This window comes from Megalops cyprinoides, chromosome 22 (genome assembly GCF_013368585.1).
Source record: "Megalops cyprinoides isolate fMegCyp1 chromosome 22, fMegCyp1.pri, whole genome shotgun sequence".
Classification (NCBI taxonomy): domain Eukaryota; kingdom Metazoa; phylum Chordata; class Actinopteri; order Elopiformes; family Megalopidae; genus Megalops; species Megalops cyprinoides.
In genome coordinates, this window is record NC_050604.1 from 24,365,556 (window position 1) to 24,423,055 (window position 57,500).

The 57,500-nt window shown below is 48.3% G+C and overlaps 1 protein-coding gene across 2 annotated transcripts; it reads left to right on the forward strand.

Annotated features, from left to right (window-relative positions):
* Window positions 1–10,463: 10,463 nt before the first annotated feature.
* Window positions 10,464–48,771, forward strand: rnf24 (ring finger protein 24). Of its 2 annotated transcripts, XM_036516442.1 has the most exons (6): window positions 10,464–10,945; window positions 27,779–27,928; window positions 35,205–35,247; window positions 35,988–36,029; window positions 45,491–45,570; window positions 47,674–48,770. In XM_036516442.1, the coding sequence occupies exons 2-6, from the start codon at window positions 27,786–27,788 to the stop codon at window positions 47,813–47,815; spliced, it is 450 nt and encodes a 149-aa protein (XP_036372335.1). In that variant the 5' UTR covers window positions 10,464–10,945; window positions 27,779–27,785; the 3' UTR covers window positions 47,816–48,770. The 2 variants fall into 2 exon arrangements, with proteins under 2 accessions (XP_036372335.1, XP_036372336.1); XM_036516443.1 differs by lacking the exon at window positions 10,464–10,945 and having other exon boundaries at window positions 27,786–27,928; window positions 47,674–48,771.
* Window positions 48,772–57,500: the final 8,729 nt, after the last annotated feature.

Consider the following 57,500-nt stretch of genomic DNA (forward strand, 5'->3'; position numbering starts at 1 on the left):
TGTGAAAAGGAAAGGAAAGTCATTTCAGTGTAGACAGAGCTAGCTCTCTGAGTTGTAATTTTTGCTCCTCTTTCACAGTTTTACTCCATAAAGATTATTTATGTCTCATTTCCTCCTCGGTCTGTGTTTGTTACCTGAGACTCTGCCCGCTGTGTTTGTGGTCCATGGTCCTGATTGGCTACACCAGTCATTACTCATATCCACTCAAATGAGCACTGCTCTCATGTTTCCAGCATTGTGTATCTGGGAGAATTGCCATCCTCACGAATGCAAAAGCCATATAATAATATCTAGGCAATCTACACTCAGTATGTGTGTAATATCTATTATTATATCTATCTATTTTCAGTATTACATTACAACAGTATTTCCCTTCCCTTTTTAAATGAACACTATCCCTCTTTTTTAACTTTATTCTTTTTTTTGAAGCTTGCCAATAAATCTTGGGTTTTAGATGCATGTTAGCAGTTGAAGTATTCTGGGGAACAATGACAGTGTCCCATTTTGAGTTTTTGGGGCCATGACACCCTTTTCAGTACTGACACACCCGTTGGCTCCGGTACTGTCCCTATTGACGTGCCAATGGTTGTAGCGTCACACACAGTGCTGGATATGTCGCTATAGATGCACTGTGTTTTAGCATATGACACTTTGTGCTCCTTACTGCTGTAAAAAAGACCCTTGCCATTCTGGGTGAGCAATTCGCAATTTTGAATATTGTGATTCGCAGTTTTGAATATATATTGTATATACTTTTGCATACTAGAAATGTGGCTGTCTGTGCCAGGAACAAGTCCCTTTTGTCTTTCTTACTGGCACAGTGGAGCATTCACAGGCGTCCTTATTGGAGGGTCTCTGGGATGCATCCTCCCGTGAACAGAGAGAATCTGCACACGAGTTTCAGCGCTGCAGGCGTGAGACCCACATGACGCCCCGCTGTCGGGTACACTCTCGTAGCGGGTTCAGAGTGTACTGCGCGTTCAATAGATTAGTGACACGCCATCAGAAGTTGTTCTCTGAAATGGAGGCTGGTTAAGCCTCTTAGCGGCGGTCCCGGAGGCCTCTCTCTGGGATGGGAAAATGAGGCATTGTTTGATGTGCTCTGGTCCAACAGGGTCTCTCACGGCAGCCTGACTGCTATCCAGCGGAATGACACAAATTACTACAGCTCATCCCCGCCCCCGCGCTCCCCTGACAACAGATCTGGGATCAGTTCGCCCCGGCCCCAATCCCAAACCCGACATATAAGAGAAAGAAATACAGAACCTGATCCAGGACCAGTGGCTAAGGGCAAAAACAGCACGTGTCTGATGCATGTCATCATCTGTGCAGAGACATCTATGCAATTTGATTCATAATTAACGAGACACTTCAGAGGGATGTCACTGGCATATATACATAGCGCTTATATATAGCAGCCTAGCACAGGCCTGCAGTCATGCAGTCATTACTGTGCCACGCACAGAACTCCAAGCCAGATGCCACATCTAAGGCAAGCGTCAGGGCAAGAGGTTTAGGCTTGTATATTTTTCCACTTATAAATATGCAACAAATTCATGCGAAGGCATTCGCATGCGTTTTTAGAGACACAGCGTATTGCTTTGATGGTTAAACGTTATTCGAATTCCTGCACTGCATTTACATTTAAGGAAACAAGTATAAAAATCATGCTTCTCCTCTGCCTGTTTAAACTGTAACCAGTCATGGATGACTGTCATTCCCCCCTGCACTGGAACGGACGGAGGTAGAATTTGTAGTGGCAGACTCAACCGGATATACACTATGAGGCTTATACACTGGGTGAAGCATAAGGGATGGATACCAGAAGGCATAACCATTTATTTCATATTATTATTATTATTATTATTATTACTATTACAATTATTTATTGTTTGATCATTTTAAGCCCAGTAGAGCTGAGAGTACTGTCCCTGTGATGAGAGAGGAAGAAGCTATGTGTTTTTTTTCTGCGGGCGTGTCGAATTTCCCAGCACACCTCGGTGCACCCGGTGCTACCTGTCCGTGCCCATGCAGACCGCAGCTGAGAGCAGCTCTGTTTCAGGCGCTGGACGAGGGCCACGGCTCCGCGCCAGGGGAGGAGATTTAGGCCTGAATGATAGGGGGCGATAAATCCATCCGCAGGTTGTTTCCGTGCATCTGGGTCTTGCTCGAGCCCCGACATGTGAACGCACGACACGGAGCATCAGCCCCGGGCCCGCCCGGCCAGTGCACACCATCGCAGCCAAGTCTATAGGGAGCTGGTGCTGAGGAGGGTGGTGTACGGAGGAGACAGTGCACTCTGAAATGTGAAGTACGGTGCAGGTGTGGGTTTTGCGTTGAAAGTGTTTAGGTTCAGTCAGTCACAAGTGTAGTGTTTACAGTGACCACATATAATACAATGGCTTATTATATGCTCACGGCTGAGTCTCTGTCTTCCTCCCGTAATTCGCAGAATGGTTTGTGAGGAATATGTGTGCGTGCCAGTGATTCTTTTAGAGTGTTCAGCTGCTGCCACCGTGAGACCAAATGGATAAATTACTACTATTAGCGTGAGGTTGGCTAGTATTTATGGTACATCAAAAATACTTCATAAAATACTTAAAAGTAAATAAACACTTAATCAAAAATCTCAATAATCAGTTTTTTTATCAAGTCTAGTTTGACCTCCAGCTCATTTCACTGATGTCGAGGCATGGAGTGAAAGATTAAGTCAACTAAGACCAGAAATCACACGACAGGCAAGAGGATTACAGTGCTTCCTGACCGTTTGAAACCATTTTTGGAAACCGTGGTGCTGCTTTTTGAAATGTTTGACACAAGACACAAAAATCTGTTGCATTTTGCAAAACAGCAAATATATTTGCAAAATACAGTTGCTCAAGCTGCAGTAAGACTCAGCATATAATGCTTTCCAAATTATTAATGCAAATATAATTATCATTTTGGTCAAGCAAACAAAATAAAGGATTTCCTCAGCGCTCAAGAAAATTTCATCAAACCTCAAGTTTACAAGTGTAGTATTTACAGTGACCACATATAATACAATGGCTTATTATATGCTCACGGCTTCATTTCTTTCATTTCTTATTTGAATCACAGAGATTAAAATAAGAAATGAAACCAATAAAATGCTGTATTATTGGCCAATGTCACTTTCACTACACCTTTTCCCAGTTGTTTGGATACATTGTTAGAAACAATAGTGCAGATTCAGAGAATAGGTGACACAAATAACAAAACGATGTTTCAGTTTGAAAAACAGTAAGCGAATGCGGAAAATATTATTATATTCTCAAAACTCAGCATCTTAAGACCGCTGTTGCAAACAGCGCGTCCGAACGATCGAGAAAAACTCCATGTCGGCCCACAAATTTTCATCCACGTCACACAACATACTTTCCCTGGCCAGACACTGTGGAAACTAACGCCTGGCCTGTGGAATCCCTGCTTGGCCGGCCCCAGCAGTGATGTCTTCACAAGCTGCGTTGATGGCTCTGCGAACTGTGGTCCGGACCTAGGAGCGGTGATCGTCAACTTTCCAATGCCTTGGCTGAAAAATTCCTCAACAGCACTGAGGAAAGGGGGAGGGTGGTGGGGGGAACACCATGGACATATGTGTCTGTGCCTGGAAATATTACCTACCAAATATTACAAAAATATTACCTTCTGCCATGGTGGACGTTTTTGGCCCTCCACCATATCCTTTTTTTCCAAGAGCCTGTTAGGAAGCTTATCCAGGAAATCCGTCAGTTTGTTACTCCTGTCTAAGCCAATGAGTGCACAGTGATATATTTCCCCATATATCTGTCTGACGGCTGTATCCAAAGTCTCATTCCCTGCCTCTTTGTCTTGGGACCTCCTCTGTACGGCCTTCTCTCAGTCCTAGAGGAGAATATCAGCAATGAACAGCAATGTCCACTATTGTACAGGGATTATACAATTTGCCACAGTACAGGAAGTGCATATATGCATAGTGCACAATTACATCACTGTAGTTTTGGTGCTGTGAGGAGAAAGAATACTCACAGATATTCTCTCCTTTCTTATTTCATATGATATATGAAACTGTCAGTCTGGACAGAATTGGTCAGAATTGGACTCTTTGACAATCGTCAGCCATGTTTGGACTATGGTCAATTACATGGGCCGCAATTACGGCTCTGATTTCTTTAGATATTTGTTGTGGTATGTCTTTAATGACTGCACCCCCCCCCCCCCCCACCCCCCATACGCACACCCCTTCCTCTCACTCTTTCTCTTGCCTGGGTCTTTCCTATATCTCCCTATATCGACAACTGGCATGACTGATCAGTTCAGTGTGTTGTGCTGTTGTGTCTGTAATGCAATGCGTCTTCTTCACGTGCTCACCATGGAAGGCAATGACATCCCCCGCGGTTTTGTCGCGTAATGACAATGATCTATGATGGATCCAGGACGCTGGCATTCTCTTCAAAGGTTGTTTCTGTGCAATATATGCACCTTCAAAGCTTCATGCAGGATCTCATTAAACGTGCATGGCCGGCTCCGCTTTGAACATTTGTAGTCTCTTTTAATGAATGTGGTTTTTTCCCGAGAGAGTTGGAGTCCGTGAACATGGATCTACATATAATACATTATATAGCTGAAGTTCTGCGATGCTGAGTTCTTTTTGAAGCAAGTTTTTTTTTTGTTTTTTTTTTTTTTTTTTTCCCCACGATGCTGCGCATGCTCAGTTTTTTCGATATTTCTTCTTGTCGCTGACCCCTCTTTGGGTGTCAGTATTACGTCAGATTAGTTTCCCTTCTGCCTTCTGAAGCTTGCGATGCTTGTTTAGGTGCTGTCCTAGATATGTCACATCGTTCTGTCATCTGTCATTAAAATGGGGTCACCTAGCATCCCCAACTCTGCTCCGAAACAAAGCTCAACCCCTACTCCCTAACCCTAACCATAGTTTTAACCCCAGGGGGAACCGATTCTGATGGGACGAACCCAATTGGATGCGACACCCCCAGTCCATGATTAATTTGATGATATTTTTTTTTCTTTGTGCAAAAATTTAACAATGGGTAAAATGCAAGGAAATGCAGTATAGGGTGACTTTTAGGCATATAAGAAACATTTAAGTGTTTAAGTGTGTCGTGTCTAGCATTTATAATACAGTCAGGGGTGATACAGAATGTATCATTTAAAAATGCATGAACATTATCCGTGAATATTATAGCCAGCTTCACAGTGGCCTACTCATTTCATAGTACACGTAACATATGATGTTATGTCATTAATTTCATTACGCTTACCATTTCAAACCTCACAGTCTTATGTAAGGTTCTTACAGGCTGGTCATAAAGTTTACAGATCTTATGACAAGATTTATGGGCATTAAGTAGAGCTAATTATGGAATAGTAAATGCTACATAAGACCCGCCTCAAGTAAAGTGTTACGTGAACAGTCACTAATAACATGACTTGACATTATTTTAAAAACCTTATTTCCAATGTAGCCATCTAATAGTTCCAACAGTAGATTCCACGAGAGTTAATGAAATTGCTTTGTTAATGTTTGGACCAGAGAGACATAAGCACGTAGCCTGCTTGGTTCAAAACCTTGCTTGTGAGTCACGGATTCTACCGCTAGGAGGAGACAGAGAAACACATAACACCGAGAGCAGCTGGCGCTCAGATGAGACAAGACCGACACGGTGACGTCAATTAATTGACATTTTCAAGAGCAAATCCTGCACGATCACATTCGCCCTTGTGGTTACATGCTTCGGAACTGTTGCCGTGGAGATTGTTCTCTCGAAGCAGGGTACCCCCACAACCTCCCAGTGCTTATTTGACACTAACAGTAACCTAAACTCTCAACATTTCACCACCCCTTTCATGTCTGTCTGTGCTTTTTCCACTCAAGTCCATCATTAAAATTGTCATTTGTCTTTACTGTGAGTACAGAACATGGTCAAGGACAAATGCATATACAATTTTACAGATACCAAATCATTTTATTTGTCATTATTGGATAACAATTTGGTGTCATGCTCAATGTAATTAAAAGTAACTTCTTGATGTGTCTATGTCAGTCATTCACAACACACACCTATATGTAGGTAGTCTAACCTATCTATTTATTGTTGACTCCAGTAAGTCTGACCAGTATTTCAAGTTTAATCTGCCCATGCAGACTGTATTTTGGATTGTTGTCTTCTTCTTCTTTTTTTTTTTTTTTTTTTTTTGGATTACTCATAGGTCTCATGGGAAGGTGGGAAAGTTTTAAAGATTTGGAGCTTTTGCAGAACTAAATTCACTCTCCATGAAGCACAGTGCCAAGGTGCCACTGTTAGACCCTGTCTGCCTCGTTCAGACTTTCTCGGTCCACAGTAACATCAGTGGTGGGCGTTGAGGAGAGGAGCTTCCCTGCTGCCGATGGCTGTGAACCTGCTTTTTCATGATGAGCTCGCCAGTTTTAGAAACAATCACCCACCACCGGCTGAATCTGCTGCACTTAACTCTATCAGATGGGGTAGCATTAGCCGTGAGCGCTTCACATTAAATAACGCTAATTATAGCAGCGAGATCAGGTTGCATTGCATAACTTTGATTTCAGGGAAGAGATCGGAATCTACTTTTTTAACATAAACTATTTTTTTGAAGTTCACAGCGACAGCACTACAAATAATGGAGTAAATAGGAATGAATTCATGATAGGTGATCCTTCATTAATGATGGACATTCGTTCATCTGCAAAACAATTTTAAAGAGGTTCAGGATAGTTATCAGTCAGGGGTAAGTCCTCTGTTCTACTAACAGATCCCTGGCTATGCCTGGTCTCCTCAATCCACACACTTTGTTATAGAAGCAATGAATCACCAAGAGAAATATGTAACACAGCATGTATATATCAGTACGGTATAATGACCCAACTCTGCACACGTTAAGCAAATAAGTCACATGCATTATAGCAATGACAGCAAAAACAGCTTACCTACACAGCAACTGTGATTCATTCTCTCACATTGGTGGCAACACACATGCATTTTTCCACATTTGCATTCTCTGACAGTATAGTGTAAGGTGCTCTAAATTAAACCACCAAGACAGTGTAAGACGCTCCTGACAGGTGTGTCATTCGCGTTCTCGCTTTGATAACACTTTCGGTGTACGTGCTGTACGCTCACCTTTGAACGACGTGACACAAAGCAAGGTTGTGCTGAGCCCGCGTGCCCAGATGGGTCCTTCTTTAATCTTATTGGCTGGCCCAAAGACGATCAAAGCAGCAAGGAGCAACGCAGGAGGAGTGCACGGGGGTTAATGGGCCTCTTCTGTATTACAAACAGACGGCGTTTCCTTTCAGGGCTGTCTAATGCAGTCAGACACTCGGGTGTTAGTCTAATCTGCAGACACTAAACCAGAGGAAAGAATTTGCATTTCGAGAGGGTTTGGTTCCTGTTGAGTCATACGGACCATAACGAAATGAGGCGGAAACCCATCAGTGTGGAGCGCTATTTGGATAATATTCAAAAGGAATGTGTCTGATTGGCTGAGATTCAAAAGTTATTGTAATTTAAGGGAAATTACCGATATTCTGCCACTTGTTTCTTTAACGGTGCCGTTGCAGCATTTGTTGTCGTATTGTTTTATGTTTATTTCATGTTGTGTACCTCTGATCTATCTATTTTATGCATCTTACTAAGATTTTTAACTGAACATGTGTGTAAATTACACAGGCACCTAACTTCTAATTCAGATCATATGCCCAAACTTACTAACACATCAAATGAATGATATCCTATGCAAATACCAGACAAATTGTCATTAAGAAGCTGATTTTAAGGACCACTGACACAGAGACCTTTACCTATGTCCTCCCTTGGTGTTTGGTACACCTTTGCACCATTAAGGCAAGGTGCAAACAAGTTTTTCCTTGGTCAACTTATCAGCACAAACAACATGCAGCTTTTATACTCAGCTCTGCAGTCAACTGTAGACAACATAAATTTACACTATTGTACCACTGACTAAGGTATGTTATTAAGCCACCTGGCGTTTCAGTAGTCTTCACCTGGTTTATGTTCTGTAAATACACCTGCAATTTACCTGAGTGAACAATAATGCAACGAGTACCATTCATTAACCGCTCCAAAGCGGGCAAAAGGACACGGCCCACTACATGCCACAAACACAGGATGAAGTTAGCCTGTTATTTAATTAACGTTCACAATACCGTGGCTCAAAAGGTGATTTTTCACCAATGCGGCTCTTGGCACATGTGTTTTGTGTAAGCATCGGTTTTTCGTGGGGGTGGAAAGCCAGTCTTGCGGTGTTTTGTTTATATTCTCGGTCGAGGGGTTTGACTGTTGTTGAGTTACCAGGTCGGACTCATTCCTAGAACCCCAAAGTGTCCAGGATGGAGTTTGTTCTATTCTTGCTGTCTGTGCAAGACGGCCTCATACTTTTGCCACTTGCATTTTAGGAATACATTTGCTGTGAAGAAATCTGCCAGAGTCTGCATCATATTGAGTTTTATCAGCTGTATGATATTGCCCTGAAAACGTAACATAAAGCCAAAAGCATGCGCACTGAAGGCCAGCTACACAGATATTATTGCACACATACCAACAAGACACTGTGCTCAAGGCAAAACAAAAGAGCTGTTTGTTGTGCATATCCTGATTACTCAGAGGGAATGTACAGCCCTTCAGGCTGTACCTTAGCTCCCTTAACTAGCTAACTTAAATCTTGCTTTTTCTTATATATTCTGTAGGGCGTTGCAGCAGTTTGATACTAGCTATAGAATTTTCTTATGTAATTGTAGCACCTCTGTATTCACTGTGCCACAGGTTATTATAGCACAGTGTGATAGACTGACACATGTTCAGATGTGGTCAGACATTTTCCATATGTACTGTCGTTCATGTGGCCTTACGGCATGCGGCTACGTGCCTGTGCTGTGTGAACCACTTTGCGTAAGAGCATCTGCCAAACAACTAAATGTAAATGTAGACACCCAGAGTGCATCAGAAAAGCAGCAGGGCGACTACGATCTCCGTCCTGCGATGGCCATTTTTTCTCCACCCTGGCGGAGATTAGTGCAGTTTGGCTTGCGCCAGCCTGCGGTCCCCTGCCCAAACCCCCCCCCCGTGCGCCCGCCATTTCGGCGGCCCCTGTGCCAGTCTAGTGCCCAGTTTGCCCCACTGAATGGGCCTTTGTGAGTGCTGCCACCCCTGTCTCCTGGCCACCCCTGGCCGCCCATTCAGAGCGGGTCACATGACCCACCCTCTTGGACCATTCACAATGCACCCCAGTGACTGGCAACTCATTTACATGCAGAGACTGCAGGAGGTCTAGCCAATCACATTAATTTATCACGACCGGGTGCCAATTTCCTTGCATACAGTAGGACAGGAGCGAAGATAGGGTGTTTTTCTTGTGTATTTCATTTCTGTGAAGAACGCAACAGGATTATCAGATATTGTTAAGCAACGTTTTTAGTCTCTGAGCCTGACAAATCCACCATGCAAACAGATGGTGCCTTGGTGAAGAAAATTAATCGGTTGTGCACAATGCAGGGTATTTATATTTTACGCTACTGTAACAGTGCTTTCATGCGGCAAAACAAAGAAAGTAGTCACCTCTCTGTCTTAACAAAGACAGCTGTTGGTTTCTCCGCATGAAAGTGACAAGGACACCATTTGGTCAATATGTGATGCACCAGATATTTATCCATTGGAAACCAACATATGTTAATGTATGCAGCAGATGGGGCCACAGAGAAAACTTGCTCATTATTCTGCTTCAACCTTCTCCAAATTTAATTAAACTGTATATTCTCTCATTTACTTGAACTCAATATCCCGAGATTAATCGTCAGGTGCAACCATCTGGCTGGTTGCTTCAGAGTTACGGCAAGGTCATCGAAGGGTTAAGTACAGAGCTTGGATTTAAGGACGGATTTGGGGTTGAGCGGGGTTTTCAACTAGATAAACGACATTTGAAAACTGCTTTTACCTTGTAATAACATATCCTAAAGAGGCAAAGACAGCAGTTCTTGGTCTGAACATGTCTGAAGTAAACTAGAGGAGTACTATACGCCACAATTATGTGACGAGCATGCACCGAAGTGTCAATGACACGCTACAGCGCTCTCCGTCGTACAAGCCTCATACTTTTCCGTTTCCGTTTCTATGTATTACTATAATTATAATAGTAGCAGCAGTCGTAGTAACAGTACAAGAACTTCTGCTACAGTCACAACCACTAATACTACTACGAATAATAATAATAATTATAATAACAATATGTTGCTGTTGTCACAGTATAGTTAATCATATTCTCATACCATCATGTATACGATATTCATATTCTTGATTGTGCTTTCACTCCCAGCATAAGCACACCTCCGCGCCCGATCCTCCCCCCTCTCCCTCCCCCTGCCCCAGCTCATCACTCCCAGCGCTCCCACCGCGTTTGCCTCTGTCTGTGCGGAACCGGCTGGGAGGAGGGACCTAGCCTAGCCAGTCGTGTGCTACGTGCAAAATCGTTTAAATTGTAGCTAAGCTAGCTCGCTAACAGTTAACTACAAAAACAATCCGGCCATCAACTCATATAAAATCGGCGGTGACACAGACAGAAGACGCGTAAAGAGAAGCTGGTGTTCAGTCACAGACTGGGACTATTTTTACGACTCGGTTAGCTGTTACTAGCCACCCAGAAATGTTCACGTAGGTTTATAGCAAGCTAGCTAAATTGATTCAAATCGGCTCTGATTGCAGCCCAGCAATTAAAATCAAGTTTACCGATCAGCGGCTCATGTCTTTATATATCCATGCGTGTGCTGAATTTAGCTAGGTTTGTTGTATTTTTGACACAGTTCAGAATATATTAATAGGTACCTGGTTGAGTAATAGCAAGCTGTATTACTTTACACCGACAGCCAAGGGAAAATAAACGTGGGAGCCGAGAGATATTGGTAAGTGTGCCTTTTTGATTGTAAAATTATCGGTGCTGTTATCGCATGGTGGATAAGCACCCAAATTAATGGTCATATAATTAAGTATCGCAGCGTTGGCTGTGAACTGGTCATTTTTATTTTCAGTTTGAATTGGTTGCTACTGTTACGTGCTTGCGCTGGTGATGTATACCAGAGACAATTTCATTATATTTTCTGCCGTCACTGGGTAGTCGTCCACAAGGTTTGTACGGTAGGCAGCTAACGTTTGCTGACTTGCCTTGCCAAACACTAAATGTATGTAATCTTAGCAAACGGTAATATTAACTAACCTGAGCATTTGAGTGTCAGGGTATTATTATGAGTACTAGTATTGATTAAAGTGTTGCTTCTGTTTTGCGCGGCTAGCCAGTAGCTAGTAGTTATTTGTGATATGAAGACTCAGTGAAAAATCGGAATTCGCTCGATTTGATATGGTTAACAATCATTTCCGAGCGAGCCACCAAAAATAATCCAAAAATGATGCTGCAAGGTTGTTTTGATGGCTGACTAATAATATAGCTAATGTTATAGCTGATAACAATTGGCTATCTAGCGTCTAAATGACAGTGAATGGCTAACTTTACCTAGTTTACAAGCCGCGGAACCGAGGTTTTGCCAGCTAGATCTCCGTTAAGGTTGTTGTTCATCGCTATTTAAAATAGCTCAGTTGTTACTCAAGCAGCAGTTGCTATGTGTTTGGATAAAACACGCTGCTAAATGGAGAAAATTGTCTGTCTTGGCGTGGACGGTGTGTGTGTAGAAGATTCGAGCTGGCGGGGACAAGGACCAGAGCCACGCTGGCTGACAAAAATCCTTGAGTTTCCAGAAACTCCGTGTGTGTGTGTGTGTATGTATAGTTGTGTAGCAGCTAAATAAACGTAGACGGTTAAACTGTAAGCACTGACGGCATGCATGTCTTATTTATTTGCTTCTGACATGATCTAACTGACAACTGCCAACAGTTCGGGGGTTGCTACTCTGGGTACATAGCTGGCTGCAAATGGCATTGCAGCGCGGTAACCTCTTCGGCTCCGGGCGAGGCGTCGTGTCCTGCCCACTTTGCGGACTTGCCACTTGCCACGTTTAGTATAATTTAGCTAGATTGCTGCCTGTGCCAAGACATTGTGGGCATGCAATCCAGGAGTAGAGGTACGTCCTCCCTGGAGCTACTAATTGTTTGTATTGGTTCTCATACCAAGCGCGCTGGCTTGCTAGCGCTCACCTTAGCCGTAATAGTGGGTGTGTCGTGTTTTGTTGTGTTGTGCGAGCCGGAATTAATTTCAAAATTGAGTGTATATGATGTACCCGTTGCAGCTGCAGTATTTCCTGGCGAACACGTAACTATTGTTAAACTGCCTGGTGTAACAGTCCTTACCAGAAAGCTGTGCTTGTTGTCAGGATGAAGTGTAGATGATCAAAATCGGCATAAAATCCACAGCTAGAGAAGACGTTCCCCCAACTGTGGGCGGTGGTAGGGGCAACAGGAGGCACGCGCGCCATATAATAATAACATATTTCCTTCTACATTGTGATTTTATGTTACATTTCGCATGTTATCCATTTATACAGCTGGGTGTTCACTAAAGCAGTTTGAGTAAAGGCTGGCAGTGTAGCATAGTGGTAAAGAGGAGGGCTCATAACCGAAAGTTTGCTGGTTCGATTCACCGCAGGGGCACTGCTGTTGCATCCTTGGGCAAGGTACTTAGCCCAGAATTACCTCAGTTAATATCCAGCTGTATAAGTGGGAAAAATGTAAAAATTGCAGCCTGTGTAAGTCGCTCTGGATAAAAGCATCTGCTGAATCACAGTAATGTAATGTAATTTAAGGAACTTTGCTCAAAGGCATAATAGCAGTGCTTCAGTAAAGATCTGAACCTGCAACCTCCATATCCCACGTCCTGCTTTCTAACCAACCGACCCAAAATGAGAGGGTGCATTCATACGTCCAATTTAGCATAATTTTCCAGCCTCAGTAACTATCACAGGTCGCACAATCTTTGCTGAATCGCAGATGGACGGTATTGAGGTGAACGTAGGAGTATTGTATTAAACAGAACAATGGAGTGGTGAGTGGCGAGGTGCGCGCGCTGTTTGCAGGAACGGCACCGGCTTCCGCAGAGACTGACTCACTGAAAGTGAACGCACCGGTTTCGCCGCGTTGGAAGTTAATGAGCGCGCCGGCACGCGCCGAGGCTTTACACGGATGTCTCCGGGAATGGGTGAAAATAACAGCAGTTCTGGCGGTTTGCTGCCTGAATGCGGTGTGGTCTGGGGGGGGGGGGGGTTTCATTGGGCTGTAATCAGGCACTGACAGTGAGCTGCACAGCGCGGGCGGGGAATGGGGCATTGGTTTCCCCCCTCGGCCTGGCGGCAGGGTTTTCATTCAGGGTTTAATCCCCGCTCTGTGGGGTGAGTGGGAAAGGGCCGGCGCTGCCCGGATACCGGCAGCAGGCAGCACTGCAAACTGCACGGGGTGCCCCGCGATTGGACCGGCAATCAAACGATTAAGGACTCGCCCGTCCCAGGATGTCGTGGTTTCCCTTAAAGCGGTGCCCCGGCCGAGGGGATAGATCGGAATAGGCGTGTCTCCCACTGGGCACAGGTCAGCTGTGGTTCTCATTAGGAGCTGCAGTGTGGAAGTGGAAGATTACTGTACTGGGAGGTGACCCATGGGACTTGACCCCAGCACCGCTCAACTTTTCTTAAACACTGACCCCCCCTTTGTATGTTGTACAATAGATGTCAAGCATGTTCCAGGGGTAATCCAAATTATGTAATTCTCTTGTTAGTAATGGACAGCAGTTGTAAATGTATGCTTGCAGGCAAGGTGGTTTCTGGGTTGATCGCTATAGGGAAAAGGTCTGAAATGCACCGCCGGACAATTGCATAACTTACTGTGTGTACAGTAGCAGTACAGTATGTGAACAGTGGTGTGTCTTTGTGAGATTCAGTTCACACACAGAACACACACACACATACACAGTGACTTTGAAACGTTCCTCGGAGAAATGCACTGTCCCCTTTAAAACATGCTTTGCCGTTAGCAAAACATTAGATAACCAGTGTTTGGATAAATACATCAGCTTGGCAATGCCGAAGAACATGTTCTGAGGTATTCCTGGTGTGACAGACACAGCCGGGACCTGTGTGTGGTAGCCTTTTTCACAGTTTAAACAGAGGCTACTATCCATGAATTGTCTTAATCTCCAAAACGTAAAGAAGAACTGGGCTCCCTTTTTGGGGGGGGATCTGGGATTGGAATGGACTCAGGTGAATTCAGGGGAGTGGCAGTCAATTGCGACACCCCCCCCCCCGATGAAGTCTTTATTAGAGGTTTGCCTTATACCAGGACAAAGGCCTGTTTCTCATGCAAGATGAAGCACGTCATTTGATGAATTTGCATGTGTTTTTTTTTCTTTCCGAAGCACATCTTATGTAAGCACTAAACGTTCCCAGATGTGAGGTAATCATGCATTACTGCCGAGGCTCAGCGTAGCCATCGAAAGGCGCGCAGCGCGGGAGACGCCGCTGGTTGATCGCGTTGATTGTAATCCTACAGCAGATTATGCTGCATCAGAATACGCTGCATTCATTGCGCTCGGCTCAGAGGTCTCCTTAATGCGCACAATGGCATTTTACAAACGACAGACCCCCCCCCTTCAGTATTTCGCAACGCTGGCAGTGCGGTGACCCATTTGAAAGCAGAAACGGAAACCACATGTTTTGGGCTACTGTACCATCCTGATGCTGGCAGTTACAGGCCCGATCATGCAGGGAAACATACACACAGTACACATTTATGCTGAGCTGCAGGAAGCGGTGGAGGTTGGCTGAAAGGACACCTTTCTCTCACAGGGCGTCCTTGGTGATCCTCACTGCTAGGCTTGGGAACACCTGCGGTGCTAATTAGCCCTAATGAGTCCGCCTTCAGGGGAAGTCTGTGGCGAGCTGTGTGTTGTGTTACGTAATTGCGCTGTGATGTAAAGGTCACATGTCAAGGTCTGCAATCATCTTTTACATTACATTTTACATTATGGGCATTTAGCAGACGCTCTTGTCCAGAGCGACTTAAATAGGTTACAGTTCTTTTACAGTGTTATCCATTTATACAGCTGGATATTTACTGAAGCTATTGAGGGGGTAAGTACCTTGCCCAAGGGTACAGCAGCAGTTCCCCAGTGGGGAATCGAACTGGCAACCTTTCAGTTGCAAGTCCTGCTCCTTAACCACCGTGCTACACTGCTGCCCTTCTTGTGGATGGTTTCAGGAGGGAGTGAAATATAGAAGGTCTTCATTACAGATAGCAAAGTGTAAGTGAGGTACTAGAAGAATTGACCATAAGTGTTACGGGTATGCTTTGTGTGTGCTTGTGTGTGCAACTTAAAGAATATTTTCAGCACTTCACCCCTGGGTTTTGTTTCTCACGGTTAATTTGGCCCTGCCGTTGTAACTCCCAGCGGGGGGGGCAAGTGAAATCAGCAATTAATTTCTCCCAGTCGGTGCCTCAGCTACGGAACTGAACCGAAAGGCTTGCGCTGTGCTTGTCACCTGCCGTTAGATCACCAGCTGAAAACATCCAGTTCAGTCCGTGCGGTATCAACACCTTAAACGAGCTGTCCTGGTGGATTTGAAAGCCAGCTGCCAGGCAACTGTTCTGTCTGATTAAAAAAAAAAAAAAAAAAAAGGCCAGGCAAACTAAGATAGCACAATGGTTTTACTTTCGGTTCAGAGTCAGAGGCATATCAGCACCCTCAGGATGAGGTCAGGCTCAGTGCCAGGAGAAAATACAGAGGGGTGCAGTTGCAATACACTGGGGGGGGGGGGTGTCATAAATACTATGTACACATCGGGATATAAGGAGACAACTGGAGCTGCACTGAGATCCGTCTGGGGGTGCAGTGTACCCCTAACCACCCCCATAGCGCCGGGCCTGGATGAGGTGGGAATGTTCCTGTATTGTTGCCCAGCCTCGTATTCCTATCAACTGAGTCACTCCTCTGGAGTTCCGCCAGCCTTGGTCCTGCCTGCGCCTTTCCGAACTTTTACCTCAGAATGTTTCTGTAAACCAATCCCTTAGCTGTGAAAAATAAAGTGTTGGTTGTAATGGTGGTGCCAGCACTTCGGCAAATACTTTCTTTCTGACAGGTAGGAGTGTGTGGTCCGCAGACTCATTAACCCTAAAGTAAGAGTGCTGTATCCACTAAAGGCTCAGAATATGACAGTGCTTATCAAACCACCAGAATCAAAGCAGTCTCACCTCTCTGAACTCTTCTTTGCCTGAGCACCAAACATTAGATCACCGAGCCGGTGTGATATTTTGGCAGTCATGGATTTTTCCTGCTTTTTGTTGCGGTCAACCAAACGTGTTATCAGCACAGGCTGAGGCTGACAGCCCGGGTTCGAAAATGACTTGCTTGAAATGGGCCGTGTCATCTGCCGACAGTGACTGGCAGCCTGCTGTGACAGCTCCGGTCAGCCGATACAGCCCTGTCACATCACTCTCGGCAATTTGTCAGGCATCTGCTAGCTGCTCAGATGATATTGGTGGCATAGTGTATCCTCCAATGAGCAGCCACTTAACTGTAGTGCATTATGGGAGTTGTAGTGTAAAAACAGTCACGTTGGTGTGTGTGTGTGTGTGTGTGTGTGTGTGTGTGTGTGTGTGTGTGTGTGTGTGTGTGTGTGTCTGTGTCTGTGTCTGTGTCTGTGTCAGAGTATGGTATTGGCTATATCCAGCACTTCTGCCGGAGTGCACAGGTTGTTGTGGTGATGTGGTCCTTAAATAGTGCAATTCGTGAAACCCAGAAATAGTTGGGTGAAAGAGGGGACCATGTTCCCATTTTTAGTCTGTGTGCTGTATTTATGGTGGTGCAAGTTGCTGTTTTGGTGCTGCTGTTTGCTCTACTTGCACAATGTAAATTATCATTTAGATTTAACTGGTATGTACTTTGCACTTTGTTTCTAAAAAATGCGGTTTAAGTCAACCTGGGGTAAGGCCCTCAGCCAAATGGGTAAATAATTGTAGTGGCTGGCGAACAGCTCTCATTGGCTGGCCTAACATGAACCCAGAGGTGATGCTGGCAGGTGTGACGGCCTGATGTGGAATCTCAGCCCCTCTGAGAGTTTAGTCAAAGCATCCATTTCCTGGTTCAGTTTTCAAGCAGACACAAATACGTCTATGTTCACTTCCTGTGTTCATATTCAGGTGAGAGGTCACCCTGGTTACTCAATCTCAGTTTCAGTAAGGGTGTAGTGCTTTGTCCTCAGGGGCATCGAGAAGGTTTTTCATTGGCTGAGCTGGTGGGTTAGCGGGTGGATGGTGGATGTTTGCATTGTCAGTTGCTAGCTTTGTAAATTCAAGATAATATTCAAAGTATGGCAGATTTTCAAGGCGATAAACTGTTGATTTCTGGAAATAATTTCCATTTAAATCAGAAATAAGTGTGATGTGTAGAGAGGAAGGTTCTGCCTGATCATTTGTACCCACCTGCCTCCACTGTGAAGGCAATCAGGCACGAAGTTCAAGCACGCCGTTCCCCTGGCCAGCCAGTGTGGACTGCGTATGCACAGTGTTAACGCCTGACACAGATATCATCCTCGCAGCTGCCCTGAATCCTGTGGGCGCCGTTGAACTTTGATAGCCGTAGCCTTTTTCCACACACACACATTTCTCATAAATGAAGTATTCCTGCTGCTTTCTTACCCAGTAGATGACTCAGAGCATGTGTTGTATCGATTAATTTGTACGTTAACCCAACTTTATTCACTTAAAATAACAGGGCGGTCAGTCTGTTTGGATGGATTTTGGTGTAGTTCTGCAGATTACGGCCGTTTGGATAAGAGGGAGATGTCTGTGTGAGGTCATCACAAACAGCCAAAGTCGTGCTTTTTCTGAGGTAGCCGTGCAGCTGTTCCTGCGTCTGGGTCTTATTTCCAGTGGCTTGCGCTGAAGGCTCAGTGCGGAGATCAGTTCAGCCGCCTATTGCCCGCATGGGGATACAGGATGCATTCATGTTAAAGCTAAAGCACCAAACATTCAGCGGAATCCAATAGAGCAGCAGGCGCAGAAACCGCCGGTATCAGTGTCATTGACATATTGTTATGTTAATAGCATTAGTGTACTTTTAGATGTCGCCACCATACAGTCTCGTTTTTACTATAAAGCTATGATTTAATTAAAAACTGCGATATCAAGGATTTAGCTAATCCTGGCATATTTGGTTTCTGCAAATCTAAGCTTAGCACAGTTGTGTTTTTCTTGCTTCTTAGTGAATGCCTGTTCAAGCTGACTGTGGTTGCCCTGAGTCCGTCCTAGCTTTGCGTGACCGGTGGAAATGCCGGGGGTTTCTTTGGGTTCCTCCCTGAATTTGGGGGGGGGGGGGGCAAAACGGCACAAAATGTGGGGCTAAGAAGAAGCATGGGTGTCGGCTGCTTGTTTACAAGGCTCTGCAGGGGTTAAATGCAGGCTGACAGGGCCGGCGCGGCAGACAGCTCTGCAGGGGTTAAATGCAGGCTGACAGGGCCGGCACGGCAGACAGCTGTGGATGTCAGTTTGCAGCTTGTTTGCGCCGGCTTGTGTTACCGTCTCCGCCCGGCAGGGGGGCGGGGGGTGGAGGGGGGGGTCCTGAGCGCCTGCCAGGGATCGGGCGAGCGGGGCGGGGGGCGGAAAGGTCAGGGGGGCGCGATCCCGCTGCCGCATGGCCCTCTGGGGGCGAGCCCTCCTCCTCCCCCTCCTCCTCCTCCTCCTCGCCCTGTTCTGCTCGATCCCCCAGATCCAGATTAGGCTCCGCAAAGTGGATTAATTAGCCGGCGGAGAAACAGCGCTGCCCTGGATTAGAGGGGCACTAATCCTGCTGCCCTCACACAGAGTGGAGGCGCTTTTCAGGTGCTTTCCTCTGACCCCCCCACCCCCCCGTCCACCTCCGCTCCCATGCCCTGGAAATGTGTTTCGACATTCCCCTGGGGCCAGCCTGAGATACAGACCGTCGCCTCACCCTGGACAAGGGTTCCATCCAAATGTCAGTTACATTACATTACATTGCGTTACGTAACATTCATTTAGCAGACGCTCATATCCAGCATGACTTACAGTACAAAAGAACAGTGTATCCATTCAAGTTGATTGAGCAACAGTGTCAGCCCAGGCTAACAACACTCCCAGACCAGTGTGTGTGAGCACAACACTATTCAAGCCCTACCACAAGTTAACTTGTGCAACCTGACTAGAAAAGGGAAGCCAAGTACACACACTTCCATACATCGCAGTCACTAGATCACAGAATCCAAAACACATTGCAATACACACAGTTACAGTAGTTAAAATAATGCTCGGTGGTTGTTTAATAATGTTGTAGCCTGTTATCATTGAGTGCAGTGTTGGTGTTGGCACCAGAAGGCATGCCAGCCTGGTTATCATGGCTGTTGGGTATGATTGCCTGGAAGATACCAGCTGCATTGGAGTTGGTAGGTGTGCACCGGGTTCCCCGTGTCTGTGGTAACATGGTGTGTTTTTAGAGTACAGTGATAGCTAGAAATGAAACCGACTCCCTTTGCTGAGACCCTCCATTCCTCCGGTTTCCACTCCCATATTTGGATTACACTTTGACCCACTTATGCGAAAACTTGGCACAGTGAAACCTGGGGGTAAAAAAAAAAATGTATCTCTTTTAATGCATATTTCAGAGCCTTGGCCACAGCGCTTCTCAGAACTGCCGCTTATCTCCTCAAAGATAAGCAAAAAATGAGCGTTATTGCAGCGCCTGTGGATGACACAGGGCATTTCCCCACAAAGGACTTGGATGGTCTTTTCAAAGGCCCCTGCTGAGTAACATATATCGCGTATCCCCGAAGGCCTTTGATGTGCGCCGTGCTGTATTTTACCGAGTTTCTTCTTGGCGTGGCGGCTTTGCGGATTACCGCGTGGCTCGTGCGCTACTTACTGGGGATAATTACACTATCTAATCTGTGATAATTCCGTCCCTGTGTTGGGAGTTAGTGGTTAATTACGTGGTGGCTGACGGCGCTGTGTTTTGTAAGAGGCTGTGTCTCGGGAGCGGCCCTGTGCTCCGCTGCCCTTCGACGTGTTCAGTTTCAAACGCGCGAATCCCCGCCGCTGGCTGCGCCGACGGTGGAAATTTCCACTCCAAAATCAGACAGCGGTCTTTGTTCTGGTGGTGTGTGTGTGGCGGTGAAGCGGTATTGGGGGGGGGGGGGGGGTGTAGGGGGCAGGGGGCGGGGGGGGGGGTTGCCACAAGTCTCTGTAAATTGGCTTTGGCTGTGGCTGTTGCAAAAGACCACATCCGTCAGCTATTTGGAGAGGGGAGGAAAAAAAAAAGAAAAACTGAAGCACAGAGGAGCACGTTTAAACTCCTGCTAAAAAATGCACGTTATGTTATCCCCACTGCTGCCAGTCGCGTTGGTGTGATATCGCCGAGGACCGCAGAGAGAAACGCTCCGTTTTGGACTGAATCCCTAAGGGACCTGATTTGAACTTCTATTGTTTGAAAGGTCAGCCTTTTCATTGATTTGTACATGTTGGCTGTTCCCCGGCAAAACACAGCAAACTTGGAGATGCATTAAAGGGATATTCCACCTGCGGCATGTGAAGGTTATTCTCTGTATATCACTTGGATAGTGTTTCCACGTCCAGTTGTGGAATTCCCCAACCCAATTTTATGGCCAAGTTTACACCCCATGTCGTAAAAGAAGCCTCAGTCTCATGGTCTCGTGGTTCCGGTTCATATTGATTCCAGTGTAATGTATTGCAACTTCCTGGCCAGCTGTCGGTCTGATGTCGCAACAGACAGCGTTCCTCCCAGTTCTCGGCCGTGGGCCCGGAGGGGCATTTCATCCCCACACAGACTGCTTATCCGTGACCCCCCACCTCGAGCGCCGCAATCGATGGGAAGGTCCATAAGGGCCAGCATTTGAGGGTGGACGTGGGAACGCACGTTTCACCTTTCACCTGAATCACACACCGTCGCTTCAGAGGAGGAGAATAAGGGTGGAGAGAGGTTGCGGGCTGCCCCCCCCCTATGGGATGGAAAATTCTGGAGTGACCCAGCAGGCCTGTTCTCTCTGACAGCATTTTTACTCTTTTTTTTTTTTTTTTTTTTTTTTTTCCTTTAGTTATTTCTTCCTCCATACAGTAGAATTATGTAAGCACGGAGGCTTGCACTTTCGAGTGCTCCCTGTGGGAAAACCTCTTGTTATTTAACTGTTATTTACCAACCAGACAGCGCCCAAGTTGTGGTCCGGCCGAGGAGAGCATTTCCAGAGAGCACTTCCATGTGAATGTGGTTTCAGAAATCAGCGGTTGATTTAGTCAGTTTATTCCAGTCCTCCCCATAAGCATACCTGCTGCAGTCTCTAGCATTGTTCCCTTCCTGGCGACGCCTGTCAGGGGGATAGGAGACGACAGGCCTGACTCCACGGGGTATGGGTCTGGCTGAACTCCGCCGGTGACTCCACGATCTGCGACCGCCAGGCGGGTTTCGGAAGCGCCGACACACAGGGCGTGATGCATATCTGGTTTCGGGTGTCGTAAACATGTGAGCCGCACGGGGGGAGGGGGGGGGGGGGGGGGGTCTGCGAGGGGCGTGGTCTTCCCCTCACACATTGTGTCCAGAGCCCCTGAAGAGCCCCTGATTGCTCCTGGCGCTGATACCTGCCGTTGTGCGCGGATTTGAGTGGGACATCTGCGGGAACAATGCGCCTTTCAGGGAAGTGTTCCTAGAAATGACTGCTGCCTCCTTCTCTCCCGCCCACAGCTAAACCACAGAGGTTCCCTGCTCCTTCAGTGTACAGTGCAAACGCAGGTGGGGGAACCCTGTAAAACCACAATCGCAGGCAGAGCAGCACTGTGAAAATGGAAACACCAGAAGAGGAACACTTCAAAACCACAACCATAAGTACAGGAATGCTGTAGAATCTGTAAAATCACAAACACAGGTATAGGAATGTTCTAACGCTGCATACACAGGTAGAGGAACACGTTAAAACCATAAACATGTGCACAGTAATGCTGTAAAACTCCAAGCACAGGTAGAGGAGCCCTTTAAAACTGCAAACACAGGTAGAGGAACACAGTCAGACATGGGAAGGACCTGTCTCGGCTGCTCATTGTCACTCAGCTGACCCCTGACCCCAGCACAGGGAAGATCCCAGCATTCACACCTGGCGGACGAGATCAGAAAGTCGCTACCTGTTTGAAGTCGCCTCATAAAACATAAACGAATCCCGTGGGTTTTTTTTCGGTTTACCCCCTGCATTTGTGTTTCCGTTAAGGGTCAGGGGAAACTGGCCAGGCGGAGACGGAACAGGGAGGCGGGGCCTGTTGAAATGTCCACCTTCAGCATGCGGCGCTGGACATGCTGTTCTGGCAGGGAAAAAACGGATCTGCTCTCCGAAGGGCGGGGCCGGGGACACGGTGTACCCTGTCGGGTTTCTGCCCGGCAGTCCGCTGCTCGTCTCGTGTGACAGGGAGCCCTGCTGGCGGGGCTCTGTCTGGCCTGGAGTGGACTGGAGTGCCAGGGGGAGGGGGGAGGGGGGGAGAGAGAGCCGTCTCGAAAAGCTAATCGACCGTGCGTGTTTGAATGAGCCGATTAGCGTGAAGAGAAAACAAACGCATGATATGAGCGGAGCGGGGCGGGGGCGTACACCAGCCGTGGAGTGGGAGCTCTTCTGTGGCTGCCCGGCTGTGCTCGAGAGGGGAGGGGTGTGTCTGTGTGTGTCTGTGTGTGTCTGTGTGTGTGTGTGTGTGTGTGTGTGTATCTGTGTGTGTATCTGTGTGTGTGTATGTGTGTGTATGTGTGTGTGTGGATACTTCTTCCGCTGCTTGAGGGAAATGCCTAAGACTCCTAGTGTAGTTAAGGGAGATGCAGCAGATGTGTGAAAGAGACCTGTCTGACCCAAAGTGAGGCCCCCCAGAGTTAGGGCCCTGGAGTAAGGCCTCAATCCGTTCTCAGTATCTCCACCATCTCACCACTTATCCAAGCGTGGATAAGTCTATCCTGAAAAGCACGTCTCCATCTGAGAAACACCCTCACTGCGTGGCTGAGTGGTTTCTGTTTGGGCTGCCAGCTGTCTCAGTAGCTTTACTCTCCCTGTGTGAACCTGACCGCAGCCTCGAGGGAGGCTGTGCTGAGAAACCCTCACCGTGCAGACCGAGGTGTCGTACGACTACACCCCCGGTACAGGGAGAGGGAAGCCCGCCCTGTACGGGCTGGGACAGTGTGGAATCCCCCCGGTAACCAATCAGGAACCCTTTACATTATTACATCATTGACATTTTTTAGGGAACACTGGCATCTTCTCTGAGTGCTGCTTCCTGCCCTGTATATCAGGACAGGAATTCTGGAGAAGGGCGTGGCGCGTGCTCGTGGGAATGGCCCGTGTGTTTGCACAGCATTACCCATGCTGCTCTGAGAGCGTGCGGTCCCACTCTGCCTCTGAAAGGAAGGGGGAAGCACTAACGTCTTGCACAGTCCGAAGTTCAGAGGTCTCGTGTCCGGGGGCGGGCGAAACAGGGGCTTGGTGTGCGGGACAGGCTGTGCCTGGAGTGTGCCACTGGTATTTTTAGGTGGGAAAAAGGCCCGCTCGGGGGCTGGGGGGAGGGGAGGGAGGGCCAAAGAGGTGAGGTTTCAGGCACTGCTCTCTGGATTACACGCCACACCTGGTGCCATTAAGCCAGCCAGTGTCCTTCACCATTGCTCAGTGATTCTGGACCTCCAGGGGCAATAAGATATGATTTTCTACAGGAAGATTCTCTTGAACCAAGTGAACAGGAAGTGCGGTCACAGCACTGCCATTCACCCAACCCGAATCGCCTCCCAGGACCTCCCTGGCTGGACTTTGGTCTCAACACAGGTTTTCGTGGATGTACGCATGCAGAGGTGTCCAGTGGGCCCGTCCCGGAGCGGGGGAAGGCCTGGTGTGGCTTCTCGGGTGCGGAGACGCCTGGACCCTGACGAGGCTTCTCCGCTGTGCCTCTGTGGTTGTTTACCATCGCGGGGTAAAATTACCGTGACGACCTGCTTTTCACAGCTGTTGGGCTCAGCGAATCTTGATACCATGCACGAGGTGCCTTGAAGGGTGGCCTGGCACTGCTTCCCACAGGGGGGTCATTTCTCCCAGGGAAGAGACCCCTAGAGGGATATTTTGGACCCCCTCCCCACACTGATCCCCCCACAATATCCCCCCCCCCCCCCAATGAAGTATGCATTTGGCAAGGTGGTCGTTATATAAACATAGGTTTCATGTGCAGCAATGTGGGTCACTGGATCAAAATAGCTCCTGGCTGAGATTTTAAGGTAGCTTGAATTCAGGAGAAGAGAAAGTGCAGCCCATTGCCTTGGATTAACTATCAGTTTCTATTTCCTTAGGCCTGGAGCTGAGGACCAGGCCACTGAGAGAGAGGGGCTGCTAACCAGCCTTCCTTCCAGTCACCTCTCTTAGAGTGCTTTTGCCCAGGAGACTGTTCTATAAGTAGCAGCTCTGTCCCCATTCAATTCTGGCTGGAGCACGCCAATAGTTTTAGCTGAACTATCAAAACAGGCTCTGCAAAGCCAATTTTACGTCAAACCCCTATGCACATTTATATGCACGTTCACATGCGCGCACACACACACACACACACACACATGTATGCACGTTCACATGCACACACACTCACATACAAGCTTACAGTCACACACACACACAGCCACACGCGCGCACACACACACACACACACGGCCAGACCTGCTGCCAAGTCATCAGGTGTTAGTTCTGCCTGTGTCACACCACAGATCCATGGCTAAAAATGGCATCCGCTGCATTTCTCTCATCGGTGTTATTTCTCTGTTGAAATGAGTAATTGATACTAAGGAACAATCTGATACATGTGCGCAACCAATGAAAAAAAGGCTTCAGAGTTCGAATTTGAACATAAACGATAATCTGCTGCTGTAGCATGTATGTGGATGGCCCTAGAGAGTGTGCAGCTGATTAGTGGTGTATGAAAGATGACAGCTACGTAAGAATGAGCATTTCGGATGTTTTTACATCCACTTTTGGCCGGAATCAAAGTGCTTGTTGGCATTTCGTGTATAGATGTTTAAACGTGAGGTGGCACAAGATAAATACAGGTTTAATATGTCCTAAATCATGCTCGTGATTTAGTTTTACCTGGTATGGCTTTAACGCGGTGGCACTGCTGCAGGGGGTAGCAGTGTGGTGCCCAGTGGGACACTGCTGTTGCACTTGTAAGGTGCTTAAATCAGTATCTGTCCAGCTGTGAAAAAAGTGTCAAGCAGCAGTGTGGTGTAGTGGTAAGGAGTAGGGCTCATAGCAGAAAGGTTGCTGGTTCGATTCTTCACTGGGGTGCTGCTGCTGTACCCTTGGGCAAGGTACTTAACCTAGAATTTGCTCAGTAAATATCCAACTGTATGATGTATAAATAACATGTAAAAATTGTAACCTAGCCTGGATAAGAGTGTCTGATTAATGACAGTAGTGTAATGTAATATTGAACTATCCCCTACATTCAGCTACACTCCCACTGTTTTCTCTGTTAGGGGAAGTGCTAATGTGGTTTCATTAAAATAGAGAACATATTTGTGTACCTGCCTTCCTGCCAGACCCTGTGTAAAAACATGTCCCCAGAGTGTTATGTAAGCCTTCGCACTGCCAAGCGCGACAGAAATGTTCTGTCTCCAGGCGCCGGGTCCGGCATTCAGCTGACCCGAGAGCCAGATCTGGGGGAAGAAAGGCATCTGTTCCGGGCCGGGTTGAGCTCAGTCCAGATAGTCAGGTCCTGTTAACATTAGCCGTCCAGAAATGAACTGCCGTTACTTAATTGTACTGGAACGAAAATCGCAGCCCCCACGAGTTTACCACGAATGTCCCAAATTCTTCTTTGTGCTTTGAATTTTTATTTCCATGGAACCCAAATTGAATTTGCCTTGCAGGGCACATAGGTCTGAAAACTGCAAAGTAGTTTGTCTGCCAGTTATTGTTGTAACGTCTGAATTTAAATGGAACTTGAAGTGTGTTTTCTGGAAATAGTCAATGGGGGTGTTTGATCAGCTACCCCGGGGAGCACTTTTGTTTTCCAAACCTGCCTCTTACTACGTCAGCGGCCTTTTCAAGGAACACATAGGAATGCTTGGTACAGCCTAAGAGCAAACCCAGGGCCATGACAGTCAGCGGTGATAGAATAATCCAAAATGTGTTCCCAGTTCCCTGTGTCCCCACCAACTGGTAGACCTCTGACCCCTCGAAAAGGAGGGGAAAGTCAGGGCTAGCGACCGGCTGCGGCCGTGTTCAGAGGCCATGCCCTTTGACCTTCGCCCTGTTGTTTTTGTGACGCGCACAGGTGTTGAAGGGCAGGCAGGGTGGGGGGTAACGAGAGGCAATGAGCCGTAGCTGTTTGGGAGAGAGAAGAGAGCTGGATCACAGCCACAGCAAATTGCCTGCATGGTGGCCAAAGGTCAGCCTGATCAGCTATAATGGAGCGAGGGTTATCAGGCAGCTAGCAGCTACAGCAGAGCGGCTGCTATCAGCCAGCTAGCAGCGTTAACTTGAACAGCTACAGCAGAACGACTTCTATTAGCGCGCTAGCAGCATTAGCCTGAACAGCTACAGCAGAACGACTTCTATTAGCGCGCTAGCAGCATTAGCCTGAACAGCTACAGCAGAACGACTTCTATTAGCGCGCTAGCAGCATTAGCCTGAACAGCTACAGCAGAACGACTTCTATTAGCGCGCTAGCAGCATTAGCCTGAACAGCTACAGCAGAACGGCTTCTATTAGCGTGCTAACAGCATTAGCCTGAACAACTACAGCAGAATGGCTTCTATTAGCGCGCTAGCAGCATTAGCCTGAACAGCTACAGCAGAACGGCTTCTATTAGCGCGCTAGCAGCGTTAACCCGAACAGCTACAGCGGAGCGAGGATTATCATCCTGCTAGCAGGGCTAGTCTGAAAAGCTACAGTAGAGCGGAATAAACCTTAAAGTCTTAAATTGCTTGTGTTCAGCAGTGTGAGTCAGTGACTGCAAGCTGAGAGATGAGCACACCTGCATAGGAAGGTGTGTGCAAACCATGGAGGTACCTTAGCGTTCACACCACTCACTGTTTTGTAACACGTACCGTTCTAAATAAGCACATGTGTCCCGTGTCAGATGTGTATGTGACCTCTCTCAATTATCTTTTATTTTTGCAACAAATGATAACGTTTCAGCCGAGCTGACCTTCTAAGATTAAGGCCTGCGCAAGCCCGACATCACATTGCGTGTGGGAAACACTGAAGACGTAACAGTTAGCGGGACTGTGATGTTAGCTGTGATTGGTTAGCTGTCTCATGATGTTAGCTGTGATTTTTTTGTCTGTGCTGTGATGCTTGCTGTGATTTATCTGAGATTGGTCACCTGTCTTATGATATTACATGTGACATGTTAGCTGTGATTGGTTAGCTGTGACAGGTTACCTGTGATGTGATGTTAGCTGTGATACATACCCATTCCTTGGGTATTTTGTCTGACAGTCAGACACCGTTCATGGGCAGAGTGCTTTGATAGCCCACAGGTGGGCCTTTCTGCGTGCAGCTCTCTAACACAGACACAGTGATATAAATCAGGGTCACAGGATGCCTTCATGCGGTCACTCCAGAGCATGAAACCCGCGGAGTGAAACACCTTTTCATGTCTCATAATCTGCTAAATACTCACCAGAGGAAAGATTGAACTAAATGACAGCCCCCCCCCCCCCCCCCAAGTTATAGGTAAAGTTATGCTAATCTATCTCTCCCTCTTTCTCTCTCCCTCCCCTTCAGCATATCCATGAGCTCAGACTTCCAGCACTACAGCTTCAGAATGCCGAATATAGGGTTCCAGAACCTGCCCCTCAATATCTACATCGTCGTCTTTGGAACCGCCATATTTGTCTTCATCCTCAGCCTGCTCTTCTGCTGCTACCTCATCAGGTAAGACCCAGAGAGCTCACCTTAAAGGGAGACCTCACACCTGGCGTGCATGTGCCTTCCTTTCCTGTTGAGTGCCACGCAGGATTTATTTTATTTTACTTCTTCTTTTTTTTTTTTATCAGGGTATTTCTGCTTATTTTTCTGTTAGAGTTGTCCAAGCTGTGCAGATGGTCTACCGTGATTGTGTGGGTCTAAAGACTCTGCCTGGCTGAAACTTGCTTCAGATTGATGGTTGTCTTTTCATTAAAAACATGCATGCCTATCAGTGGAACAGTGTGTTTACACAAACTTCACGCACACGCTGTCTTCAGCTACCGCAGCAACATCCATAATTGCTGTAAAACGGCACTTGTTGGCCAAGACAAAGCCAAGCATTGCACCGGTTTCTGCCTGCAGAGATGCTCTTTGGCTTTCATCACCATGGTTTTCACAGACATGGAAACAGTCATGCAGGCTAACTAGATATTTATTGCAAAGGTCGCTTTGTGTAAACACCTCTAATGATGGCGGCGTTGATAAAGGCGTAGCATCAATCACAACTAAATAAAAATATGCTGTCGGCTCCCGTGTGTCTGGGCAGTGCTGGTTTTAGCACTAAAAGATGCCAAATGGTGAGCTCATGATGATCAGACTGATAGTGTGCACGGAATGGGGAAAGTCCTGGGTACATGCCAGTGATTGTTTGGTTTCTTTTAAGGAGATTGGTTTACAGTAAGCGCAAGTGCATGTTTCTGCCCAGAAGTCATTGCTTTGCCGTGGAACCTTTCGGTTTCACAGAGCACTGGGCTTGGTTCCTGTTTGTAATTTACAAGCAGGTTTAAGCAGTCTCTCTCGCACAAAGCATGAAGTTCACAGATTGACCAGCGCTGGTCAATCTGTGAACAATCTGTGAACCGGGGGGGGGAGAGTCAGAGAAGCAGAGGGCGGAGTCTGTGCGAGACTCCTGTGAGCCTAGTACAGTGTAGTACCGAGTTCCTTGTCAGGTGAACTGCATTCTGGGAGCTTTCAAGGAAGTACAGTTTGGGTGTCTCTCCTTGAGTGACCTGAATGGGTAAAGCAGCACCAAAAGGAAGACACAGACCCTGTTTACAGCTTTTACGAGCTCTGAACTGGTTTGGCCCCAGTGCCTCTGTCAGCAGCTGTGATTCCTCTCCGCGGTGCTGTGGGCTCAGGAGGCGTTTATGGCACCCGGCATGAGAGAGGGCTGTTGAAGTTTGCACACAGACTGTGTACAGAGTCTCCGCTTTGATGCAGCGGAAACAGAACAGCTGTGTCTGGCCGCGGATGGCTGAGAGACCCTCACTGTACCTCTGACGACTGAGAAAAAAGGATCTTTGTTTGGTAAAAGCAGTAAAAGAAGGTTTAAATTTATGTTTATGTCCTAATAGCAGAAATGTTCTGCACTGAACATTAATTTGAAGTCGAAATTGCTTCATTCATTTATTTGCATATTTATGTATTGATTAATTATTTGGCTTGTTCTTAAACCTGAAGGGCTGGAGCTGGTTTTTAGCTCTGCTTGTTGTTCAGCTGACATGTCAGCCTGTCACCAGAGTCTATCACTTCATCAGCTCTCACAGGGTTAGGGTTTCTCTGGGTTGGGCACTGTAAATGCCTGTTAAAATATCTTCTGCTGACCACAGAGGGGCTTATGTAATGGTTTCACCTATGGGAGGAGGAGAGAGAGCGTCTTTTTGCAGTCTGTAACTGTGGGGTTTGAGTTGTGTGGTATAATTCATTATTAAATCAAGAATATTCTAATCCTGTTGCAAACTGCAGTCTTGCAGACTGATGTTATTGCACATCAGTTGCTGCAGTTTTGTAGCTGAGTGTTTTTCTAGTGTAATGGGTATGTACTCCTTAATGAAAAGGCTTAACCATCTGAAGCAAGGTTCGTGTTGTAAGTGCATCCAAAATGTGTAGACAGTCAAATGGTTTTAGTCCACCCGCACCAATACATCTGCGAGCTTTATTTACTTTTTCGAGTTGCAGTAAATCTCCATTTAGTACTGATCGAATCTAATCAAAGATCATCTGCTAGTGCCTTTTCTTTCTCTGTCCATTTTAGTTGTATGGCATTTTTGTTGCTGTTCAGTTTGGGCAGCTCTGCTGTTCTGCTTGGTGGTGTGCTGTCGTGTTGTGTTTGATATTAACGAAGGTTTTCCACAGAGGTTGGAAAGGTTTCACAGCACAGTTTGGAGAAGGTAAAAACAGTTGCTGACTTGATAATCTGAAAAAAAAAAAAACCACCTTTTAAGAGTTGCTCGGTAGCAAGCCAATCACAGAAACGAGCTCCATCTTTAAAAAAAAAAAAAAAAAACGAAGTTTTTTGTAGTTTTCCACACCCCACAATTCTAGAATTTTTCTTCGTAGTCAAACGACATCACTTGTAATGAGAATCTCACTGTCCGTTTGGCTACTGGAAATGAATTTCATGTAAAACCTTTTGTGTGTCCTTTTCTCTCCTGAGTGGGAAAAGGTATGGCTACAGTTACGGCCTCATTACGGCAGTTATCCTATGGGACCATTCACATGTAGATGTGATGGAACCCTCACTGTGGCCACTGTGACTCCTCTATAGGAGCCTCCATTACTGCCGCTATAGCATCTGCCGAACTTCTGGGCCACGTTCATGAGAGCTTACAGGCTACAACAGAGACAAGAAAAGCTCCAAGTACGGCTGGCTGCAGGCCCACTACCCCCTGTCTCTGTCCAACAGCCAGCTTTTAAAGTCTCTCTGGGCTGTTCTCCTAAAAAAGCTGTTACTGGTCTGTGTAGCAGAGCCACCACTGCGCTCTGTCCAATCACATGGCACCAGGGGTGGCGGTTAGTCTGCCCCCTTTCAGTTCTGAACCTTTGAACTTCTAGTTTAATTTCCATTCCTGTTCTGGGTTCTGTGTACAGACAACCTTATTGAAGCAAGTTTAACTGAATTAAACTACTACAGTTTCTGGATGACACCAATAAGTGGGCACTACAAAATCTGGTTTTCAGCTAACAAAGTACTTCCCTTTAATGACACGCCTGAGTTCAGTAGCCCCATAAATAGACTCAGAGTGGAGCAGTTGTCACCCTGCTTGTTCAGTCAGCAGTGGGCACCCAGCCGCTACACTGGCTTCTGTTATATGGGTGTCTTAATCCAATAGCCTTAAGGTAATTATCCCCAGTTAAACTGGCTAAGTCATTTCCTCCTCATCAGTCATTTCCGCCTCATCTGGCGTGTGGTGAGCGGTCTGTTTGTGGCAGCCCACATCGGTGGTGGTTGAGGTGAGCCTCATCCCCTCCCACCCCACCCCCCCTCCCCTTACTGTTAGGTCTCTGTGAACACGGCCCATCGCCATCACCGTCATCTGGTGCTAATATAAAAATGTAGGCCAGGATTGGGCTTGTGGAGTATCAGAAAAAGAAAGGGGGGGGGGCCTGCAGAGCCCACACCAGGCAGAACCTTTCCAGACCTGATTTTTTTACATTACGTTGCAGTATTGGCATTTAGCAACTTAGGCTACAGTTTTTTTTTTACAATGCTACCCATTTGGATATTTACTGAGGCAATTGTGGGTTAAGGACCTTGCCTAAGGGTACAGCAGCAGTGCCCCAGTGGGCAACCTTTTGGTTACGAGTCCTGCTCTTTAACCACTATGCTGCACAGCCGCCCCACATTTGGTGAACCTGTGGCACAGACAGCCAGGCCTGCGTGTTTCTTTTTTTTTTTTTTAAGAGAACAGCCCTCGGTAGCGTCAGTGGTTGGGGCACTGCATTGTGAGGGTCAGGGGCAGTGAGAGGACGGAGAAGCTGTCTCTCTGATGCCCCGTCTGCCAGGTGCCCGCAGAAAGGCCTCGCCCCGCCACCGGGGGGGGCGCTAGAAATAACGTGCGATTGTAGCGTCTCTTACCAGAGATGGTGAGAGCCGGCAGCTGTCAATCAAATTGAAGCTACCCGGCCGGGGATGCGGTAAGTCCATTTCCCGTTTATTAAACATTCCTTGTGTTCTGTTTAATAAATCCGCTCAGTCCCATACACACTGGATGATAGCTATGCAGTGTCTCACTAAAACACCCATCAGCTTCTAGATGCGGAAATAAATACGTACTGTGTTATTGCAATGCAGTTTCACCAAATCAACATTCGCTTCTGGAAAACAAAAAGGTGGTCAGATTACCAAGTCGTTGATGCACAAACATAAGAGTTGGACTCTGAAAAGCTTTTAAAGATGCAGTCTCCCACCCCTGCTATTGGCCAACGCTGCACTAATCCACGGTAACAGCTTGCTGTACAGATACACATACATCACTGAAGGACAGATGCTAAAAATACTCAGAAAAAAGTGTCAGAAAAGTTAAACTGAGGTGTTTGAAAGAGCTGGGAAGTTCAAGTCCAAACTTGATTCGGCTGTTTCTCACATTCCTTTCCTGCCTTCACGGCGTAGACTTTTCGTAGAAGTTTTCAGTGGCACAGTGGCCTATTTTTGAAGCATAGAAGAGAATGAGTAAGCAGCTTAAGTTTAGGCTCAGTTTAAGTTTAAACAAAGTTCCCACCACTGTGAACTGTGATCATACTTGACATATACGACGGTATTCATATGGAAAACCCATCGAAAGATGGAGCAAGTTCTTTCCTCAGCCTTCGTGAGGCAAATGTCAGCCTCACTGCACATTTAGCTAGGTAAGTTAGTTTAGATTGGGCAGATGTTAGTGGCGTAATTGAGCGGCTCAGTATTAGCTCGGTGAGTTTTGATTGGGCAGGCTTACTGAATGGCAGAGCGTGTTTCTGAAGGCACATACGGCAAGAAGGAGCCGCACGCCGGAGCTGACCTGCGAACGGCCCCCGTGTTTACCCGGAGCGAAGGTAAACGCTGGGAACTGACAGGGGTCGCCGTCCGCAGCTGCTCGCTACTCCGTCCGGCGTGTTTGCCCCCGAGAGCCGACACTCGCTCGCGAAGTACGCCCAACACCGGCGACCACACATTCCCAGAGAATCGCTCCGCTCACACAGTCAGGATTTAAAATAATAAACAGCACGCTCATAAATTTCACAAACATATTTCTGTTTGCTTCAGAAAACAAAGAAATGCTTTCGCTTCAAGTTGCCAAGCAGCTTTTTACCGCAGCCTACATAACAAAGTAGCTGCGTCCGTCAGACAGGGGAGAGGAGGCAGTGATTGGCTCATTTTATTAACCCCCCCCCCCTCCCCCCAACCTCCATGCGGCCTTGGTTTTCCCCAAACATGTCCTGACAGAGGGAGTTTCTGCACCTTTACATGCTGCTCTCTTTCAGAATGTCAGTGTCTCTCCTAGACTGTGCTGCCTGTCTTACAGATCCACCTCCTCTCTGCTCCGAGAGGTTAAGCTTACTAGTAATGGAGGTAAATCTTATACCATGTTTTCTCTGTCTTTCTTTCCCTCTCTCTCTCTCTTCATTTTGTTGAAGTGTCTGTGCTTTGATTTCTGCAGAGGGGCGTGGACCAAGCTGTTAAAGACCACTGTGCTGATGTTATATGCTCCTGTTCTCTGTCTTTCTCTCTCATTGACGCCCATGCAGATGAATATGTATAAATGAATATGAATATGCATTCTGCTCATTTCATTTTTGTTATGTCTTTTGTTGAGAAAAAATACCCTTTTTAGTGTTTAAATAATTAATGTCTGATTCAGGATGTGTGTGTGTGTGGGAAAGATCTTCTTACCATGTCCAGCAATAATAATCTATATAAAGTCCATCCATAAGTGTGGAACAGATGAGCCTGGTTAATACTGCCTCGCTTAATGTGATGTAACCTGCTTTACTCAGTTTAACAAGAACACTTTCACAACCTGCTTAAATATCAGGCAGTCTGTACCACGCAGCAGTTAGGTCATGATTGATTTTAACAGTTTATTTGTATTTCGTATTCGTGCACAAAGCAGAGAGCTGTTTACCCCCACTCCCACTGACAGAGCGGTAGGTTCCGCTGGAAGATGCCCTAGCTTTGTGTGTTCGTTTTGGGGCATCTGTGTGTCAGCTGTACGCGGCTGATCCGCCCCAGGTTTTGGGATGTAGTGTTGTAGTATTTTTCCACAGTTACTCGCAGTCACGCCTCCCCGCTGGGATCACAGAGCTCAGAATGTAAACTTCCTGTCTTGTCTGCCTTCGGCGTGTGGGCCTCACGAGATGACCTCTGAATGAGTTCACCGTCTCCCCTACGCACACGCACGTGCACACACACACACACACACACACACACACACACACACGCGCGCGCACACACGCACACACACTGGTGGGGGGGGTGGCAGTTTCGTAGCCCGTGATTGGCTGAAAGTCGCGTCTGCTCTGTCAGCAGAAAGAGCTAGGTGCGCTGGGAAACGGCACTCGCTGGTCCTCGGTGAAACCCATCATAAAGTGCTTACGCTGACACAGCGAAAGATGGAGGGCAGAAATTATAGCCTCGGAAAAAAGGCGAACAGAACCAGGCCGTTGAGGTTTTTTTTCTTCTTTAAACCAGAGCGCAGCGGCAGTGCTTGTACCAGTTAATAGCGCGAAGCGGGCACCACGGTGTCTCTCTGACACTGAGCGAAGGTGTCGAGTTTCCATGGACACAGCGGTATTATAGTCCACAATGCACGCCGCATCCCCCCTAACCACCACCGTCACGGAGCGAGGAAAGATGTAGGTCAGCAGAGGACACAGTGCCGTGACTCCCAACGCAGCCAATTCATCACGCCGTCGCGGCGAGATTAGGCCACAGTGATCTCATCAGCGGCTTATATCCGTATTACACTCATATATAATAAAGACGTAGTGTGGACCTCAGGGTTTTGAAATTTGATTTCACACGGCGGTGTGATTCTGCTTTGAACGCAGGGCGCACCTCCCCATATAATCACATCATGCAAATCGAGCAATTGCCTCATGCAGCCGCAGGCTTTACGGAAACCTTGGGTGACTTTGTTTAGCGTTTGCTGCGCGGTAATATGCATCCAGAACTGAGCACCTGGGCCAATGCTACAGTGCATCGAGTCGCTCGGCGTTCTCTACGTACAAACGACCGCTTGTCCACGTTGTCACCTCTGCCCTTAGCGGTGATGCATTTTCTTTTATTGAAATGGGAATTTTCATCACCATTTTTTTTTTTTTGTTTCGTTTCGTTTCTTTCTGTCCTTGATCTCCTGCAGTTGTTTGAGTTGGTGTTCCTTATTACAGGCTGTGAAAGACAAACAGCAGAAAGCTGTGATTGTGTTTTTCGGGTTGTTGCGTCCCTGTGTTAAACAAAGAGAATTCCCTCTGCTTTACTCTGCAGGTTACGGCACCAGGCGCATAAGGAGCTGTACGCCTATAAACAGGTAAGGTCAATGCCTCCACCGTCACGGCCGTTCCTGGTCCAGCTGAAACCTGTGAGGATTGGGTCAGAACCAGGGCAAACAGGGATATGACAGCCAGTCCCCGAATTACGCTAAAGCTTAACTTCTGCCTGCGCCCAGTCCAGCCCCACTGCGGTCCTGTATCTTACTTATGACCTCTCCTTCACACAGCCTGGCTGCTGTTTCTTAATGAGTGCTCCTTACTGAAGAATCATGGGTAGGCTCAGAGCGTGTGAAGGCTCCAGGCCAGCAGAAGGGCAGTGAGGGGAACAGGCACCCCCCCGGGCCGTTACATATGCCCTCTCAGATTCGGATTTCCACAGGCTGTGCAGTATGTCCACCACTGCTGCTGTGTGTTACGCCCTTTACCGTCCTGACTGCAACGTGGGCCTGACTGCAGTGTGGGCCCCACTGCGTTGCTGCGCTGCGTTACAAGGGCTCTTTCCCCCCCCGCTGTCTCTGTCTGCCTGAAATATTTGAAATATCTGTGCAGCTGGTTTCCATATGCAGCTCAGTGCTGGTCGTACTTTCCTGTTGTCTCGGTGGATAAGGCTGTACATTTTCATTCTTTACTGTGTATGATTATACATGTGATATGTCTGACTGTGATTTTGTTAAAGGTAAAAAAAAAAAAAAATCAAATCTTCCCGTTCTGTGGGTTGATATGAGCGGTGAATGACTCTGGACGTGATTATTAACCTTGCTTTTTCCTTGTTTTATAGGTTATACAGAAGGAAAAGGTCAAAGAGCTGAATTTGCATGAGGTAAGAAAAAAATCCAGCAGAATCAGCTGAAACTACCCTACACTCCCCCTCTGGGGTCACCTCTGTTATGCAGGCCTAACAGTGATGCTTGGAGATGCTAATATTCGAGCATTTATACTGTGCAGTCCCTGCCCCAGCCAGTCAAATTTCACGTGCTATTTAAAGGCAAATACCACGAGTGCACCGCAGTGATTCTTCTTTATCATGTTACATCCTGGTCCCTGAAAGATTTTTTCACTCTGGAGTTTCCCCCTGTGAGGCCTCCGTCCCCAGCAGAGAGGCTGTACTGTCCCCGCTGTCTGACGGCAGGCGTGTGACACTGAGACAGCTGGGCTTCTTCTCTCAGGGCTCTGAAGTGGCCCACCGGCCCCTGCGTCTCCTCCCAGCTCTCACCGCGGCAGCGATGTTTTCAAAACAGAGTTATGTAACATTGCCAGGGCTGGACTCCGCAAGCCTGCGCACACAGAAGCCGCGGGAGTTCCCCCTGCCGGGCTGCGGTCGCCCGGCCCGCTGTGCTCCTGCCTGTTTGTAATGATACGCTGCAGACTGCCCCTCTCTCTGCCTCTCTCTCTGCAGACTGCTCCTCTCTCTGCAGACTGCCTCTCTCTCTCTGCAGACTGCCTCTCTCTCTCTGCAGACTGCCTCTCTCTCTGCAGACTGCTCCTCTCTCTGCAGACTGCCTCTCTCTCTCTGCAGACTGCCCCTCTCTCTGCAGACTGCTCCTCTCTCTGCAGACTGCCCCTCTCTCTGCAGACTGCCTCTCTCTCTCTGCAGACTGCCTCTCTCTCTCTGCAGACTGCTCCTCTCTCTGCAGACTGCCCCTCTCTCTGCAGACTGCCCCTCTCTCTGCAGACTGCCTCTCTCTCTCTGCAGACTGCCTCTCTCTCTCTGCAGACTGCTCCTCTCTCTGCAGACTGCCTCTCTCTCTGCAGACTGCCCCTCTCTGCAGACTGCCTCTCTCTGCAGACTGCCTCTCTCTCTGCCTCTCTCTCTGCAGACTGCCTCTCTCTCTGCAGACTGCCCCTCTCTCTGCAGACTGCTCCTCTCTCTGCAGACTGCCTCTCTCTGCAGACTGCCTCTCTCTGCAGACTGCCTCTCTCTCTGCAGACTGCCCCTCTCTCTGCAGACTGCCCCTCTCTCTGCCTCTCTCTCTGCAGACTGCCCCTCTCTCTGCAGACTGCTCCTCTCTCTGCAGACTGCCCCTCTCTGCAGACTGCCTCTCTCTGCAGACTGCCTCTCTCTCTGCCTCTCTCTCTGCAGACTGCCTCTCTCTCTGCAGACTGCTCCTCTCTCTGCAGACTGCCCCTCTCTGCAGACTGCCTCTCTCTGCAGACTGCCTCTCTCTCTGCCTCTCTCTCTGCAGACTGCCCCTCTCTCTGCAGACTGCCCCTCTCTCTGCCTCTCTCTCTGCAGACTGCCCCTCTCTCTGCAGACTGCTCCTCTCTCTGCAGACTGCCCCTCTCTGCAGACTGCCTCTCTCTGCAGACTGCCTCTCTCTCTGCCTCTCTCTCTGCAGACTGCCCCTCTCTCTGCAGACTGCCCCTCTCTCTGCAGACTGCCCCTCTCTCTGCCTCTCTCTCTGCAGACTGCCCCTCTCTCTGCAGACTGCCTCTCTCTGCAGACTGCCCCTCTCTCTGCAGACTGCCTCTCTCTCTGCAGACTGCCTCTCTCTCTGCAGACTGCCCCTCTCTCTGCCTCTCTCTCTGCAGACTGCCTCTCTCTCTCTGCAGACTGTGTAGTGTTCTCCTTCTTCCTGTGCTTCCTGAGATCGCAGATTACAGGGTTTCCACAGTTGCTCGCCTCGTCTGGATGGTGTTTCAGAATCAGGAAAGGGGGTCGTTTCAGCGAGGACGAACAGCCTTGTGCTTGCTGTGGAAGCGCAGGGTGCAGAGCACAGAGTCCGGCACAGTGCTCGGTGCACAGCCCAGTGCAGAGCCTAATGCATACCCCAGCTCAGAACCCAACGCACCAACCCAAAGCACAGCCCAGCGCAGTGCCCAGTGCACAGCCTAATGCACAGTCCACCACAAAACCCAAGGCACAGACCAACACACAGCTCAGTGCAATTGCGCTGTTGTTCAGCAGAGGAAAGTCAGCCACAGGAGCTGTTCCTCTCTGACACAAAGTGGCAGAATAGTCGCCCCTGTTACACTGATAAGCCATCTGCGAATCATGTTTGATTCCAGTTGCCTAGGTGCCATTTTCTGCCCCTGTGCATAACAACAACGTTCTCTCTGGCTGCACCTTTCACTCCCTCTCTGAATTTTCCGGAATTTTCCACTCTCTCCCCAGAGTTAGATAAGGAAGGGCCGCAGACAGGCAAGGACTGGGAGGATCTGTTTGTCCAATCTGGAATGCGGGAAAGCATTTCCTGTCTGACGCGTGTTTGGCAGCGCTGATAAAGATTAAGGGGGTTTTTCCTCCTGTGTTGGAAGCCAGTGCGTAAACACACTTGACCCCCTTTTTCTGGGGGCCTGCTCGTATGCCCCCCCCCCGGCATCACCTTGGTGCGCTTGACAGGCCCCCTCTAATGAAAACCGCGTGGCACGGGGGTCTGTGTGGCCAGCTTTGAGTCTGTTAAAGCATCTCTGCATCAGTCCAGGAATGACAGGCACCACGAGACTTCAGTATCTCGCAGGAGCAAACAGCCTCAGGCCCGATGAACCTGCTGTGTAGGTTTGTGGTGTGTAGCTGAGCCACTGTGGTTGTGCACAGTGAACACAGCTAGCGGTGCTGGCACATTGCCGCTGTCACACTCCGGAAGGACGTCCAGCAAGAGAGTGATTGGATGACTTCTGATAGGGTTGTGGTTTTCTTGGCACTTTGAGCGAGGATCTCAGACGTCCTTAATCTAAGTTCAGCACACGGCAGGATTGAAAACCCGTCTCAGATACAATTCATGTAATTGTAATATTGTTTTTTCCCCCGAAACATCTGTAGAGACACATGTCTTCACGGTCTTATTAGAAGTGTTAAAAGCGTGAGCTTGTTATCAGGGCAGCTGGAGTGTTCTCCGCGGAGACGTTGTATCTGACGGACAGCGTGATCTGGGAAACATATTCAGAGAACGCACGGAAAATTCCACCCTCTCTCAGCACGTTTCCGGTCAGGAATGGCTTGGCCTGGTGAATCTACCTCACAGCGCAGCACAGAAGATGCAGACGTGAATGAGAGGGAAACTGATTTGGGCAGATGCAGTGCTCTTTGCCATGCGAGCGGTACATCTCACTCCGCCAGGGGCCAGGTAACAGGATATTTTCAACGCCGTGACGCTAATTTACAAAAGGGCCTGTCCTTTGAGAGCTCTAGGTATGTGTGAATTAATGATCTTGTCACAGTAATGGCTGACACAGCCGAAAAAAACCTAAAAAAAAAAAAACGAAAAAGCACTCTCTATTCAGGCAAATACCCTTGTCTTGTTTTGAATCAGCCCCGCAGTTTGACATTGCTACAATGATACACTGCAGATTGCCTCAGGACATAATGTACAGGACATACTGTACTGTGTCTCAGATGAAGAGTTTCCATCAATCTGTCTTTTCTGCATTCTTCTCATAGTGTATAAGACCAGCTTCAGCTCCACCATATCAGTGTCCTTCAGGATCTTAAAACCCCTTAATCGTGAAACCAGTTTGTGAGCATCTGGGTCTTCCTGCTTTTGTGTGAAGACATTAGTACATAGTAATCAGTATATTAGTAACATGCGTCACCGCACATTACAGCACAGGCTTCATGAGTATTTTTGCTGTAGGTCTCTCAAATGTGGGCAGTCCTGTCGAATCGTGACCCAAAAGACAGTAGCTGTTGTTTCTGTTGCAGCAGCACCATATGCACATCTATCCTTGAGCTTTACACTGGGCTCAGACTAAAGCTTGGGTTTTATTTTTGTTTTTTTTTTACTGTGTTTTTTTTTTCCCCACAACATGCAGTTTTGTCACGACACACAGCAGCACTGAAAACGGTCAGAGCAGAACTCGATGTCCTTCACGGCTGCGTGTCCTTGGAGTGTTAATACTCCACCGCTGTTAACGGCAGGTGTGTTACATGAAGCCCCCTCACAGCGCACTGGGAACGCGCTTTCTGGTCTGGCAGCGTCGTCCTTCAGAAAAGGTCCTGGTGCCAACCTATTGCGTCTTACACAACACTGCAGTGCTTTGTAGGTTTAGAGTAGTATTTCAGGAATTCAGACTCGCCCATTGTCATGAGAGGATAACCAAATTACCCTCTGGAATTATAGGATTGCCGAGGAAGCCTTGTAACTTATGCATCCCTTTAATGCCGGTCTGGTAAGATGCAGTTATGATTGATTGGCATGTGCCAGGATGCAGTTATTATAGATTTGCATGCTGGTATTTATTCTACACACGGATGTAATTCTGTGTCCCCTGGAGCCCACAGAAGTTTTATTTCCTAATTTATTTTATCTTGGATCATTATGAAATGCACATCAGTCTGGCACAGAAGGAGTTAAGAGTCTTGAGAATTTTAAGAGTATTGATCAGGGCAGAGGTGAAGAATTAGGCCTGATTGCAGTGATTTCCTCAGATTTCAGCTCCAGTGTCCTGTCTGCTACTCCACACCGCTGCTCCTCTGGCTCATGTGTTTTTTGTCGTCACCCCTGAGAGTAGAGGGTAATTCCCACGTGGTGCACCTGGCGCTAGACCAGCCCAGCAGGTACCACATTTGGCCGCGTGTCCAGGTTGCAGGCGCACTGTCATAACACTCCAAGAGGGGAGCTGGGGGGGGGAGGGGGTGGGGCACCAGTCACATGCTCCTGCAGAGAGGAGTGCGTAGCGGCTCCATTCACACGGGCGCGGGGGTGTTGGGGGGGGTTTGTTCAGGAAACGTTCCCCAGCGCAGCTGGCGAGGGCCTGTCCCAGCGTGCTGAATGGAGCGCCCACCCCAGGCACAGGGATAGTTGTTGGGGTTGCACTTTGGGCCTCCATTGTGGCTCAGGGACCGCGGGGTGAGACAATGGGGTGCAGCGGCCGCAGGGGGCCCTCCCTGTCACTGTACCCCCCCCCCCCCTCCCCCCCACCGCTGCCCGGGACACCAGCGCCCACCGCCCCGCACGGTCTCATGACTGGCAGGGTCAGCACTTTAGCCCTTTGTCCCACCGCCTGGCTTTTTGTGGTTGGAAAGCGCTGGCCTTGATGCTGGTGACCCCTCTACCCCTCTACCCCCCTACCCTTCTTCTGATTGGTCACGCGGGACTGCTCTACTTTTGGACGCCAGACAGCCGACTCTAAGCTTGACATCATCGTCCTCTGGAGCGGATGATGAAACAGAACGTTATATTATTTATTCATAAGCGCATCTGCCGGTCTTCTGCCCAGGGAACTGATGTGTTCACATGGCTGTCAGGGAAATGCATCAGTCTTTGTGTGTATGTTCGTTTGGCTCTTAGTGAATAGCGATATATGTTATATATGAGAGGGAGCCTAGTGTGGGACAAGAGGCACACCTCTGGATCTATTTGAACAGTAGATTTCTGTGCTCTCTCCCTCACCGCATTCATTAGTACAGACTCAAGCGTTGTAATAGGGGAGACTTACCAGGTCGAAGGGAGGTTAGGTGTGAAAAGGGCAGAAAGGAAAACATGCATTTAGGAGCATTCCCTTAGGAAAGCGAGGTGAACACTACACACTGCCGGCTGGGATTTTTCTTTCCCTGTGTTTGCGGCCGTGTTTTCTGTAGGCAGGTCGGTAGCACACTGAGGGATGCGTCTCTGGAGGTCCGCAGCTGGGCTGCTTTCAGCAGAAGGGAAACAATGCTCTTTCTGTGGAGATCGTTTATTTCTTCACCGGGCATTTCCATCCAGAGCGGCGGAGTGTTTACAGAGAGTTTGTGGAAAACTGCAGCCTACGACCAGAGAACCAAACCCGCAGCGCCTGAACTCTCCCAGTGTGTCAGTCAGAACAGCTTTTACACACTCAGAGCAGGCGTTTCCCTCTCCCAGTGTGTCAGTCAGAACAGCTTTTACACACTCAGAGCAGGCGTTTACCTCTCCCAGTGTGTCAGTCAGAACAGCTTTTAGACACTTTTACACAGCGCAGGTGTTACATTTTCCCAGTGCGCTGGGTAGAGCAGCTTTCACGCTGGTCCTGTTTCTTTCCTGTGGACAGAAAGTGAGCTGGAATCCAGACCGCAGCAGATTTCAGTCAGTCAGAGGTGCCTGTTGCAGCATGATTTCATAAAGGGTTCTCTCACCGAGGCGACTCAGCCCAAACTTGTCAACATGTTCCCTTGCCTGTAAGGTTACGCAACAGCGGGCTATAATTACCGGGGGTAGGGGCCGCAGTGTGAGCGGGGAGGGGAGGGGAGGGGCCGGCCCGGCCCGCTTCACACCCCCGCTTCAGATTCAGCGCTGATGCTCTGATACGGTTTAGACAGGGCCGTGTGTGGGAGTGACCCGCACACCGCACGCTCCAGAGACCCAAACTTTATTATCACTGAAGCTCAAACATTTCTGTGTCGCGCTCGTACGTGCGGTTCCTGCCGTCCGCCGAGAGGGACCTCACACAGACACACACACACACACACACACACACACACTCCGTGTATGCTCAGAAACTCTCAGAATACATAATGCCAGCACAATGGAGGCCTCTTTCGTGGGTTTTCTGCTCAGATAACCATACTGACTGTGATATTCTGAGGTTTCGGTGACGTTACAGCAGCATGATAACATTGCAGACATACTGAGATGCCAGCTGAAGCACACTGGTGTATGTGTGTGTCTGTGAGAGGGATGGTAGCACAGTGCTAGTCTCTGCTCGGTCTGTGCTCAGGCCTTGAGGGCCAATGGACACCGTCAGGCAGAGACAGATGTGCTCCCTCAGTGCTCTGTGTCACTCATGCATGGCCTGCCACCAGCCGTGCGCCTCCCTGTGGTGCCACCCTCTGCCTTTACTGCCCCACACTGGTGTTACTGGCCCCCCCCTCTCTAGCGTTTCTACCCCAATCTGGCATTACTGCGTAATTTCCCCCACGGGGGTAAGCTTCAGTGCAGTGGTTCTCTGTGATCTCTGTATCCTCATGGCCTCGGCCTGGGAAGCCCTGCCGTTTCTGAAGCTCCCTGCCTAAGATCAGCCCTTCCACAGATCTGCAGCTCGGGCCTCAGCTGTTCTCAGGAGCTGAGCGGAGCCCCATGTGGAGAGAGAGTTTGGCGGACCTCGCTGATTAGGCCAGAGCTGTGGCTGCCCCGCTCTTTAGGTTGTTGCTCAGTCTGTCTTGTTTTGGAATTTTTGTGCTTCATGTAGGTCATGCTCACTTCCCCGGCTCTCTGGCGTGGTTCTGTTTCAGGGAGCACACTTTTAAAGGCCTCTGATTGTGCTGCTTCCTTTGATCTGTCTGTCTGACTTGTTTGAAGTGCTAAATAAGTCTGCAGTATGCTGAGACTACACTGACACGCTATCTTACACAAATACACACAGGCGCACACACACACACATACACACACTGTCTATCTCTCACCCATAAGCACACACACACACACACACACAAACTGTCTTTCACACGCATACACACATGCATACACTGTCTCTCACACACACAAACACACAAACAGACACACAGTCTCTCTATCGCTCTGTTACACACACGCACTCTCACACACACACGCACTCTCACGCTCTCTCACTTACACACACACACACACACGCACTCTCTCTCTCTCTCTCACGCTCTCTCACTTACACACACACACACACACACACACACACACACACACACACAGCTTGGCTCAGACGTCAGTCTGCCCCACCCTCTGCCCCACCCTTCCCCATTGTCCCCTGACACAGACACCTGCAGTCACTGCTCCCTCTGCCTCTGGGGAAACAGTCTCTCAGTCTCTGTCCCTGATCCCCACTGTCCTGAGATCAGCTGCAGCCCTGCACCCACTACTGCTCAGAGCAGACACTCGGGGCATGACATTTACATTAGACTGTTGTCATTTAGCAGACACTCTTATCCAGAGTCACTTACATAGGTTACAATTTTTACACATTAACCATTTATACAGCTGGATATTTTCTGAGGCAGTTCTGGGTTAGGTACCTTACCCAAGGGTACAGAAGCAGTGTCTGAATGGGGGAATCGAACCGGCAACCTTTCGGTTACAAGTTCTGCTCCTTACCAGTACGCCACACAGCTGCCCACAGAGGCCTTAGTAAGGATCTTAAAAAGGCTACATGAAAGGAAGCCAATACAAGACATTATCGGGTCTTGCGTACGAAGTAATCAGAACTCTTAAGGGGGGAGACGCTACAGAGCCTCCTTTCATAACTCGAGCCAAGCCGATTGTTCCTGGAAAGCATCTTCCCGGATCGAGTGGCAGCATGTGGTGAAAGTAAACAGGGCCGATCCTGTTAGTGCAGCGCCCGGCCAGCACCTTTACCGCAGGAGTCTCCCAGCAGGAACGGGGCTGTGGTTAACCTACCCGTGCCAAGGGAAACGGGGCGAGGGGGGGTAGGCGCTTCGGAGCGGGGAGGACTGGCAGCTTTTTGGCAGCCCGGTGGCACTGTTGCTGGAGGTTCATGGGAGTTTGTACGTGAGAGGAAAGAGAGAGGGGGTGGGTGTTGTGTAATTCACGTTTGGGTAAGGCACTCCACTTTTAGCCTCCAGCACAATGGTTGATGCCACTTCAGTGTTTTCTTAACCGGGGGGGTGCTGGTTCACCTCGTCCTGCTCACTGCCTCTTCAGTAACGGGGCGGGGGGGGGGGCTTTTTAACCCTTTCTTGAACTTCGTCTGTAAGTGTAAATGTAAATGTAACAAGCACAGAAACCCAGTGGGAGGGCCCGGGAGTGCATCTTATGCATGTCGCTGCTTACAGAGACGAGGCGTAGCCACTCGAGTGTATCGGGGTGAGTGGATTGCACCTCGTTCAGAAGGCACGTGTTTCTAAAAGCGTTCTACGACCGCGTCTTTATGCTACCGTCCGAGTTCAGAGCGTATCTGCGCATGTCTGCCCACACAGTTCACATGAAAACCCCTCCACTGCACAAGGTGCTGGAAAACAGTTCCGGTGCTGCAGGTCGGCTGTCACCTTATTAACCCTAGTAGTCCACCATGGAGGGAGTCTTAAGTGTTCAAAGGACCATTTAGAGGTCAAAGGTCATGTTCTAAATTTAGCCAATGAGGAATCATGCCTTTTTTTCTTACAAACTGGGTCATGACTGGACTAGGGCACATAGATCAGATCCTAGTCTCCACAGGGTTGCGTGCTTTGAACCCGCCTGAGCCAGTCCGTGCTGGGTGTGACTCACTCTTCTATTCTGTGTTTTATGCTGACGAGAGAATTTATTTTTATCATCTAGGTGGGGGGGCATGCGGGCGTTGTCTCAGATATGTGTCAGATAGCATTCCACCCCTCCCGAAACCTCTGCCTGAGCCCAGAGCTTCCCGAAAGCGTGACAGGACTGAGTGTTTTTGACCAATCCTGTACTCTCCTTTCTGCAGATATGCGCCGTGTGCTTGGAGGAGTTCAAACAGAAAGACGAGCTGGGGATATGCCCGTGCAAACACGCCTTTCACAGGAAGTAAGTACCGTTACCGTGCCAACCAGCCCACACGCCAACCATACCATGGCATTCGTCCTCAGATCGGCCTTGTTTATGAAGCAGCAGCACAGTAGCGCGTATTTCTACTTTTTGCCACAAAAATCAGTTGCCTATCTTCTGTGCATGCACGATGTGCTTCCACTACTGGTTTTTAGAGCCGGGCCCATGTACATTTGGCCTGGCGATGCACTTTGGGAGATTTGGACTCCTGCTGAACTTAGCGTTACTGAGGTCCTGTCAGAGCCAGCACAGCTGTGCTCCAATCCCTGTGCCTGCTTGAACACAGTGCTGTTAGAGCACAGTGCTGTTAGAGGCTGTGTCTCACAGTGCTGTTAGAGGCTGTGTCTCACAGTGCTGTTAGAGGCTGTGTCTCACAGTGCTGTTAGAGGCTGTGTCTCACAGTGCTGTTACAGGGTGTGTCTCACAGTGCTGTTACAGGCTGTGTCTCACAGTGCTGTTAGAGGCTGTGTCTCACAGTGCTGTTACAGGGTGTGTCTCACAGTGCTGTTACAGGGTGTGTCTCGGAGAACAGATCTGGCTGCGCCTGTGTGTGTGCCACGCTGAGCGAGGCTGAAACACTGCGGCCCTTGATGCAGTGGGAGTGTGTGGTGGCCAGGAGCCAGCTCCGGCCCCCTACCCGCCCCCCAGGCCATTAAAGCGGGGTTGTTTATCACAGCGAGGCCCTGGCTCCGGCCCCGGCCTACTTTCAGTGCTATACTCAGCGTGAGGGAGGGGTCGCCGTGATCTCACCTCCGCTGCGCCCTGCAGCGTAAACAGCATGTTCAGCCAATGGAGCTGGAGTCCAAACACCAGAGGGCGCTGTGTTCAAATCCCCCCTGGATGCACCCTCAGCTGTGAGGTTATTACAGCAGGTACCATTGTACTGCAGTTGTGAATTTGGTGCAGTATTCTGTATTCACAGTGATACTAGTTATCACTGCACTGTGTGATAGATTGACGCATGTTTTTAGATGCGTTTTTGTCCTTTTTCTTTGTAATCCACTCTGGATAAGAGCATCTTGTAAGTGACTGAAGGTAAATGTGAGTGTCTCTGTAGTGCCCCCTATAGGAGGCAGGGGGAAAATGTAAGAGCTCAGAGTGAAACCATGCACCTTGCACATGCTCACGCTCCATTCCAGGCATGGCAGCCTGATGATATCAGTGTGTTTGGTTTTATCTGTGTCCGGCCCCTGTTGGGACCCCACAGCCGGGAATAGAGCCGGGCCACAGGCCCCCCCGCCCCCGACAGGCGTTGTTACAGTCCTTATCTGCAAACGGCTCCCGGTGTTTACTCGGGTTTCACAGGAAAGGCAACGCTCGGCGGCGGCTAGAAACACTCCGCGAATGCAGGTCCTTGTTTGCCGGTGAATTCTTCAGATGCCTGCTGAAGATACGCGCTTTTAATGAATCTGCCTTTGTGTGAGGGCCAGTCTGGCTGTGCATGGAGCCATTCACGGAGCTCACAGCGAGAGCTGTTTCCCGCTACAGCCCTGTATCCCGCTCAGATCCCTCAGCGCCGGGGCCGGAGGCCGCATCCCAGCTTTGGGTGGTATTCCTAGAAGGTTTGCCATACTGCGGGCGGAGTGTTGATCTGTGCGGCACAGCAGTATGGAGTAAGGGCAGCTGCTACGACCCGCAGCCTGGAGTTCATGAGCTCATAACATCACATGACATTACCGACATTTAGCAGACGCTCTTATCCAGAGGGACTTACACAGGTTACAATTTTTACACATTATCCATTTATGCAGCTGGATATTTACAGAGGCAGTTCTGGGTTAATTGAACCGGCAACCTTTCAATTATGAGCCCTGCTCCTTACCACTATGCTACACTGCTGCCCGTATGAGTTCAAATCCCGGATCCAGCTAGGCTTGAATATGATGCCTGAAATGGGTACAGTGTTAATTGGTAACCCTGTGTGTGTGTGTGTGTGTGTGTGTTTCTGTGTGTGTGTGTGTTTCTCTGTGTGTGTGTGTGTGTGTGTGTGTGTGTGTGTGTGTGTGTGTGTGTGTGTGTGTGTGTGTGTGTGTGTGTGTGTCTCTGTGTGTGTGTGTGTGTGTGTGTCTCTCTCTCTCACAGGTGCCTGATTAAGTGGCTGGAGGTGCGGAAGGTGTGTCCTCTCTGCAACATGCCGGTGCTGCAGTTGGCCCAGCAGCAGAGTAGCACAGAGGCACAGGGTCCCACTCCACAGCCCCTGCCCGGGGTGGAAAACCTGGTGTAGCGCCCCCAGCTGGCGTCCCGCGGCCCAGCCCTGTACAGGTACACTCGCGCGTGAGCGGACGGGCAGGAGGGGAGATGTCGCTATGCAGAGACCCGCGCCGCGCTCGCCCGCCTCTTCCCTCTCCCTGCTGCCTCGCTGGATTCACAGAGGAGCGTCTTTTTAATCACGCTTATTTTTAAAACAAACTTTTTTTTTCCTGTTTTTGTGGACACTGAAGAAGAATCCGTTTCCTCGTCGGCCGAGCTGTGGTCATCGTGACCGTTTTCACAACCAAAGCACTTTTTTTTTTTTTTCTTGGGACACCAGCACATGTGAACAGAAGCATAACATAAAAAAAACAGGAAGACAAACGGCAAAAGTTTAACGGCTGCGTTTTTTCTTTTCAAGAGAGCATTTTTATTTTTTTAACAAGCACTTTATAAGGACTTAACCCTAATTGCTTGTGAAGGTAGTAGCAAGATCATATTTTGTATATCAACATTATGATTAATTTTATTTTACTTTCATTTGTACAGAGCCACCGCATTTTCACTTTAACTACGAGAGATGTTAAAAATTTTTCTAAAAGGGATAGCTTTTCAAGGATGGAATACAGTCAGGAAGGTGGGGAGGCTTCTTGGGTAGCCACATGGTCGTGCGACGCCATGTTTATGGAGTTGAAGGAGGTGGCTTGGCTCAGAAGGGGCGGGAACTTGGATTGGAAGGGGCAGGGCTTCCTTCTCTGGGAGGCTGTATCCCACTAATGTGAATTTGATGGCTGAGGGGAGGTGGCAGTGGCCCATGCAGAACCCCCACCAGCACTAACCCCAGATTCTCCTCAGAGCTTCTACTTTCTCTCCCTCTCTCTCTTCCCCCGTCACTGAAGAGTCTTTTCGGGTGCAGACTCCCCCACTTCATGTTGTAAACCCAGAGCAGCAGCCTTGGCCGGGTGCATACTTGTGTTCTGAAAAATGTGTGTTGAGTGAAAAAATGTAGCAAGGCCCTTGAGGGACCGACTCCGTGTTCCTGCTCCGCTTTCTTTGGCTGTGCGAAGCAGAGGAGTACCTTCCAAACCTTTCAGATTTATCCGTCGCCTCTCAAACTTATCTCGCAGCTCAACTACCCAAGAGCAAAGTGTCAGGGACGGGAAGCCTCTGATTTAAAACGGAGGACAAAAACAGCGTGCGGAGGGGGTCTTCAGATCCCCGCCCCAGTGCTCCTGCACAGCGGAAACGCTGTCTCGCAGTTTATGCATAGACGAGTATAAATGTACACACCACCTACACTTGCACAGACCCACGCTTTCAGCCAGGAAGCTGGGAAACCCGACACCCCCGAGCGCCCACAGACAGGTCTCCCGGCAATGACTGTGCAGTAGCCAATCAGGAGCCTCCTTATCTGTTGCATAACTGGATGCAGGCCCCCAGGGAACGCCCCCCAGCATTACTCATATGGTTTTGGACGAAACGTTGCTCACAAAGCACACGGGGTGTGGAGCCTCTCTGGCTTACTGCATTTCAGATGAGTTTAAATAAGTGTAAGGCTTTTTCTTGTCAGTAAGGAAGTGCAAAAAATAGATTTTGAATTCTAATTAAGGTAATGAAGCTGATTGATGACAGAAAATCTAAAAGCATATTGGATGAGTCTGGTTGACCTGTGTTAAAATACAGCATAAGGAAATTGAGCATCTGGAATTAAGACGCCATCATGTCTTTCTGGGTTTTATCTCTCTGAAATTACAGGAGCACTGAAACTCCCCAAGGCCTTGTTGCTTTTTTTCTCCACAAGTGCAAATTTTGTTTGCTGAAAGGTGATCCCAGGTGATCTACGCTGGAGAAACCCAGCTTGCTCGTCTTTTGCTCATTTATTTCTCCGGAATGCTTCATATGCAGACCTGAGGCCAAGGTGTACATACACTGACACCTTTCCAATAGCCTTCTGTCTGAGACATTGCAGCAAGCTGTGACACTATTTATTTATATTTCTATATAGTTATATTTATAAATACTATATATAATATATGCTATATATATAGTGTTTGTTTCTTTATACTAATGTAGTATCCCATATCATGCTGGAAACTGGCATACTTTGTGTTGCAGTGAGGTTACAGCCTGCAAGTGTAGAAAGCCCAATTGATTATCAGTAGACCAGCCTTGTATTTTCCGTTTTTTTTCCCTCCTTCCACCCTGCAAGAAGGTGGTCGGTAAATTTAAAATATCTTAAACGTTTGGTAGGGCTGTACCGATCAGGTCCGTTTGGCTAAGGCAATTTATCAAGTGTTGGTGTTAATTGCGAGCCTCATTATGACATTCCAATACAGCGTGGCTTATTGGTGCATCAGTGCCGTACTGGTGCTCTGAGCACTAGAGACTGTTGGACCTCAGTGAATATCCAGTGTTCAGCAGCCCTGAGGCAGACAGTGGGACGCTAATGGACCGCTAACGTGTCGCCTGTGTAGGGTGGAATATGGCAGCGGTCAGCAGGTTACAGGGGCAGTGTGGAGCTTAGAGAATGAAGGCTTTTTAAAGCCTAATTCTGGCTTTTTCCTCTGAGCACGGTCAGGGAGGTCCCTTTCAACACCCCCTTTCTGCCTCATGCCTTTTGTGCCACCCCCCTTTGTGACATCACAGAAACAGCTGTGCGTTGGCTTTGACAGGAGCAAAGGTGTGTGTGTGTGTGTGTGTGTGTGTGTGTGTGTGTGTGTGTGTGTGTGTGTGTGTGTGTGTGTGGGAATGGAAGGGTTCAGACGGATTGGAGTAAAACACAGATATGGTTTGTAACTCTATCCATATCTCCCCTTTGGTCCTTGGTCAGAGGGGCTGGGAATTTTTGTCCTCATGGAGCTGGAGCACTTCATCAAATGACAGCCTTTAAAAAAGCCTGGGCAGTCCAGACGGCCCCCTTACCTCACCTGCTGGTTCTTCTCAGACGGGGTGCACCGTGGGGAGGGCGGGCCTCGCTGAGGCCATATTCAAAATGATCACTGCTGAATACCAAGCTCCGCCCCCCGCACAGAGCTCCGCCCACAAGCACACCATTGGTTTCATTGGCTTTATGTTGTTCTTTCTACCTTTGTTGCTCTGGGTTACATGGGGGTTTCTGGACTTGAAAGGATTCTTCACTGACTGCGAGTGGGTCAAACTGAGATGTATGGGGGTCCCCCTCTCAGCCTTTGTTTTGAAACGAGTCACTCCATACGTGAGAACAGTATTCGCTGCCCAAGATCAAGTCATTGTCCACAGTTGTTAACCTTGAGGTTGGAAAGGAAGGAAGAAAGTGTTGTGAATTTTAATATGTGCTTTATCTATGTACATTTCTGTTTGCCTGTGTTGGAGAAAGACACTACTGTGATGGAATGTGGGAAAAAAAAACGTTACCTTTACACTTAACACCTGAGACATGGCAACACAATGTCCTGGTGGCAACTCAGCTTAAGTGGAAGTTGCACCCTGGAACTATGTCCGATAACATAAAAGATACCTGTGGCTACAGACAGAGAAAAAGCCACTGCAAAGGCTTCACAGAGCATTTGCTCTGTACATCCAACCAAGTAGTTCCACCCAGGGTTTACTTCTCCCGGAAAACTCCCAGAGAACTGATCTCAGATTCCAATTGGACTGGTGTACATTAGTGCACATGTTAAATTCAACCTGTGTGCTCTTTTTAATAGTGGGGCAACTTCCCAGTGTGTTGCCACGGCGTTGGTGTTACCTGAGACCCTCCGAGACCACACGCGCTCACGTGTAACGAGTCATGTTATGTAGCATGTTCGTCACCGTGGAAATGGGGAGGAGCAGAGAGCGTGCACCAGTGTGGCTTGCGTACGTGCCAATTCAGACGACGAGTGTGTCGTTTTTTTTTTTTTTTTTTTAGGAGGATTTGAATCGGATTTTCTGCTGCTCTGCTTCGGCAGTTAGGCTTGTAATGACGGTTTAATACTAACCTGCTGAGGACTGCCTTTCCCTGAGAGCAAACGGGCCAGGTGGGGATCCTAGGCCTGGCATCCCACCTGGTCAAACCCTGCTGAGGGGGGCAGACACAGCCGTCCCTTCAGAAGCGTTCGGTTTACACACAAGCACTGTAGCGGCCATTTTATTCTCATTTTCAGAGACGTTCAGTCTGAGAGCCAACTCTGCAGAACCCTGTTGGTGATGAAGTTTTTTTTTTTTTTTTATATATATATATATCATTTTTCCTTCATCGAATGTATGATTTCAACAAGGCGGGCGTGGACTGATTTTGATAATGTGAAAAGGTGATATTTGAGTGCCCTAGCCGCCGGTATCACTGTAGAATTACGTACTTATATATTGTTCAGTATTATCAGCTGTACTTAAAGCGTGGGGGTGCACTTAATACCCAAAGCAGTACAGACTCTGCTACAGCACTGGCTTCATCAGGTTATACTAGCAGCGTAATGGAGCCACCTGTCTCTCCCCTTCAGAAGAGGGAAGCGCCCCTACAATGTCATGCTCTCACCAGGTCTCCTCTTACTGAAGTAACAAGTCGGAGTGGAAGGTGATCACCTGAGTGATCTGTAGATTTAGGGTGGTGTGGGTGACCCACTCTCTGGTCCGTCCCCAGACGTCGGAGTCCGGCAGAGCGAGGCCCGGGGCCGATTGGGCGCCCGTGTTGCCGTTTGTTCTGTAGTTTTTGTAGTTCTTTCCCGTCCCTCTTTGTGGCACTTTGTGAGTTTCGGCGTAGCTGTTGTTACTGCACCATGGGGCGTGGGCATGCTGCACCTGTTGTGGGTTCAGGTCTGTCCCGTGGCTGTGCGGAGCTGACCGAGCCCAAACCCCGCTCCCCCGAGTTACGAACCCCTCCGGCACCCCCTTCTCCCTGCCCCCCATAGAGCTCCCACGGGTTCCGGCTCTCAGTTGTGTGGTGACACGGTCGTTTGTGCCAAATACTGCTTTGGACCTGGGTTCAGTGAGGCTCACGGTGGGCGGTAGCAGTCAGTGCAGCTGATTGGTCAGAGTGGCCCAACCCGAGGGAGCTGGGGCGTTCCTGATAACCTGCAGATACTTCCTGAGCTGGAGAGCCCCTTTTCCTTGGTGTGGTTTAACCCCAGTGATAGTGGAGAGGCAGGACAAATATCCATGTTACAGAAGATGGGTATTGAACCTCCACGGGCCAAATGAGATATTCCGGGACACGTGGGGCTCGGAGGCAGGTGAGCACAGCGATGAAAGGTCGCCCTCGTCAGATACATCGCACTCGCTCGTTAGCACAAACAGCGACTCGGGTGGCTGAGTAATCTCGCCGCCCCAACGGCCTTGAGTGGCCGCTGCCTCTGACTGACCCCGGAACAGCGGGGCTTGGCGGGCTGTCTGTGCGGTAACACCCCGGTCACAGACAGAAGGCCCAGCGTCTCCACCAGACAGCGTGCTGACCCATCAGCTGCGGGTCAGAGGTTCTGTTTAATTCGGGCCAGGAGGGCTTGTCTGTGCAGGGAGGTATATGCAGTGACATAAGAGCCAGTTTGGGTTATGTAATACTCTCCCAGCCCTGCCGCTGCCACGGCGACGCTCACTATTGTGTAACCACGGAGTTCCGGATCCATCCGTTAATGTGTTCTCGGCCTCTCTGTTCCCCACCACACACCCCCTCGTTCGGTCCCTGTGTGCTCCCTGTCGGTCGTCGGTGTGTAGCCCCTCTCCCTCCCCCTGTGTTAACACTGATTATGTCTGTGGCGCTCACAGACGTGTTTGTAAACTAAGAATTCTGCAGCAGAATATTTTTGGAGACATTTGCTGTACAGTATTTGTAAGCTCTATTTTTGTATATTTAATTGCTATTTTGAAAAATGAGATGCATTTTTTTTTTTTTGTTTTTTTTTGCTAATTTCATGTTTTATTCAGACATTGTTGCATGTGATTGACTTGAACTGTAAATAAAAATACCAGGTTTTGGAAATAAGATTTGCGTCTTCGTGCTCTTTCTGTGCAGGTCGGAGCATGCAAGCTTTGCATTTAGCTCTACACCGCCATCACCCACACATCAGACATCATGTTTTGAAGTGCTTAATGAAATTAGGCCCATTTGCCTCGGTTGACTTTTTTTCTTTACACCGTTTATACCTTATGCTGCAGACTGCTTTCTGCTTTGTAATTTCACTGAAATTGCATGCACATAACGAGTATTCATGTGCATGAGATGTTCATATTGATGAGTTTGTATTTAAGCTCACTTTAATTTTGAACCTCAGGGGTTTAGCTTTTTGATCCACATTAAAGCGTTTCCTAGAAATGTAGAAACATGCAGCATATGCATCTGAGAGATCAAAGCTGGCCAATAGCAGTTTTGATTTACTATAAACTGTATAACACTCCAGACGCAGCCCATTGGGCTTGCGTGTTATAGACTATAATCTGCAGTCTGCTGTGAAGCAGGGGTTTGGGAACCCATTTGGCAGGGAATGTAGGGGGTGTAAAGACATGATCTACTGCCTCACTGTCATCCTGCCAGCTGCAGGCGCAATTCAGCCGTGAACATGGCCCCCTTCCAAGAGTTTACACCTCCCTTACCCCCTGTCCAAAACCCAGCCAATCAGAGCGGTCAGAGCCCCTGCTTTTCTTCCCATCCTCATTGGCTGGGTTCCTATCTGCAGCACCCAGCCAATCAGAACGATGGAAGCGTATTCTTCTTTTCCACCCACACAGGTGGGACAGGAAAATGAGCGTTACAGGCTAGTGACAGTGACGTGTCTTCAAAAATCAGCAATCATCTCATTTCTCACATTGTAAAAAGCCTTTGTCACGGTTTTGTCTTGCGTACACCCAAATACAGTTTACTCATGAACCAATCCCATATTGAATGCAAGTCACATGATGAGTGTATCGGAGGACCCCAGTAACACAATAGTGCAGCACAAAAAGCATTCATAAATAGTGCGTTTCAGATGTACCCGCAATTGCCTCTGTAAATATCCAGCTGCATAAATGGCTAGCATGTGAAAACCGTAACCTATGTAAGTCACTCTGGATAAGAGTGTCTGCCAAAATGCCAACAATGTTAATGATGTTAATGTTATTCAGATGTTGCTAAAACGTTTGCCTATGAAACGTGAGAGCAGTGATTGCTCTGAGAGCATTTCTGAGCATTTCTGAAGTATCCATACCTCCGATCCGCTCGCATGCAGACCAGTTCGTCACTGGAGATGTGGTTTCGGTGGCACAGCCAGTGGCTTGGTCCCGTATTTCTGGCCCGCGGTATTTAGCCAAACAATGTGAGCAGGTCCAGGAATGTGGAGACAAAGCTGGACAGGAAAGCGAGGTGATTTCAGCCCCCCCCCCACCCTGTTTGTCTTTATTTCCAGAGAGAGCCACCTCCGCCTCCCTCTCCCTGTTACACAAGCCTGAGGTATGCACTCGCTGCTGGCCCTGCTGGACTCGCGCCCGTCGAACGAAAAACAGCTGGTGCCGTCAGCACCGCCTCACGGGCGGGAGAGGAGGAGTTCTCCGCCTCCGTGCGACTTCGTGAGGCTCGCGACGCACGTCTCGCGCACCAGTGAAGACGTGAGAGCGCAGGGCTGCTGAAGAAACCCCGAGAGCTGCCCCTGTGCACGTACACATGCGGTCACCAGCGCTGACCGGTTACACTGCTGTTATAAAGCTGTTGATATCGGCGGGTTACGTGGGTGTCGAAGTTAATGATATCACTAGGGCATTCTGGTGTTGAAGTTACAGATATTGGTAGGTTATGCTGGTGGTGAGCTTACTGGTATCACTAGCTTATAGTGGTGTTTAAGTTATTGATGCCGCAAGGGTATAATAGTGTTGAAGCTATCGATATCGGTAGGTTATACGGGTGTTGAAGTTAATGGTATCACCATCTGCAACGACAAGCTTCTAAATTCTAAATTCTAACCTCAGATTCTAGAGTCTAAATTCTAAATGTCAATGGAATCATATCCTGGTAAAATAGAGGCTAAACAAAGACGCTGCACAGTGAAATTTTATACAGTTTTATCCAGGATCATGGTGCAGCGTGTCACCGACTGGTGATGAAAGGGTAAGTCTTGGAGAGCCAAATGAGTCAATCACCGAACCAATCAACCAGTCAAAAGACAACACCTCTCCTAGCAAAATACGACAGCTTCAAATCAGGAAGCTGCTGATTATGTGGGAGCCTCATCCTTTTCAGAGTTCATTTTTCCATCTAAAGCTACTGCTCCACGGGACACAGTCAGGTCTGACAGCGTTGTTCATGGTGGGTAATTTAACATTCATTTCTTTCATCCACTGTATCCTGAGACGTCAGCAAACACACACACACACAAAACAGTGGTGTTTCTGGAAGCATACATCATCCCAGGCTCCAAATAAAAGAGTTTTCTTCTTCCAGGGAGGTTCAGTTGCACACAGAGTGAGGAGCTGAAAAGGAGTCTTTGTGCATCTGCTGTCAGTGGAGCTGAAACAGGACGCGGGCTCCCTGCAGAGTGAGTGATTGCCCTTCTCCTTCTCCAGCACAGCTTCTCTGGACCCTGTTAGTCCCCCACAACACCCTGCACGACCCCTCTCTCTGCAGCTGAGATCTGCCACCGCGCTCTTTTCACCTCGTTCAGTACAACAAACTGGCCACTTCACCTGAATGCGCAGCATCACCTGAAGTAGATTCAGTCCATTCCTGCTGATTGATTACTCTGGTCTGACACCAGTCAATTTGTTTTTTTTGGAATTTTCAAATCCATTTTTTTACATTATTTTTACACAATGTGTATTTTAGCCTTAAAAATAACATTTGAGTTAGCTGTGGAACAATTTCCAACTTGCAGCATATCTCAGCTGGGTCGAGAGATTAAATGGGAAAATGGAAACAGGAATAGTGTTACGGAGTGTGTTTGTAAAGAACACTACAATGACACCCCTCCACAGTTCAAGGTCAAATCAAGTTCAAGGTGGTCATAACGACCTTGTGAGACCCACCACTTTTCATGCACATTCGAAGATTAGAAACAGGTGTCAAGAGACACTTCAGCCACTAACTGATGCCAACTTGGAACATCAGGAAAATAACCTCAAACAAGAATGTCCTCCGGTGATCCACACGTTTCTGGCCTCTTTCCCACTCAGGTACTTGTTACATAATTGGAGCCACTGATTGGATGGAGACCTGAGTCGCCTGCTGCTCCACCTGATCTCATTCAGCTGCTAATTGTGGTGTGTGTGTTAGCGTCACATTTGGAGCGGTGTTGTCCTTAAGTCACATACTGCTTTGCACTTACATGTCAATCTAGGCAGGCATTTGTGATAGCGCTACGTTTAGCACTTATGCTTGTTCATAGGTAGTTAATGGCGTCCTGTTTGTGTAACTTTTCGAGCCACTTTATTTGATGCACTGTGAAAGTCACTGTGGATAAACGGTAAGTGTCTGATACCAGCAGGCGCACAGACAGTAACACCCCACTAAGCCTTGGATATTAGCATCAGCTGGTACTCTCTTACTGTGATGCAGTGTGTTTGGATGTCCACCACGCTTAAGGTCTTCAGAACTGCTCATTTCCCTTTTCCTATGAAATGACTAGAGACTGATTCTTCACGAGCCCCCTCAAAGGGGCAAGGGCCTCGTGTCAAATCAACGTCTCACCGATTTGAACCAATCGTTGCGTTCTGCCACGGTAAGCAAAGCGTTTTTGCTGGTCTGTCAGAGTCATGGATTCCAGGGACATTATGTGGGTTCAGGAATCCTTGCTCTCCTCCGT

Coding starts and splice junctions, on each gene's coding strand:
- rnf24 (XM_036516442.1), top strand. CDS start 27,786: ATGAGCTCAGACTTCCAGCACTACAGCTTCAGAATGCCGAATATAGGG. Junction 35,248..35,987: donor AGCTGTACGCCTATAAACAG/GTAAGGTCAATG, acceptor CTTGTTTTATAG/GTTATACAGAAGGAAAAGGT. Junction 45,571..47,673: donor AAACACGCCTTTCACAGGAA/GTAAGTACCGTT, acceptor TCTCTCTCACAG/GTGCCTGATTAAGTGGCTGG.